Here is a 69,674-nt window from a genome sequence, read left to right as displayed (position 1 = left end):
TTAGTCAGCCCGGAGTAACTACAATTGGGCAACAAGATTCTCAAAAGTAGGGATCTGGTTCGAGACAAAATTCTAAAAAGGTCTCATTTACGCCTATCCCAGTGACGTATCGGGAGCTTTATCAAAGTTTATTTAATGCGCATGCAATAGCTCATTTTCATTTGAAACCTCTGTAACCTCCATACCCTAAATGGTACGTTGCAAATGCCAAATGTGAATACCATGCAGGGATATCGGGGCATTCGATCGAAAATTGCACTGGCTTTAAAAAAGCAGTGGAAAGACTTGTCAAGATGGGGGTTGTAGAATTTGATGACACCCCTAGTAATGAGAACCCTTGCCAAATCATGGTGATCAAGGGGTAAACGTAATTGGGGATACTGGTATGAGAAGGATTAAAGAGGGCATGGCCAAGGTGAGAACACCGATGAAAATGATTTGGGAAGAAATAGTGAAAAGAAAGATGATAATCTCTAAAGAAAGGAATAGAGGAGTAAGGGACTACTGTGAATTCCATGCTGAAGAGGGACACGAGATCCAGGAATGTGACGAGTTTAAGGCATTGGTACAAAGCCTATGGATAATAAGGAGCTGGAATTTTATGAAGCTGGCTCAGATGAGGGACGTATATGCACATTAGAAGGTGGACCGAAGAATCAAAACCGGCCAAGGATCATTATTTCTTTACCAAGAAATAATGAAGTTGAAATACCAACGGTATCGAAAGTTATTATTCATAAACCTGTTTCCTTTCCTTATAAGGATAACAAGAGGGTACCTTGGAATTATAACTACAATGTGACAATGTCGGAGAAGGAGGATATAGCCAGTGCTTCTAAGGAGGCTTAAGATGAGGGTTCTTATACACGTAGTGGGAAGCGTTATGATGTAGAAGGTGTCAGAGTTGAACCTGTGAAAGCAAAAGCCTTTGACAAAGGAAAGGGGGTTGAAGTACTTGTTAATGAGCCAGTGAAGGAATAAGAAGCCAGAGAGTTTCTAAAATTCCTAAAACACAGTGAGTACAGTGTGGTTGAACAATTGCGCAAACAAGCAGCTCGCATATCAGTGTTGGCTTTGCTTTTGAGTTCAAAGGTACATCGGGAAGCATTAATGAAGGTGCTCAATGAGACTTACGTTACTAATGATATATCCGTCAATAAGTTGGATCGATTGGTTAGTAACATAAGTGCTAACAATTTCATCTATTTCAACGATGATGAAATCCCACCTGGTGGCATGGAATCAGCTAAAGCTTTACACATCACCACTCGCTGTAAGAGGTATAAAATGTCGAGTGTGCTTATTGATAATGGGTCAGCCTTAAATGTCTTGCCATTATCCACATTGAACAGATTGCCCATAGACAGTTCTCACATGAAAACATGCCATAATATGGTAAGAGCATTTGATGGCACGGAAAGAAAGGTTATGGGAAGAATTGATATTCCTTTAATGATTGGGCCAAACATGTATGAGGTGGACTTTTTAGTGGTGGACATCAAGCCCTCATAAAATTGCCTGTTGGGGAGGCCTTGATACATTCGGCAGGAGCGGTGCCCTCATCTTTGCACCAGAAATTGAAGTTAGTAGCGGATGGACGGCTGGTCACCATAAATGCGGAGGAGGACATTATAGCGACAGTTACCAGTGACGCACCTTATGTAGAAGCAAATGAGGAGGCCATTGAGTGCTCTTTTCATTCCTTAAAATTCGTTAATGCAACATTCATTTCAGAGGGGAATGAGGTGCCGGTACCTAGGATATCCAAAACCACAAGAATGGGTTTACAGATGACAATGGAGAAAGGAGCCTTGCCAGGAAAAGGATTGGGAAGATATCTTCAAGAAAGGATTCAGATTCCAGAATTAAAGGAGAACAAAGACTGTTTTGGCTTGGGTTTTAGGTCAGATCACAAGCAGAGGAGGAAGAAAATAGAGAAGCATCAAGAAAGAAGAAGGGCACGTTTAAGTGGAAGAGAAATAGAGTGGGAGTTGATGACGTTCCCTCATATATCCCAAACCTTTATATCGGGAGGGATAATTCACCCTGAGAGAGGTTGCTCGAAAAAGGAAGTTATCACATCAATGCTGTACATAGTGAAGAATCTGAATGAAGAAACCTTGAGGGCATTCGCCCTTACGAACCGGGAAGCTCTTTAAACAATTGGATTGCAGAAGAACTTCCTGTAGTTTTTAAAGACTTTTTAGAGTAATTTTTAGAACACTCTTGTTGCTCTAGAGCCTAGGAGTAATAAAGTTTCATTTGTAAAATAGGCTCATGTTCGGATATTTGCATAAAACATGACTTTCGTTATCAATCCAAGTGAATATTCTTTTATACCGATCAATATTATTTTGACCTTTTTAAATTCTTTCAAATTTTTCATTTCATACATAACACATAAATGAGCATTCTTAAAATTCATTCATTCTTTGTACATTCTTTCGTACCCTGCAGGTCCCTAGATATCAATGGCATGAGCACTGATACTACAAATCCTAAATTCTCTTTTGAGCAAGACATGTGTGTAGAAGAACCTCAGGATTTCGAAGATGACAGGAATTGTGATGTGTCTCCTGATCTGTTGAGAATGATGAAACAAGAGGAGAAAAAATCCTACCCCGTGAGAAAGAGGCAATAGAGAATGTAGTCTTGGAGGAAGGTAAAGAGGTGAAAATAGGGACACATATTGCAAAGGAAACGAGACAAGGTCTTGTTGAGCTACTACGTGAATTCAAAGATATCTTTGCATGGTCATACGAGGATATGCCGGGTTAGAATATTGATATCGTGGTACATCGTCTCCCCATAAGACAAGATTGCAAGCCAGTCCAACAAAAATTGTGAAGGATGAGGCCTGATATTGTGCTGAAAATAAAAGATGAAGTCAAGAAGCAGTTTGATGCTGGATTCCTACAAGAGATTAAGTATTCAGAATGGGTGGCAAACATTGTGCTTGTCCCTAAGAAGGATAGGAAGGTACGAATGTGTGTTGATTACAGAGAACTGAACAAAGCTAGTCCAAAGGACAACTTTCCTTTACCGCACATCGACACTTTGGTGGACAATACAGCGGGATATTCGTTGTTTTCTTTTATGGGTGGCTTCTCAGGGTACAATCAGATAAAGATGCATCCTGAGGACATGGATAAAACTACCTTTATAACATTATGGGGCACCTTTTGTTACAAGGTAATGCCCTTCGGGCTAAAGAATGCAGAGGCAACATACCAAAGGGCTATAGTGACCTTATTTCATGATATGATGCACAAGAAGATTGAGGTGTATGTTGATGACATGATTGCTAAATCTTGAATAGAGACAGAGCATATTGAAGTATTGAGGAATTTGTTCCTAAGATTAAGGAAGTTTCAGTTGAAGCTTAATCCGGCAAAGTGCATTTTCGGAGCTAAGTCGGGGAAATTATTGGGCTTTGTGGTCAGCGAAAAGGGAATAAAAGTTGAGTCAGACAAGGTTAGAGCCATACGAGAATTGCCTCCACCACGTACTCAAAAGAAAGTTTAGGGTTTTCTTGAAAGATTGAATTATATTGCTCGATTTATTTCACAATTAACCGAGAAATGCGATCCTCTATTTCGCCTCCTTAGAAAACACAACCTAGGTACTTGGGATGAGGAATGCCAGAATGCTTTTGATAAGGTTAAGTAATACTTGTTAAACGCTCCAGTATTATCTCTACCCAGTCTAGATAGACCATTAATTCTATACTTATCAGTGTTTAGTAATTCTATGGGGTGTGTGCTTGGTCAACATGACAAGTCAGGAAGAAAGGAGAAGGTGATATATTACTTCAGCAAAAAATTCACAGAGTGTGAGATGAGATATTTGCCAATTGAGAAGTTGTGTTGTGCTTTGATCTGGACGACTCGAAGGTTGAGGCAATATATGCTATATCATACGACTTGGTTAATTTTGAAACTTGATCCATTAAAGTACATGATGGAGTCAACAGCCCTAAATGGAAGAATGGCAAGGTGGCAAGTATTGCTTTCAGAATTTGATATAGTCTATGTGAGTCAAAAGGCTATAAAAGGGAGCGCGATAGCAGAATTTCTGGCTAGTAGAGCTCTAGAAGATTACAAGCCATTGAGCTTTGATTTCCCTAATGAGGAGTTGATGTATGTGGCAGCGATTGAAGAACATCCATGGAAGCTGAACTTTGACGGGGCATCCAACGCTGTAGGAAATGGAATTGGGGCAGGCTTGGTATCCCCAAATGGTGATCATTATCCATTTACATGTAAATTGGATTTTGACTGCACGAACAATATGGCCGAGTATGAAGCATGTATCATGGGAATTCAAGCGGCCAAAGAGCGAAAAATTAGAACCCTAGAAGTGTATGGAGACTTTGCATTGGTAATTTATCAGCTTAGGGGTGAATGAGAGACAAGAGACCCCAAATTGATTCATTATCGAAAGGTAGTTTTGGAGTTACTTGAGGAGTTTGATAATATCACCTTCAAGTATCTCCCACGAGATGAAAATCAGATGGCAGATACTTTAGCAACACTGGCTTCCATGATTAAAGCAAATAAACAAGAGGATGTTAGATCAATTTAGATGAGTATTTCTGAGGTTCCAGCTCATTGCTATAACATCGAAGAAGAGAAAAAGGATGACCATCCTTGGTATCAATATATATTATGATATGTGAGAAATCGTGAATATCTTGAGCAGGCAACTGAGAATGATAAAAGAACTTTGAGGAGGTTAGCCTGCGAATATGTACTAGATGGGGATATCCTTTATAAAAGAAGGAAAGATCAAGTACTTTTGAGATGTGTCAATGCTATGGAAGCTAGACAAATCTTGGAAGAAGTACATGAAGGCGTTTGTGGGACACATGCTAATGGCTTTACAATGGCAAGGCAGATCATGAGGTTTGGATACTATTGGTCTACTATGAAAGGAGATTATATCAGTTATGCCAAGAAATGTCATAAATGCCAGATATATGGGGACAAGATTCATGTACCACCTTCACCCTTACATGTTATGACTTCTCCATGGCCCTTTTCCATGTGGGGCATGGATATCATTGGGCCAATATCACTGAAAGCTTCGAATGGGCATCATTTCATTTTCGTGGTTATCGATTACTTCACGGAATTGGTAGAGGTAACTTCATATGCTAGTGTTACCAAGTCGACGGTGAGTCGTTTCTTGAAAGAGGAGATTATTTGTCGGTATGGAATGCCTGAAAGGATTATATCGGACAATGCATTGAACTTGAATAACAGCATGATTGCGAAAGTTTGTAGCCAATTCAAGATCAAACATCATAATTCATTTCCATATCGCCCAAAAATGAATAGGGCAGTGGAAGCTGCCAACAAGAATATTAAGAGGATAGTAGGGAAAATGACTGAGACCTACAGAGACTGGCATGAGAAATTACCATTTGCACTCTTTGCCTATCGAACGTCAGTCAGAACCTCTACTAGGGCAACTCCTTTCTCATTGGTTTATGGGATGGAGGCAATGTTGCCCATTGAAGTAGAAATACCTTCTCTTCAAATTTTGTCAGAAATAAAGCTGAATGAAGCAGAATGGATTCAATCGCGGTATGACCAATTGAACTTGATTGAAGAAAAGAGGCTAAGGGCTATTCATCATGGTCAGATGTATCAGAAGCGAATGATGCGAGCTTATGACAAGAAAGTTCGTCCAAGAGAATTCCACGAAGGGGACCTTGTATTGAAAAAGATTCTTCCCATACAGAAGGACTTTAGAGGTGAAAACCCATAAAGGGCGCTTTGAGACTTCTAAAAAAAATAAAATAAAATGGAGAGGCCAAGGTGAAAACCCGCAAAGGGCGCATTGAGACCAAAGGGGTTTTGAGTTGAAAACCCGAAAGGGCTGCTCAAATTTTGAGAAGTATGCAGTGACCTTGCTATACCAGACTTGAAAAAAAGTGGAGTGTGTTACATACTAGGGCATTAACAAAGTACTTTGGATCTTCTAAACACATATTAAACTCGAGATTAGTCTTCATGGAGTTTGTATACAGAAGCCCAAGCTATGATATGTTGGACATTTGATTGTTGTCCTGTTTACTATCTTTGGATTCTTTTTCTTCTCAAAGATATGTTTTCAGATTAATTTCCTGTTGTATTCTGGTGATTTATCTAACTATTCTCAAGATTAAATTATTTGTCTTCCATTATTCATAAAGAGTGTTGCATTGAAATAATAATTGATGAACTAAATATTTTTACAAACGAAGTTTTGCATATTACTCTGGAAATCTCTAGAGAATACAAGAAACTAAAACAGAACAATTGTTTGAAGAATTCCCAAGAGTAAGGGTCAGAGGTACTCGAGAAAACTCCTTCTTCAGTTCAAAGGATGATTAGACAATTCAAATGATTCAATCGTGGGAGAGGATTGTCTCTAGTAGGTCATAACATTCGAAGAATGGTACAATAGGACCCATTTGATTCAAAGCATACGAGCTGGGTATGATTGATATTTCGAAAAAAGGTGAAACTCGGAGGGATGAATGAATAAAGTCGTCTGAAATAGGAATCCTTTTCATAACATTTTGCATCATAATTAGGAGCATTTGATTCATTTTGAGCATGGCATCTTAATCATCAGGCATGAGCACATATGCATTCTACAGGTTACGCCCTTTAGGGACAATATAGATCACCCATAGCAGATTTGGCGTCTCTATATTGTCAAAGAGCAGATTGAAGATAACAGATTTCGTGTCTCTGTATTGACAGAGAGCAGATCGAAGATGACAGATTTGGCGTCTCTGTATTGACAGAGAGCAAATCAAAATGACAGATTTGGCGTGTCTGTATTGTCAGAGAGCAGACCGAAGATAACAGATTTGGCGTCTCTGTATTGACAGAGAGCAGATCGAAGATAGCAGATTTGGCGTCTTTGTATTGTCAGAGAGCGGATTGAAGATAACAGATTTGGCGTCTCTATATTGTCAGAGAGCAGATTGAAGATAACAGATTTGGCGTCTCTATATTGTCAGTGAGCAGATCGAAGATAGCAGATTTGACGTCTCTATATTGACAGAGAGCAGATCAAAGATAGCAGATTTGGCTTTTCTGTATTGACAGAGAGCAGATCGAAGATAGCAGATCTGACATTTGAATGCTTACATTAAAGCAGATTGAAGATGACAGATTTGGCCTCTCCGTATTAGGCAAGGAGTAAATCAAATATTTCGGCTTGGCGTTCCTGAGTTTGCAGGGAGCAGGTTGAAGATAGCAGATTTGACATTCCTAAGTTACGATGAAGCAAGTTTGAAGCTATCAGAATACCTTTGAGGAAGATGAGGATCAAGATTTTGAGACTTGGCCAGGCCGGGCAAATTTGGTCCTTTTATAATCTTTGCTCTATTCCTGTTACACAGTAATAAGCAAAGAGGGGCAGCTGTAATAGCCCAAAATTGCTCGAGCCCGTAAAATAAATAAATAAATAAACAAAAAATAAAAATTAAGGAAATAATAAAGTCCTTTACAGTCCAAATGGGTGGCCCAAATACCTAAACTACCCAATACCCGTTCACACCCTCAACCCAAAATATACAGGGCCCAAATGGCCCAAATGTTGACAGAAGACAGAAGGCCTAGGGTTTCTGAAACCCTAGGCGTCGCAGGCACACCAATAGTCACGCCCTTTCGTTTAGGCGTCGTTCCAGTGACCCTTCATCGATGCCTCGATCGATGCCGTGACTCCGGCTCCATATTGCGCCGTAATCGGTACACAAATCGATGCCAACGTGTTCACCGCCAGATTTCTCGCTGGTACCTGCAAAAAAGAGAGAAGAACAACAGAGACAAATGCAAATATGGCAAGAAATAAAACCAAAGATTGTAATATATTCGGTGGCTATAAAAGCCCGAATCAAGAACGATGTAAACAATTTTTTTATATATACATACATACAATAAAGTACAGGCAGTTGACATACACATAAAAAATACCAACAGATTATCGAGGAAACAGAGGTGATTTTTTTACCTTATTTTTTTCTTTCGTTATGAATGTATGAAATATTACTAAAATAAGGAAAAGAGAAGTTTACCGATGGATCTCCATTGAAAAACGAAGCTTTCCAGCTTTCGGCCGCCGTAAGAGGCGGTGTTGACGGTGGCGCGTAGGCGCGTGTGAGCCCCTGGACGGAGGCTCGACAGAGCTCCGAGGGCTGATTCTCAACCCTCTTTCAGAGGATTTTTTTTTTAGAATCGGGTTTAAAATGAAATTTTAGATTAAAATTTGGCTTATATAGCCTTAAGAAAACGATGTCGTTTTTGCTCAAAATAATAAGCTCCAAACGGCGTCGTTTCAAAGCTTAAGATCCGCGTGTAAACCCGTGACCCGAATAGGATCCGTGTGTTTTTATTTTAAGGGCAAATTACCAAATCGATCCTTCCGCAGTTTTAAAATTTACAATTACATTTTATTTTTATTTTAAATTGGCCCTAATCTTTTACGATTAATTCAATTTAGTCCCGATGGCCCTTATAAATCTATTCTGAAGAACGACGTCATTTTTAGGGATTAGGACTAATTGCCTAGTGAGTCCCTTATATTTCAATGTGCATTTCAATTAGGCCCAAATTTTTATTATTTATTTGTAATTAACCCTGAATTTTTAATTAAATTTGATTTTAATCCTCTTTATATATTTAATTTATTTTAAATACTATGTGTATTATTTATTTCTATAAATATTAGTTATATATAAAAATAGTGTATATATTATTTTTATTTATATATTATTCATTATATTATTTATATTATTATACATTTTATTTATAAATTTTATTATATATTATATATTTTACTATATATATCATTCCTTACATTTTTATTTTATTATAAATTATAAATTATTTTATTATTCATTAATTGCGTAAAATTTAAAAAATTTCTTAAAATTTAAAAAATTTCTTGTAAATTATTATTAAATAATATATATATCATTATTAAATATTTAGCATATTATGTAAAATTCCAAAATTTATTAAAAAATTTTGCACCTATTTAATATAGTATTATTTATATGAATATATATTGAATTATTATATCATCTAATATATATTTTTTAAAATTTTTTATATTTTTTATATATTGCTTTAAATATTTTTTACCTCATTTATTTTTTCCAATTGTTTTTAATTTGTTTGTTTTTTTTATATCCCTTTTGTATTTATTTGGTATTGTTTTAATATGTTAATTTTATCTCATAAATTATTTGTTATTTTTATGTTATTTATTTATTATTATATATTCGCATGAAAATGGATCATTTATGTTGTTATTTGAAGAATATATTCGCATGAAATATTATTATGTATATGTGTAATTGGTATTGTTATATTCATTATTTTGCTATTTTGTATTTTGCATGAAATGATAATGTGTATATTCATGTTATTTGTGAATATATATGCATGAAATGTTAACGTATATTGTGTGATTTATGTCATATTTATCGTTTTCTATATTATATTTGTAGACACTCAATTTTGCCCGGGCTCAGAAATAAGTCCAAAAACAAAAATAATAAACCCAAAAAAAAACGAAGTCCAAGTTCAGGCTAGAATTACAAATATAATTTGGCCTGATCGGAATAGCCCATTACTTGAAAAGATTTAAGGTCCATCTACAAGCTTGACTCATATGGAAATATTATCTTCAATGATATGCAATCTTAGATATGATATGCAATCTTAGATATGATGCAATCTTAGATATGATTGCAATCTTAGATATGATATACAATCTTAGAAGATATGATTTTGTAATCTTAGAGATTTAATTTGTAGATACCTTTTAATCTTAACCGTTGATGTAATTGATCTGTATCGTTGGATTTGAGGAGATTCAACTATAAATAGAGGTCTCTCCCTTCATTGTAAACACACTGGAGTTTTGGGAAACAATAAAATTTTTTTGAGAGCTTTCACTCAAATTTCTCTCCCTCTTACGTTCTTATTTTCTACGGTTTGTTCTTATTTTATCCTTTGTTCATCTTCGTTTTTCAATCCTTTTTATTTTGATTTAATCCATGTTTCCCGAATTTTTTATATATTTTAATTTTTAATAATTTTAGTATCATATCAAACTCTTTCATTTTTAATAATTTTTTAGTATTATTCTTAGTAAATTATTTTTTAAATTTTACTCAAATCATTATTTAAAAATATATATATTTCATTTAATTGTCATATTTTATCCAAAGTTTTTTTAAAATGAGGCAATGTTTTTCGTATTTAGGAATTTGAGAAATAGTGCCCTAACATGCTGGGTTGCGATTTCCCGTTTGTCTAAATGCCTAAAGTATCCTTCTAAATAGATTTTGTAAATCACGAGATGATTTCAGTTACGAGAGTTTAAGAATATCGTGTCCTATCATGCTGGATGTGATGTTTGTATTCTTTCGGAGCTAAGGAATCTCGATTTTTCAACTTAAATAATTTAGGTTTTAAAAAAGGGATCCTATTTTTAAATTCTTTCAAATTTTTGACATTAAGACAGAAAACTATTCAATTTGGTACCAATTTTGGGCGTTGCGAGGGTGCTAATCCTTCCTCGTACGTAACCGACTCCCGAACCTATTTTCTTAATTTTCGTAGACCAAAACGTTTTATAAGGTGATCCAATCACACCTAAAAAGATTGGTGGCGACTTCCGTTTTCATTTTTCAAAAGTCAATCCCCATTTTTCAAACATCCCTTTAAAAAATGGTTTCGACAGCTTGGCGACTCCACTGGGAACTTAAGAGAGTCAAGCCAAGAAATTGAGTATTTTCTGTCTTAATGTCGGAAGTTTAGAAAATTTTAAATTGGATCCTTTTTACATGCGTTTGCTGCATATGTTTGTTACCTTATTGCTGTACATTGCATTTGCATGACCGTTGTGGTCACAGCTTTAAGTGGGAGTGAGAAGCTACACTTTCGTAAGGTTTTCACCTTCGTATGAGCTAGTGGATTGCTTCCGGGATACTGTACCTATGTTTTCGTGAGATTTTCATCTCCGTATGGCCATAGGGAAATGTGTCCCCCTGAACTGAACTTGGTCTATATGAGCCTATAATGGGTGAAGACCAAGGAATCTGCTGGTTCAGGTACCCTAGCTTTAAAGCTAAAACTCATATAGTGAACTTTAAAGAGTTTAGGAAAGATAGTGATAGCCTTTAGTAAGCTACCCTTGTAAGTACTTGTTTATCATTTTTTATGATACTGACCTATTTTATTTTGCTGTCATTGCATGTCATTTGGAATTTAAAGGTGTCGATTCACGGCTCGATTTCTAGATTAGAAAGTTTTGTAATGAGGAATGAATACCTTGATAGAGTGGAGGACAATGCTTCTGTCTGTACCTGGTCAGAGAAAACCCAGTTAGAGAAAGGAGATAGTGTCACTGAGGGATATACGTCAGAGTTATGGGACTTCACTCGTATTAATTCGATGCAGAATGAGTTTTAGGAGCTGAGCAACATTTGGGCCCAATGGGATGACGAGGCTAAGCAGCTTTTCTATCAGAATTATGGAGACCTTCCCTATTTGCTAGACGTCAAAGTAGATAGGCACTTGTTTGGAGCTATGGTACAGTTTTGGAACCCTGCTTATGGTTGCTTTACATTTGGTGATGTTGATCTTGCACCTACTTTAGAGGAGTATACGAATTTACTGCGTTGCCCGAGGATTCAGGGTTACAAGATACGACTTTACTGCGTTGCCTGAGGATTCAGGGTCACAAGGCTTATGTTAGGCCTGCTAGTCTTCCAACTTTTGCAAAGAAGTTGTTGATGATTACTGGGATGAGTAAGCAGTGGGCTGTAGCTCGTATACAGAAAAAGGGTGATAGTAAGTGCGTTCCATGGGCCATTTTGAAGGATTTGATATCAACATATCCAGACGTAAAGAAAAGGGTCGACGTCCTGGCTTTAAGTATTTACGGCATGGTGATTTTCCCAAAGGCGTTGGGGCACATGGATGAGGCAGTTGCGGATTTGTTCGATCGTGTTGGTAAGCAGAATACACTGGTACCAATAATCCTAGCTGAGACATTTAGATCTTTGAGTGCATGTCGGAGAGCCGGCAAAGGTAGATTCATTGGATGTGCACAGTTGCTGTTGGTTTGGTTCCACAGTCATTTTTAGAAGCTTGATAAGGTTCCTTGCTGAGTATTCTTTGAGGGTTATTCTCCCTTAAAAGAAGCAGTAGACATGCCGAGGAGAGATGACATTTCAGAGGAGAGGTGGATAGACATTCTTCAGAATCTTCGAGAGGAAGATGTTATGTGGAAGGCTCCTTGGTTGGCTCCTAATGAAGTCCTTTATCGCTGCGGCAGTTTTGATTGGGTACCTCTTCCTGAGATTTGGGGAGTCGTTGGTTATACACCGTTACTCGTCCTAAAGCAATATAAAGTGGGGCAGTTCAGATAGAGGTCGAGAGTTAGCTTTGTTATTTGATAGGGTTAAGACTCTGGGCCTACGAACGAAAGCGTATTTGTAATCTGTTTTATGAAAAGACTTTTGTTCCTTAAATAACGTTTTCTAAAATGAAACTGAATCAAGATGGATACCTTTTTGCATTCATGCATTTGCATTACATTACATCAAATAAAAGAAGGTGTTGATTCGAAATTCGATTCCTAAATAGAATAGTTTGTCATAAGAAAACGAATTTCTTGATAAAGTGGATTATAGTGCGGTCGCCTGAATATAGTCAAAGTAAACACGACGAGAGAAAGCTGGTAGTCCATGGAAGAATAAATGATATAATTGCCAAAGATTTAAGCCAACAAAGGCATGACGAGAGAAAGCCGGAAGTCCACGAAAGAATACATGACTTATTTAATTGCCAACGAAGATTATCCAAGAGCTGGCACTTTTTGATGAGTATCATGGAGATAAGCGAGCAAGAGATCGAGTCTCAGATTAAGCAGCAAGGAGCTAGCAAAGGCATCTTTTGGAGAATTTACAAGATTCGACCATGAAGAAAAGATCAGCGTTTACTTGGACTATGAAGGGCAAGACTGCATATGTAATCTATTTTCATGTAAAGAAATTTGTTTTCTAGAAAAGTTATTCTAATGGAATTAAATTCAAGATCAACATCTCTTTTTCTTTTGTATTCATGCATTTGCATTGCATCACATCACATGCATTATAATCCATAAAAAGACCCTAACTAAGGTTAAAAAGAGAAAGAAAGAGAGAAAGAGAGAAGAGGGTCACGGTTGAGCGAAAAGAAGACGTTCCCTTATATATCCTAGACTTTTGTATCAGGAGGGATAGCTTACCTGGAGATGGGGGTGTTTGGAAATGAAAATCATTCCATCAATGCCATACATGAAGAAGGGACTGATTAAGGAAACCTTGAGGGCATTCGCCTTTACGAACCGGGAAGCTCTCTGAACAATTGGACTGCGGAGGAACTTCCTGTAGTCTTTAGGAATTTTTCAGAATAATTCTCGAAACATTTTTGTTACTCTAGGGCCTAGGAGTAATAGGATTACATTTGTGGAATGGGCTTACGATCATCTATTATTTTTTTAATAAAGCATAACTTTTATCGATTTGAATGAGTATTGTTTCATTTTTTATCAACCAATATTCCGTTAAATTTTGGTAATTCTTATTCTTTCATTCATAGAACATAAATAATCATTCTTAAATTCATTCATTCTTTATACTTCACAGATCCCTAGATATCAATGACATGAGCATTGATATTACAAATTCTGATTTCTCTCATGAGCAAGACATGTGTTTAGAGGAATCACAGGATTTTGAAGATGTCCAGGATTGTGATGTGTCTCTAGATCTTTTGAGGATGGTAAAACAGGAGGAGAAACAAATCATGCCACATGAGAAAAAGGCAGTAGAGAATGTAGCCCTAGAGGAAGGGAAAGAGGTGAAAATTGGCACGCATATTGCTGATGATATAAGGCAAGGACTGATTGAGTTGTTACGTAAGTTCAAGGATATCTTCGCGTGGTCCTATCAAGATATGCCAGGGTTAAATACTGATATTGTGGTGCATCGTCTTCCAATAAGATAGGATTGTAAACCAGTTCAACAGAAGTTGCGAAGAATGAGACCAGATATCGTATTAAAAATAAAAGATGAAGTCAAGAAACAGTTCGATGCGGGATTCTTACAAGAGGTGAAGTATTCTGAATGGGTAGCTAACATTGTACCAGTTCCTAAGAAGGATGGGAAAGTACGAATGTGTGCTGATAACAGGGATTTGAAGAAAGCTAGCCCAAAAGATAATTTCCCTCTGCCTCACATAGACACTTTGGTAGACAACACAGCGGGATATTCGTTGTTCTCCTTCATGGACGGTTTTTCAGGGTACAATCAGATAAAGATGCATACTGAAGAAATGGACGAAACCATCTTCATAACCTTTTGGAGGACTTTCTGTTATAAAGTAATGCCCTTTGTGCTAAAGAATGCAGGGGCAACATACCAAAGGGCTATGATGACCTTATTTCACGATATGATGCACAAGGAAATTGAGGTGTATGTTGATGATATGATTTCCAAATCTTGAACAAAGGAGGAACATATTGAGGTTTTAAAGAAACTATTCTTGAAATTAAGGAAGTTTCAGTTAAAACTTAATCCGAAAAAATACACTTTTGGAGCCAGGTCGGGGAAGTTACTAGGTTTTGTGGTCAGTGAAAAAGGACTAGAAGTTGATTCAGACAAAGTTAGAGTCATACAAGATTTGCCTTTACCGCATTCTCAGAAAGAAGTTCGGGGTTTTCTTGGAAGGTTGAATTATATTGCTCGGTTTATTTCACAATTAACTCAGAAATGTGACCCTATATTTCGCCTCCTTAGAAAACACAACCAAGGTACTTGGGATGAGGAATGCCAGAATGCTTTCGATAAAGTTAAGCAATACTTGTTAAATGCTCTTGTGTTATCTCCACCTAATCCAGGTAGACCATTAATTCTATACTTATCAGTGTTTAGCAATTCTATGGGATGTGTGCTTGGCCAACATGATGAGTCGGGAAGAAAGGAGAAGGCGATATACTACCTCAGTAAGAAATTCACAGAGTGTGAGATGAGATATTCGCCAATTGAGAAATTGTGCTGTGCTTTAATCTGGACGACTCGAAGGTTGAGGCAATATATGTTGTATCATACTACTTGGCTTATTTCAAAACTTGATCCTCTGAAGTATATGATGGAGTCAACAACTTTGAATGGAAGAATGGCGAGGTGGCAAATTCTGCTTTTAGAGTTTGACATAGTTTATGTGAGCCAGAAGGCTATAAAAGGAAGTGCGATAGCGGAATTTTTGGCTAGTAGAGCTCTAGAAGACTATGAGCCGTTGAGTTTTTATTTCCCAAATGAGGAGTTGATGTGTGTAGCAGCTACAGGGGATTATCCTTGGAAGTTGAGCTTTGATGGGGCATCCAATGCAGTGGGAAATAGAATTGGGGTAGTCTTGGTATCCCCAAATGGTGATTATTATCCATTCACGTGCAAGTTGGATTTTGATTGCACAAACAATATGGCCGAGTATGAAGCGTACATCATGGGACTCCGAGCGACTATAGAGCGAATAATAAGAACCTTGGAAGTTTATGGAGACTCCACGTTGGTAATTTACCAGCTTAAAGGTGAATGGGAGACAAGGGATCCTAAATTGATCAATTATCGAAAGGTAGTTTTGGGGTTACTTGAGGAGTTCGATGACATCACTTTCAATTATATCCCACGAGACGAAAACCAGATGGCAGATGCTCTAGCAACCTTGGCTTCAATAATTAAAGTGAATAAAGAGAAGGAGATGAGACCCATTCAGATGAGTATCTTCGAGGCTCCAGCTTACTGTTGTAACATTGAGGAAGAAGAAAATGATGATAACCCTTGGTATCAGGATATATTACGATATATGAGAGATCGTAAATACCCAGAACAGGCAACTGAAAATGATAAGCGAACTTTAAGGAGATTAGCCTGCGACTACATTTTGGATGGGGACATTCTGTACAAAAGAAGAAATGACCAAGTACTGTTGAGATGTGTTGATGCCGTGGAAGCTAAGTTAATCTTGGAAGAAGTTCACGAGGGTGCTTGTAGGACGCACGCTAATGGTTTCACGATGGCTAGACAAATTATAAGGTTTGGATATTATTGGTCTACTTTGGAACGGGATTATATCAACTATGCCAAAAAATGTCATAAATGTCAGATTTATGGAGACAAGATTCATGTACCACCTTCACCTCTACACGTTATGACTTCTCCATGGCCTTTTTCTATGTGGGTCATGGATGTCATTGGGCCAATATCACCAAAAGCTTCAAATGGGCATCGCTTTATTTTTGTGGTCATTGATTACTTCATGAAGTGGGTAGAGGCTACTTCTCATGCGAATGTTACTAAGTCGGCTGTAAGTCGTTTCTTAAAGAAAGAGATTATTTGTCGGTATGGGATGCCTGAAAAGATCATATCAGACAATGCACTGAACTTGAACAAAAAAATGATAGCAGAAGTTTGCAGTCAGTTCTGGATTAAGCATCATAACTCTTCGCCGTATCACCCAAAGATGAATGGGGCAGTGGAAGCTGCTAACAAAAACATCAAGAAGATAGGGGGAAAATGACTGAAACCTACAGAGACTGGCATGAGAAGTTACCATTTGCACTCTTAGCTTACCGAACGTCTGTCAGAACCTCTACCGGGGTAACTCCTTTCTGGTTGGTTTATGGGATGGAAGCAGTGTTACCCATTGAAGTGGAAATACCGTCTCTTCGAGTCTTGTCAGAGATAAAGTTGAATGAAGCTGAATGGATACAATCGCGATATGATCAGTTGAACTTGATTGAGGAAAAGAGGCTAAAGGCCATTCGTCATGGTCAGATGTATCAGAAGCGAATGATGCAAGCTTACGACAAGAAAGTGCGACCAAAAGAATTCCACGAAGGGGATCTTGTGCTGAAAAAGATCCTCCCTATTCAGAAGGACTTTAGAGGAAAATGGATGCCAAATTGGGAAGGGCCGTATATCATGAAGAAGGCCTTCTCTAGGGGTGCATTGATCTTAACAGAAATGGATGGGAAAATTTTGCCCAATCCAGTGAATTCAGACTCAGTCAAAAAGTACTTTGTCTAAATAAGAGAAGAATTCAAGGTGAAAACCCGCAAAGGACGCCTTGAGTTTTCAAAAAAAAAATGGAGAGGCAAAGGTGAAAACCCGCAAAGGGCGCCTTGTGACCAAAGGAGTTTTGAGTTGAAAACCCGAAAGGGCAGCTCAAATTTTGAAGAGCACACAATAATCTTACTATATCTGATTCAACGAAGAGTGAAGTGCGTTGCATATCGGGGCATCAACAAAGTACTTTGGATCTTTTAAACGCATGTTGAATTCAAGAAAGTCTTCATGGAGCTGGCATATAAACGCTCAAGTGGCGATATCTAGGGCATCTAACTTTTGTCCTGTTTGCTATCTTTAGATTCTTTTTCTTCTCAAAGATAGGCTTTCAGATTAATTTCCTTTGTATTTTTGAAAAATTTATTCAAATCTAATTATTCTCAAGATTAAATTCATCTTCCATTATTCTTAAAGTATGTTACATTAAAATAATGATAGATGAACTAAATAATTTTCACAAATGAAGTTTTGCTCATTACTCTGGAAATTTCTAGATAATACAAGAAACTAAAACAGAACAATTGTTCGAAGAATTCACGTAAGTGAGGTTTGAAAGAACTTGAGGAAATTCTTTCTTTAGTCCAAAATGATGATTGGACAAATCAAATTATTTGTTCCTAAGAGAGGATCATCTTACAAACATTTTTGGTGGGTCATAGCATTTGAAGAATGGTACAAACCCACAGGCTGAGTAGGAATGATACTTCGAGAGAAATAAGGATAAACTTCGAGAAATAATGAGTGGTGACGTTTGGAATAGGGGTCATATTCATAAACATTTTGCATTATAACAGGTTTAATTAGGAACATTTGACTCACTTCGATGATAGCATCCTAATCATTAGGCATGAACTCATACACATTATATAGGTTATGTCCTTCAAGGGACAATGAAGATTGATACGCCTTAACCCCCTAAGTAGTAGGGTAACAGGCTAAAGCATAGCAGATTTGACCTTCAGGTGTTTACTCTGAAGCGGATCCAAGATGATTTAACATCTCTATATTGTCAGAGAACAAATCAAAGAAATAGATTTGGCATCTCCATATTCGACAGAGAGCAGATCGAAGACATAGCAGATCTAACATTCGGATGTTTTCATATTGAAGTAGATCCAAGATGATTTGGCATCCTTACATTGACAAGGAGCAGATCGAAGACATAGCAGATTTGGCTTTCACGTGTTTACGCTGAAGCAGATCTAAGATGATTTGGCATCTTTGTAATGTCAGAGAACAAATCAAAGAAACAGATTTGGCATCTCCATATTTGATGGAGAGCAGATCGAAAACATAGCAGATCTGACCTTCATTGAAGCAGATCCAAGATGATTTGGCATCTCTGTATTAGACGGGGAGCAGATGAAGATACAATAGATTTGACCTTCATTGAAGCAGATCCAAGATGATTTGGCATCTCTGTATTAGACGGGGAGAAGATCGAAGACATAACAGATTGGACCTTCATTGAAGCAGATCCAAGATGATTTGGCATCTCTGTATTAGACGGGGAGCAGATCGAAGATATAGCAGATTTGGCTTTCACGTGTTTATGCTGAAGCAGATCTAAGATGATTTGGTATCTCTGTACTGACAGAGAACAAATCGAAGAAATAGATTTGGCATCTCCATATTCAACGGAGAGCAGATCGAAGACATAGCAGATCTGACCTTCATTGAAGCAGATCCAAGATGATTTGGCATCTCTGTATTAGACGGGGAGCAGATCGAAGACACATCAGATCTGACCTTCATTGAAGCAGATCCAAGATGATTTGGCATCATTGTATTAGACGAGGAACAGATCGAAGACATAGCAGATCTGACCTTCATGTGTTTACATCGAAGCAGATCCAAGATGACAGATTTGGCATCTCTGTATTAGACGGGGAGCAAATCGGAGATAACAGATTTGGCATCTCTGTATTAGACGGGGAGCAGATTGAAGAAGCAGATTTGGCGTCTCTGTATTAGATGGGGAGTAAATCGAAGATAACAGATTTGGCGTCTCTGTATTAGACCTGAAGCAGATCAAAGATAGCAGATATCGCCTTCCTGAGTTGCAGTGAAGTAGATTGAAGTCGTCAAGAAGCCATTTAAAGAAGATCAAAGATCAAGAACTCAAGACTCGGCGAGCACGGGAAAAATTGGTTCTTTTATAGTCTTTTCTCTATTCCTGTTACACAACAATGAGCAAAGAGGGGCAGCTGTAGACACTCAATTTTGCCCGGGCCCAGAAATAAGTCCAAAAAAAATAATAAACCCCAAAAAGAAAAACGAAGTCCAAGTTCAGTCTAGAATTACAAATATAATTTGGCCCGATCGGAATGACCCATTACTTGAAAAGATTTAAGGTCCATCTACAAGCTTGACTCATATGGAAATATAATCTTCAATGATATGCAATCTTAGATATGATATGCAATCTTAGATATGATACAATCTTAGATATGATTGCAATCTTAGATATAATATGCAATATTAGAAGATATGATTTTGTAATCTTAGAGATTTAATTTGTAGATACCTTTTAATCTTAACCGTTGATGTAATTGATCTGTACCATTGGATTTGAAGAGGTTCAACTATAAATAGAGGCCTCTCCCTTCATTGTAAACACACTGGAGTTTTGGGAAACAATAAAAAATTTTTGAGAGCTTTCACTCAAATTTCTCTCCCTTTTACGTTCTTATTTTCTACGGTTTGTTATTATTTTATTCTTTGTTCATCTTCGTTTTTCAATCCTTTTTATTTTGATTTAATCCATGTTTCCCGAATTTTTTATATTTTTTAATTTTTAATAATTTTAGTATCATTCAAACTCTTTCATTTTTTAATAATTTTTTTAGTATTACTCTTAGTAAATTATTTTTTAAATTTTACTCAAATCATTATTTTAAAAAATATATTTCATTTAATTGTCATATTTTATCCAAAAGTTTTTCTAAAATGAGGCAATGTTTTTCGTATTTAGGAATTTGGGAAATAGTGCCCTCACATGCTGGGTTGCGATTTCTCGTTTGTCTAAATGCCTAAAGTATCCTTCTAAATAGATTTTGTAAATCACGAGATGATTTCAGTTACGAGAGTTTAAGAATATCGTGTCCTATCATGCTGGATGTGATGTTTGTATTCTTTCGGAGCTAAGGAATCTCGATTTTTCAACTTAAATAATTTCAGTTTTAAAAAAGGGATCCTATTTTTAAATCCTTTCAAATTTTTGACATTAAGACAGAAAACTATTCAATTTGGTACCAATTTTGGGCGTTGCGAGGGTGCTAATCCTTCCTCGTACGTAACCGACTCCCGAACCTGTTTTCTTAATTTTCGTAGACCAAAACGTTTTATAAGGTGATCCAATCACACCTAAAAAGGTTGGTGGCGACTCCCGTTTTCGTTTTTCAAAAGTCGATCCCCATTTTTCAAACATCCCTTTCAAAAGTGGTTTCGACAATATTTGCATGAAATGTTAAATTATGTAGTTTAATTAATTTAATATTGATCTTTTGTAATAGGTTAAATGCATCATCGCTTTTTTTTAAAATTTTATATTTCATTTAATCCAAAGGAATCTTAAAAACGAGGTAATGTCTTTTGTGTTTAGGAATTCGGGAAATAGTGCCCTAACATGCTGGGTTGCAATTTCTCGTTTGTCTAAATCTTTAAAGTATCCTTTTACATAGATTTTTTAAATCACAAGATGATTTTTAGTTATGAAAGTTTAAGAATATCGTGTCCAATCACGCTGGATGTGATGTTCGCACTCTTTTGGAACGAAATAATTTCGATTTTTAACTCAAATTATTATGGTTTTAAAAAGAGATCTTATTTCTAAATTCTTTCAAGCTTTTGACATTAAGACAAAACTATTCAATTTGGTACCAATTTTGGGCGTTACGAGGGTGCTAACCCTTCCTCGTACGTAACCGACTCCTGAGCCCGTTTTTTCACAATTTCGTAGACCAAAATGTTTTATAAGGTGATCCAATCACACTTAAAAAGGTTGGTGGCGACTCCCATTTTCAAAGAAAACCTTTTTTTTTAAAAAAAAAAGAGGTTTTGACAATCAACATAGCTAAATAAGCATATTAAGCACACAAATATCAATAAATCATTTAATAACTATAATTAATGTATTTATTTGCATATGTACTTACCTCAGTACAAAATATTAAAAATTGAGCCTAAACCTCTTAAACCTTATTCTTTCCTCGATCAAGGTCCGTATCTCGATTCTCTTGATCTATAATACCAAATTTAGCTCATTTAATACATACATTACTCGAAACGACCGAAATTCATACTGTAATGACCAATTTTAGCCCGGGCCCGCTAAAAACCCCCAAACATATATATACATATAAATATAAGATATATAAAAAATAAATAAACCAAAAACCATAAACCCCAAATAAAATTATAACAGTCCAGTAAATATCCTTTTACAGACTTTGGCCCAAACCCAATCCCCAAATTAACCCAAGGCCCAAAATTACATCGGCCTAAATGGCCCAGAAATTTTAGAACAAGAAACCCTAGGGTCTCTTTCCTACTCTCGCACCGCAGCCAAGCCTCAGCCCTGGCCTCCGTATCCTCCAACAGCCACGCCTGCGCCAGCACAGCCCCCGTACGTCAGCACAGCGCCCGTACCTGCACACCAAACGCAATAAAACAACAGACGCAAGAAAATAGCAAAAATTGTATATTTTTTATTTTTATTTTTATTTTTATTTTTCCTTCTTTCTTTCTCTCGGCTATAAAGCATAAAGAGAATCATTTGTAAGTTTTTTACGAACATAAGCAATACAAAGCAACAAAGAAAAAAGGTGATTTCTGCTCTTGAGTTTCTGGGTTTATCCCGCATTGTTCCCGATCTATACCCTTTGATTTTCTTTTTCTTTTTTGGTATCTAAAAATAAAAGAATAAAGGGAAACAAGACTTTACCTTGTAAGTTAGCTGTCATTTCCCCTTCACTTCGTTGAAATCGAAGTCCGAATGGGGTCTCAAGGCTGAAAATCACTCCTTTGGAGTTCGAATGCGCGGATCGCCGTTCATGGTGGCGCATAGATGAAGAAAGGAGCATTCTGGGGGTTAACTGGACAGCAAAAGGGGGGAGGCTAATGTCCTGCTAGGGTTCGGCTGAATGAATCCATATTTAGCCTTTTAAAGGAGCAAAAACAGCACTGTTTGAGCCAAATGTAATGGCCAGAAAACAACGTCGTTTGACACTATGCCCGACGACCTGACCCGATAGCCCCTGGGATCCGCGCGTTTTCGCGGTGAGGGGTTAATTGCACATTAAATCCTTCCCTTTTTACGCCGTGTTTAAATCAGCCCATCTGTGCTTCTTTTTCGTTTTTTAATTTTCTCCTATAATTTGCGCTATTTTGCGATCGAGTCCGCGTTCGTACGCAGCATTTTAGGGCCTGGATTTATTCCATTTTGAGCCCCTATGCTTTGTACGCTTCGCACTTTAGTCCTCTTTTTGTTTATTTAGTTTATAAATTATCCTTTTTGTTTGGGATTGATTCTAATTAAATCCTTTTTATTTATAGTATTCTTTTCTCGATTACTCATTTGTACATTTTAATCTATCTTATAATTGCTTTTCTTTTATTATTTTTTTTATAATATTGTCATAATATTGTGTGTATTTTATATAAATGTTTTACACTTCGTTATATATATACGTATCTATGCATGCTAATAAGTTAATTTTGTTCTATGTGTACTATTAATGTTATTTTATTCCCTGCATGCCTTTATTTATTTATATATATATATATATATATTTCGGCACATATTTTTGTCATCATATTTCATTGTGCATGGCTGTTGTACATATTATTTAAATAACTATTATATATGTATATATATTATTCAACATCTATACTTGATCCGTATATACATGTCGTTGAATCTATAGTATTTTATGTATATAATGCCTTACATGTAGGTATGTTTTTAAATCTGCTATGTATATAATTTATAATAAAATAAATTTAGTCCTATATATGTTACCATTTCTATGTTATTTTACATGTATTTACTTTTAAATTTATATATATATTAATGCACTTATTGCTTTAATAGTTTTTTATTCAAAACACTTTTTGCTTTGCGATTTATCAAGTATTTTCTCTCTCTCTATATATATAAAATAATTTAGGAAATTTCATTGTTTTTTTTTGTAATTATAAAATTATTGTTATTTGAGTATATCTTTACATTATATTGCTTTCGTGTATATATAGTCTATTATTTTAAATGTTTTGATATAAGATTATGCATAATTTTTAGACTATTTTAAGAAATTATATATATCTTGTTATTAATTTCACGTTTTTCTTACAATAAACTTACATGTACATATTTTTATAAATGCATTTGGTGTGTTATGTCTTGCCATACATCTTCATCATTATTCTTTTATATTATATATTATTTAAATCATCATATACTGTCAACTTTTTAAATGTACTTGTGTTTAAAATACTCTACATGCAATTTGATTCAAACTTTCTTTCTTTCTATAATGTCTATTTCAAAAAAATTATATATCTAGCCCTAGTTTTTTATATACAAATTGGTCAACCTATATATATGGGTCCATTTATTCGTTATTATTTTAAAACCGTTTTATAGCACATGGGCTTCTAATTGCTATGTTGTTTTTTATATCTTGCATTGGTTATTCTATATCATGCTATGTACATTATTGTGGCATATTATTGTATGTCTTGTTTTGCTTGTGTGATTGTTATATTATCATTTTCGTCATTGTATTATTAATCAATTGTTCTCCATGCATTATTATAATCGAGTTGCATTTTTAGGTTAGCTATATTTAATTATTAGTTTGTTAATTGATTGTATCTCGCATGTGCCTATTATCCCATATCATCATTTTCCACTTGTTTATGAAATGTGGTTTTACAAAGTCTAAATTTTACGATTAATTTCGTCCTATTTCAAATCGAATTAACGCGTTTAAAGCTAGTTTCACAATTTTAAAAAATTCTTTAAAACGAAGACGAGATTCGATATTTGGCAATTCGCGGAATCGTGCCCTAACGTGTTGGGTTGCAATTTCTCGTTTGCTCAAAATAATCAAATAACCCTTCAAAATTTCACTCGTGTCTTCTAAAGATTCTTTAAAACGAAGGCAATACTCAGTGTTTGACAATTCGGGAATCATGCCCTATCGTGCTGGGTTGTGATTCCTTGTTTGGTCAAAACAATCGAATATTCCTTTAGGTTTTCACTCATGTTCTTTAAGAAAACACTTTAAAACGAAGGTGATGTTCAATGTTTGGCGATCTGAGAATCGTGCCCTATCGTGCTAGGTTGCGCTTTTTCATTGGTTCGAAACAATTGAAGATCCCTTTTGAATTTCACTCACATTTTCTAAAAAACTCTTAAAAGCGAAAGAAAGGTTCGATGTTTGACAATTCGGGGAATAGTGCCCTATCGTGCTGGGTTGCAATCTTCCGTTTGTTCAAAGTAATCGAATATCTCTTCAGAATTTCACTCTAATTTTCTAAAGCGAGGCAATGGTCAATGTTTGGAAATTCGAGGAATCGTGCCCTACTGTACTGGGTTTCGGTTTCCCGTTGAACTAAATAGTGAGCATCCTTTTGTGATTTTCAAATTAAAAATTTTCGGACGTCGAAACAAGAAGATTTTTGGCAACCGACTCGGGTTATTCAAATGTTATTTAAAAAGAACCACATTTCAAAAACATTTTTTAATTTTAGACATAAGGACAATATTTAATCGATTTGGGTACCAATTTTGGGCGTAGTGAGGGTGCTAATCCTTCCTCATATGTAACCGACTCCCGAGCCCGTTTTCTCATATTTTCGTAGACCAGAATCACTATTTTAGTAAACCAAAAATGTTTTATTAAAATAACCAAATCCTTAGGTGATCCGATCACACCAAAACGAAAGATCGGTGGCGACTCCATATTTCTGTTTTTCAAAAGTCGATAGCCCTCATTTCATCAAATTTAAAATTTTAAAATATTTGAAAAAAGGGTGGTTTCGACACATACTAGGGTAAAATTAAGGACAAGGGCGTGTGCTCGGCCGTGTGAAAACCCTTGTAGCTTTAAATTGGAAAATAAATCCAATAATTCCACACGGGTGTGGGACATGGGTGTGTCCCCAAGCACACGGGCGTGTGCATTGCCTCCACGCGGGCGTGTGAGGCTTTAACCTAGAAATTTTCTTAGAACTTTCGTAAGTTTTCGGTTTAGTCCCTCTACTAATGATGTATGTTTTGGGCCTCGTAGGTCCATAATAGGGACAAATTGACTTTAATTGATTGGTTTTAGTTTGAATAAAATTTTGTGGCCCGATTCTGTATGTTTGGTTCTACTTAAGTCAGGTAATACCTTGTACCCTGTCCTTGCATCGGATACGAGTAAGGGGTGTTTCACATTGTGGATTATTTTTTTGCCATGTTTTCAATTATCCTGACAGCCTCTTCAAGTGACTTACTCAATAGTGTTCTATTAGTTGCTACATTGGGATTACCTATGATTGACTCTCTTAGCCCAATGTAGAAAGTTTGGATCAATAACCAATCTAGCACTTGGTGGTGAAGACACTTCTTATGCATGTCCTTAAACCGTTCCCATTCCCCACGTAGAGTTTCCTCTTCATATTGTTGAAAAATAGTGATGTCGTTCCACAACTTGTTTAGATGCACTTCCGCAAATGTTGATTGGGATATTCATGGGAAAAACCAAAAATATTAAATAGCATAGACTGTCTGAATAACCACTAGCTTAATCTCAATGTTGTTTGCTTTCACAATTGGAAAGTGAATATTAGGTTTGAGTCTTTCACCATGAGGTATAGCATAGTCTCTGATAGATCTAGGAGCAACTAGAGCAGTGTGAGGAACTCATACATTAATTTGTCCATTAACTTTATCATTCACATTGGGGTTAGCCATGGTTGACTCTTCAAACTCAACATCGAAATTGATATTTAATCGTTTGAGCCTTCGTAAGACCTCAATTTCTAAATCAAGTGATAAAAACTCTAGATTTTGACTTCTGCGCATAGAAAAGCCAAAAGAACTTAAAAATAAAAATAAATTTGAGCTAGGCGAAAAGTAATTAAAACTGTTAACTAAATTAGCAATTGATTCTCCTGCAATGACACCAAAAAACTTGTTGAACGAATATCACACACTCAAGTATACGTATCATGACAAGTAGTATAAAAAGATTGTTGTCGTGGAGAGCTTTTACTAATTATAATGCTAATCACCAATTATTACTTTTTAAGCTATCCAAATAATTTGATAATAGAATATTTCAAACTAAATCTAGTAAATAAAAATTAGCAAAGCAAAATAAAATGAAATAATCAATCAAAGCTTAGAATTACAATTTCAACCAATAATGTATTAGCTAATTGTTCTATCTGTGCCTGATTTATCTAATAGAATTTATTGCTAACATAAGATACTAAATTCCCTTAATTATCTTTAAGCAATTAAAGAACTAACTTGATCTAATTACTAAGCTATAATCTCATGCCAATAAAATAGACCAAATTGATTAAGAACAAATCTCAATTTTTGCTACCCAAGGTAATCGAATATATTCGTATCTTAATTACAAATCAATATTTGACCAATCTAATTTAGACCAAGAGTTATTCATTTTAATTTCTTTAAGTTTTTTCAAATTAATAGTTAACTAGTTTGTTATTAATAAAGAACAAAAATGAATAAATAACCAAATCTCTATAAATAAAAATTAAAAGATATGAAAGAAAAAATATTCAATTAATTACACATGGAATTCATTACACCTACAAAAGAAATTTGGTTAATGGAAAATTTGAAAAACATCTGAAAATAACGTAAGAGAATTAGTCATGAAAAAGGAAACAAGAAAAAAATAGAGAAGTTGAAGTTGCTTGATGATTTTCATCGAACCTTAATACTTGAAGGCTTTGGCAGCTACTATCCCCCCCCCCAAAAAAAAAAAAAATCCTCCTTTGAGGTTTACTCTCTTTTTCCCTTTTATATACTATCAAAACCCTTAAAAATGATTAGGTTATCGCATCGCTTCAGTGAACGAATTTTTCGCTAAAGAGAAAATCTGTTTTTGTTTTTATTTTTATTTTTATTTTTTTTGCATAAATTAAGTTATCCTCTCTTCATATTTTGTTGGACTTACAATGGGTAAAAAACACTTAAAAATGAATCTAAATTAATATTAACAATATATAATGAACTTAAAGTATAATTTAAATATAAATAAAATAAAATTCTTAAAAAATATACTAAAAATTAACCTAAAAAATTAACTAAAATCCTACTAGAATAAAAGACAAATAACTCTAAAATAATAGAATTATCGTTCATATATAATATTTACTAGCTAGTATGGTTGCATTTGCATAAAGGAAAAAATAATCTTTGATGTACTGAAGATATATAATATTATGTAGTTGAGTAAATTAAATTATTACAATTCATAAAAAAAATTAAAACTAAATTTAGTCAACTTCATTCTAGTAGTGCAAAAGTGAATAATATCTAACCATTAATCAAAAGCTTCATTATCTATCATTGCTTGGCTTTGATTTACATCAATCCGCATGGTGAAAAGGAGGGAAATAAACTTGGAATCTCATCTTTGATAATGAGCAAAAGTTTTGCAAAGAAAATAAGATAAGCGGGTGTCCACTAAGATGTGGGTGTTGAGTATACTAAAAAAATAATCAAGTTTATGCCTATAACTACAACTAATCATAGGAAAAGATGGACAGTAGTTGGAGAAATTCTCACAACCCTACACATCAAAAGGGTGGCATTAATTTTACCCTGTGGAGATACTTTCTCTCGTCGAATTGAAGGGTCATTTCCCAATAACATCAACAATCAAACTTTATCAAATTCCACTGCATCTATCTTTCAAAAAAGAAAGAATTCTTTGGTGGGAGATTGAATTGAAGAGTAGTGGTGGTGGAGAAAGAAGTGGCAAATGCCCCCATAGGCATTATAGTCCTTGTCATGTGGGTATTTATTTTTCATGCAAATTACGAAAAAGAAAATGAAAATAAAAATATTAGTACAACTTTATTTGTCCCTAGCTAGCAGATGTGAATTATATCATTGATAAAGAGTCAACTTCAACTTACTCTTGTCTTAGTTGGTTAAATTTCTAATCGTTGGAACTTCATTGAAAATGAATGATTTTCTTTACCCCGAAACCAGGCTGGCCGGTCGTGGTTGCAACGCAACTATGACTAACTGTGGCCACACTTTTAGTGTCAACAAAATAATCCAAATCAGTCGGATTTTAATCCCAACTAGCCTTACAACACTTGTTTTTTAAAATTAATTTCTAATATAGGCTTAAATTTTAAATTCTAAATTTCAAGACAATACACTTCTAAATTTAATCAGAATTTTTAAAATCTTTAATAATATATAGACCTTCTAGCTAGCACACTAGATTATGCTCGACATGATACAAATATATTTTAAACAAATATAAAATATATAAAATATTTTAAACATGATTATAATATGAGAAAATACTATAAATACAATATAAAAACACAAATTACCATATTTACTAAAAGAATTATTCTTAAAGAGTTTTCTAATATAATTACTGATACATGTATAAATTACAAATAATACATGTAATGGGCCAATTTAGCCCGGGCCCGTATAAATACAAAACCAAAAAATAATAAACAAAAAATATATTAACAGTCCAATAAAAGCCCATCAGTCCAAGTTACATAACCCAATTTTAAACCCAAAATATTACAAACCCAAATTCACAAGGCCCAATAGGCCTAGAATGTTAAGCCAAGACAAACCCTAAATCACCCCCTTTCTCCTGCGCCGCAACAGCAATCGGATAGCAGCTCCAAGCCTCCTACGCCCCAGCATCCTGGCGCCACGCCCACGCTCTCGTACACACACAAACACCACCCCGTACCTGCAAATACAGAAGAGACAACAGCAGCAGAAACAAACAAAAATTGTATTTCTTATTTTTATTTCCTTTTTATTTTCTTTTCTTTCCGGCTATAAAGCCAACAATTCAATCTTTGTAATGGTTACGGACAAAGGCAACAAAAACAAATACGAAAAAGAGAATACAAAAACAATACAAAGCAAAGAAGGTGATTTTTGAATCTTCTTCGTCTTCAATATTTTTTTCGCATATGTCCTGCCTTCTTTAGAACTTTTAAAAAAAACGGGGAAGAAAGAGGAGCGAGAAACTTACCTTCGCGGACGCATCAATGACCTCGTCTTCTCCATCGAAGTCAGGGTTAGAGATGCGAAAGGAAAAGGTTTTTTTAAGCGTCGATTCTGATGGGAACAAAGAGGCTTCTGAGTCACTCACCAATTTTGATGGTGAACTGACGATCGAATGGCCCTGGGTAAATGAAGGTTGCTGCGCCGAAACCCTAACAATTGGGTATTCGGTCTGCAGCTTGGAGAAATGGTAAAATGCCATTCATTTGCTTGAGGTTTTAAGCATGCAGCAAAACGGCGCTGTTCCTAAGGGGAAGGGTCTCAGCATCAACCCGCTCCAGGACCCAGACCCGTGCCTTCTCGCTGCAAATGGGATATTTGCAGGCTTGGTCCTCCTCTTTCACGTGCGCATCCAATCGCGCCCTATCTATTCGGCTTCGATTCTTTTAAATTGGCCCATTAATTCGCGCGTGTTTGCATTTTAGTCCACGCTGGTGTGCTGCGCTTTGGGAGCCTGGAATATTTCCAGTTTGAGCCCCTGTGCAATTGCTCACTTTACCTTTTGACCCTTCTATCATTAATGATTTATTTTCAAGTCACCCCTTTGTGTTTTGGTTTAATTTTAATTAAATCCCTTCTATTTTTTTTTACTATTTTTTACTTTATGATTCATTTTTGTTTCAAAGGCACTTTCGACATTATCATTCTTGTTTTACATTGTATATTATTTTAATGCTTTTCTTGTGTTTCTTTTTAATCGCTATTATGTTGTTTGTTTTTTATGCCATGCTATTACAATATTTTTGCCTGATGCTTTGTAAATATCCTTGTATATATTACCATTATATATGTATACATATATGTGCCATATAATAAAGTTCGTTTTATTTTATGCATACTATTAATCTCATATTATTTTATACTTATATTTCCTTTTAAATTTGTTCTTATATTCTATTATATAATATATCTTTTAAATTATTATCATGTGAGCATATATGTTTATTGTTGCCTATGTTTAATCCGCATATACTTCTAAATCTATACATTTTATACATATAGCTTTCTTGTATATACAAGTATGTCCTTAAATCTACTATGTAGCTTTTAATAAGATTCACTTAGCCCTATACATATTATTTAAATGTTATTTTGCATGTATTTGCTTTTAAATTTATATATATATATATTAATTCACTTATTATTTTAATAGATTTGCTTATGTTAAAACACTCTGCTTTGTAATTTATCAAGTATTTTCAATATACGTATATGAATTAATTTTAGAAACTTCATTTTTGTAATCATTAATTATTATTTTTGAATATTCTTTTATATTATATTACTTTTGTGTTTTATGTGGCCTATTATTTAAATGTTTTGGTATAAAGGCATGTGTACATTTGTTTTAGACTAATTTAAAATTTATATTATTATTAATTTCATGATCTTTCTACAATAAACTTACATGTATATATGTTTTATAAAACTATTTTGTGTGTTATATCTCATCTTATATCCTTATTATTCTTTTGTATTGTATATTATTAAATTATCATGTATTTTGTTAACTTTTAGATGAATTCGCGTATAAAATGTTTTATATACAATTTAACTCAAACTTTCATTCTATAATATCTATTTCAAAAATCATACATCTATCTCTAGTTTTTTAATACAAATTTGTCAATCTACATTTTATGTGTTCATTCATTCATTGTTGTTTAAAATAGTTTATACCATATCACTCCTTCGATTTGCATTTTATTTTGTGTATCTAGTGGTAGTCATATTATATTATGCTATGCATGTTATCGTTGCATATTACTTATTCATTGTTTTACATTGTCATTATTCTCCATGCATGGTTGAAATTGAGTTATATTTCCAAACTAGTTATGCTTATTCGTTTAAGTTCTTGTAGTTGATTGTATTATCTTCATTTCTTTTCATTGTCGTATTTTTATGCATACACATATTACCCCATTCATCGTTTTCCACTTGATTTTTGAAATGTGGTTTTATAAAAACCAAATTTCGTGATCAATGTCGTCTTATTTCAAATCAAACCAATGCATTTTAAGCTAGTTTCACAATTCTCTAAAAAACTTTTAAAAAACGAAGAAGAGATTTGATATTTCGCAATTCGCGGAATCGTACCCTAACGTGTTGGGTTGCAATTTCGTGTTTGCTCAAAATAATCGAATATCCCTTTAAAGCTTTACTTGTGTCTTCTAAATATCCTTTAAAACGAAGGCAATACTCGGTGTTTGATAATTCGGGAATCATGTCCTATGGTGCTGGCTTGTGATTTCTTGTTGTTCAAAACAATCAAATATTCCTTTAGGTTTTCATTCATGTTTATTAAAAACCTTGCAAAACGAAAGCGATATTCGATGTTTGGCGATTTGAGAATCAAGCCCTATCGTGCTGGGTTGCGCTTTCTCTTTTGCTCAAAACAATCGAAGATCCCTTCGGAATTTCACTCGTATTTTCTAAGGTGAGGCAATGTTCGATGTTCAGAAATTTGAGGAATCATACCTTACTGTGCTGGGTTTCGGTTTTTCGTTAGACCAAATAGTTGGGCATCCTTTTGTAAATTTCGAATTATAAACGTCAAGAAGATTTTGGTAACCCACTCGAGTTATTTAAACGTTATAAACGAGAATCATATTTCAAAAATATTTTAATTTTAGACATAAGGACAGTATTTAATCGATTTGGTACCAATTTTGGGCGTAATGAGGGTGCTAATCCTTCCTCATACGTAACCAACTCCCGAGCCCGTTTTCTCATATTCTCGTAGATCAGAATCGTTGTTTTAGTGAATCAAAAAGCATTTTATTAAAATAACTAAATTCTTAGGTAACCCGATCACACCAAAACAAAAGGATTGGTGGCGACTCCAAGTATTTATTTTTCAAAAGTCAATTTCCCCCCTTTTTTTAAATTTAAAATCTTTAAATCGAGGGATGGTTTCGACAGCTTGGCGACTCCGCTGGGGACTGAACTTGAGAGTCAAGCCATAAAAATCGATTATTTACTGTCCTTTTGTTAAAAGACCAAAAATTTATTTTAAAAATCATGTATTTTTCAATTGCATTTGATTGTATGTTTGTTTTGGTGCAAGTCTTGTAGAATAGCACTGCATTTCATTGCATGACCACTGTGGTCACACCTTCTAAGTGGGAGTAAGAAACTACGCTTTCGTGAGGTTTTCACCTCCGCATGGGCTAGTGGATTGCTTTCGGGGTACATCCGTACCTATGATTTCGTGAGATTTTCATCTCCGTATGGTCATAGGGAAATGTATCCCCCCGAACCGAACTCGATCTATATGAGCCTATAATGGGTGAGGATTGAGGAATCTACTGGTTCGGGTACCTTATCCCTAGAACTAAACCACATATAGTGAACCTTAGGAGCTATCCTTGGGTGGAGCTGCGTCGAGCCTTAGTACTTACCCGTATATGCGTTATAATCATCATTTATGTGCTTGCATTCTATCGCTATTATTTGATACTAACCGATATTTTGTTTTGATTGTCTTTTTTGCATGACATTGCATACTAAAGGAGGCGTTAATCCACATTCAATTACTAAGTTAGAAAATTTGACATGGAGAATGAATTTCTTAGTAAAGTCGAGGATAATACGGCCGTTCGTGCTTGGTCAGAGAGGCTACAATCTGAGAGAGGGGATAGCTTGGCAGAAGGGTATGTGTCGGAGCTGCAAGATTTCACTCGCGTCAATGTAGTACAGAATGAGCTGCAAGAGTTTAGAGACATTTGGGCTAGTTGGGATGAAGGGATCAAGCAGTTGTTTTACCAAAACTATGGTGACATATCTTACCTGCTAGACATTAGAGTGGATAAGCATTTGTTCTGAGCCTTGGTGTAGTTTTGGAATTCTGCGTATAAGTGTTTCTTTTTTGGAGAAGTGGATTTGGTACCTACCATGGAGGAATACACTACGCTACTTAGGTGTCCAAAGATTCAGGTCCGGAAGACTTATGTCCGGGTTTTTAGTAATCAGGATTTCGTGAAGAAACTGATGGGCATTTCTGGGATGAGCGAGCCTTGGGTCACTGCTCGGATTCAGCAAAAAGGAGATAGCAAATGTATCCCTTGGGAGAATTTGTGAGATTTGATCTTGACCCATCCAGACGAAAGAAAGAGGGTCGATATATTTGCCTTAAGCATCTACGGATTAGTGATCTTTTCTAAGGCTTTGAGGCACATGGACGAGGCGGTCATCGACTTGTTCGATCGCCTTGAAAAGGGAATCACACCGGTACCGGTAATATTGGCAGAAACGTTCAGGTCTTTGAGCTCATGTCGGAAGACAGGTGAGGGGCGGTTTATTGGATGTGCTCAATTATTGATGGTATGGTTTCATGGGCACTTTTGGAAGGTAGACAAGGTTTCCTATCGAGTCTTTTCCGAAGGTTATTCCCTTTTGAAAGAAGAGGCAGCTATACAGAGGAGAGAGGATATCTCGGAGGAGAAGTGGATGGATATTCTTCAACACCTTAAGGATGGGGATATCGAGTGGAGAGCTTATTGGATGGTCCCTGACGAGATCATGTACCGATGTGGTAACTTCGATTGGGTGCCACTGTTAGGAATCTAAGGAGCTATCGGGTATACTCTGTTGATAGCCTTGAGGCAATACAAGTCGAGGCAGTTTGTACCCACGATCTACGGACTTGCTCAGAGTGAATTCTCGTTTAAAGGTGCTCACTATAAGAAGAGAGTTCGGAAGTTATCGGATGCTTGGAAGCAAACTTGTTGGATGAAGAGGTTAGCCGTCGGTTCCATGGTAACGCCCGAGTATAACGAGTGGTTTAAGAAAAGGATTAATGATAATATTCCTAGGCCAAGCTTAGAGAATGCTAGACCTATCGGGGAACAATTGCAAGTCGCCCCATCAGAATTGGAAATTATAAGGCAAGATTTCGAGAAGAAAAGTTTAGAGTTTGGGAAGAAGATCGAACAATTGGAGGAAGAGAAGATGCACCTAAGATTAGACGCCGATGTTCAGAGATCAGAGGCTGAGAAGTGAAGAAAAGGAAAAACTAAGGCCGAAGAAGATCTAGACAGCATGAAGACGGACTACAAGAAGTTACGCCTATCCATGAGGACTGCGGGTTTAGGTAAGACTTCCGAACAATGGCACCATGAAATTCGGGAAGAAAAGGCCAATACCGACTGGTGGGAAAGAAAATTCTAAGAAACTCAGGCACGAAACGAAGAATTGGAGAGGAGTCTATCGGAAAGCAGAAATGAGCGAGGGAAATTAAGGGCTAGAGTGGCAGAACTCGAGAAGTCTCTGTATCAATTCCGAAATCGCAACACCGCAATGGAATTGAGGGCAAGCTTGAGCAAGATAGAAGAAATTAAAGGAAGAATAGAAGAGTTAGAGGCGTCATTGCAAAACTGCAAAATGCGGATCCAGTTTTTCGAAGCAAACGAGGATCGTTGGAAAGAACAGCTTCGCCATGCGCAAGACCAAGTCAGAAATAGAGATTACCTCATAGGGGAAGCCATAACCCAAATCCGGGAGGTAGCAGATTATTTGTAAACTTTAGCGGTTCAGGCGGACACAATGAGCGTGAAGTATGAGTTGGAGTCAGAGCGCGGACAAGAGCTGGCCTCGTTGCTTAGAAAAATTAGGACTCTAAGTGTTAGAGCAAAATTTTATTTGTAACTCGACTTTTTGTAAAAGATTTTATTTTCAAGTGAAATTTTCTAAGGGCAGCTGAATCGAAATTGATGCCTCATTTGCATTCATTCATTTGCATTACATCACATCATTATGCATTAAAGGCCATAAGAGTTTTCTACTTAATTAATTAAAAATTATTTCAGTAACCTGGAAACCAACGAAAACCAACCAACCACGCACCCCTATGGTACAAGAAAAGAATCAATAGATAAGAGACTCGAGAAATTGAAGCAAATGCAAAAGGATATGCAAGATCAAATGCAGTCTCAGATGCAAAAGCAGCTAGCCAAGATTCAACGAGAAATAAAGGAGCAAATGATGGAGTCCTAGAAAGAAATGATGTCCCAATTATCTAAATTGCTGCTGGGAGGAACGGATAAAGAAGCTAATAAGGATCCTCAATACCCCCTAGCTTCACTCCGACACATGTCCCGATGAAGCCCGAGATTAATCTACCAAAACCATCTGTCACGATCCTGCCCCAGCAGATTCAGGCCGGAGCTTCAATACCGATGAATTTCCAAACCAGCTCAGGCTCTAACTTTGTCAACAACCCGAACTATCCGCCTCTTCCCGACTTGGATGAAATTGTTGAAGAAGAAAAGGTGAGGATGGATTCGCAAAAACAATTGGAAGAACGGTGTAGATGGCTTGAAGAGAAATTCAAAGCCATGGAGAGCGCGGATCATCATCAAGGGATTGATGCCAAGGACATGAGTTTGGTCCCAGATTTAGTCCTTCCCCCCAAATTCAAAATGCCCGAATTCGAGAAATACAATGGAACGAGCTGCCCTGAAGCCCACATCACTATATTCTGCAGGCGAATGACGGGATATGTTAACAACGACCAGCTATTAATCCATTACTTTCAAGATAGTCTGGTCGGGGTGGCATTTAAGTGGTATAACCAATTAAGCCGAGCTAAATTTAACTCATGAAAGGACCTGGATCAGGCCTTTATGAAGCAATACAGTCATGTAACGGACATGACCCCCGACAGAATCACTCTCCAGAATATGGAGAAAAAGTTAAATGAAAGCTTCAGACAGTACGCACAAAGGTGGAGAGAAGTGGCGATACAAGTTCAGCCGCCACTTCTAGAAAAAGAGACGACAATACTCTTTATTAACACTTTGAAAGCCCCTTTTATCACTCATATGTTGGGAAGCGCCACTAAGAGCTTCTCCGACATAGTGATGACAGGGGAAATGATCGAAAATATCGTGAGAAGTGGTAAGATAGAAGCCGGAGAAAGTGCCAGGAAGTCGGCCCCGAGGAAAAGAGACAATGAAGTGAACAACATGAGCACATCTAACAAAGGTCAGTCCAAGTCATTCACCGTAAATCAACCCAAGACAGTGACCACCAGTTAGCAAAGTTCTGTAAGACAAGAATCCAACGCAAGGGAGAACACAGAAAGACCTCAATTCACCCTTATACCCATGACGTATAGGGAGTTGTACCAGAACCTGTTCAACGCTCATGTGGTATCCACTTTCTACCTGAAGCCACTGCAGCCCCCGTATCCCAAATGGTATGACACAAACGCCCAATGTGAATACTACGCAGGAGTCACCGGGCACTCTATCAAAAACTGCGCTGCGTTTAAGAAATTAGTCGAAAGACTCATTAAGATGGAGATCGTAAGATTTGACGACCCAGCCACACCCAATGTAGCAGGAAACCCACTCCCCAATCATATCGACCAAGGAGTGAATGGGATAAGTGAAGGTAAGAATAAGAAAACCAAATATAAGGTGGCAAAATTTAGGAGCCCGTTGAGGCGAGTATGGAAGGAGATGGCCAAAAGAGGATTGATCGCGTTGGATTCAAGAAAAGAATCCGAAGAAGAGAGAAACTACTGTGAGTTTCACGACAAAGTGGGGCATGAAATCCAAGATTGTGTAGAGTTCAGGGCCCTAGTACAAAATATGATGGATAATAAGGAAATGGAGTTTTATGAAGAGATATAAGATCCCGTAGAGGGAGATATATGCGCATCAGAAGGAGAATCGACGGCACAAAATCAAATAGCTAACTATCCCATAGTTATCATATCGAGACCCAAAAATAACAAAATCGGAGTACAAATGCCACCAAGGGTCATAATCCAAAGACCTGCAGTCTTCCCCTATAAAGACAGCAAAAAGGTCCCATGGAATTATGATTGTAGCGTGATGATTCCAGGGAAGGAGAGCCTCGTGGATGCTTCAAAAAAGGGTCAAGACAAGGGCTCCTATACACGTAGCGGGAGACGTTACAATGCAGTAAACGAAGAGGTACAACCCGTAAAAGGAAAAGCCCCAATGGCCGAGGAAATGAAAGAAAAAGCAACCAAGCCTGTTAACGAGCCAGTTAACGAAGAGGAGGCCAAGGAGTTTTTAAAATTCCTAAAGTATAGCAAATATAGTGTGGTAGAACAACTACGTAAACAACCAGCCCGTATCTCGGTGCTGGCCTTACTTTTAAGCTCGAAAGTTCATCATAGCGCACTAATGAAGGTCTTGAATGAAATGTATGTTCCCAATGATATCTCCGTTAACAAGTTGGACCGCTTGGTTAACAACATAAATGCCGACAATTATATCTTTTTTAATGATGACGAGATACCACCCAGGGGCATGGGGTTGACTAAAGCTCTGCATATCACCACACGCTGTAAAGGGTATACGCTGCCAGGTGTATTGATTGACAATGGGTCGGCTTTGAATGTTCTGCCATTGACCACGTTAAATAGGTTACCTATAGACAGCTCTCACATGAAGGTGTGCCAGAACATCGTGAAAGCATTTGATGGCACAGAGAGGAAGGTGATGGGCAGAATCGAGGTACCCCCTCAGATTGGGCCAAACACATATGAGGTGGATTTCCTCGTAATGGACATCAACCCCTCATTCAATTGCTTGTTGGAGAGGCCCTGGATACATTCAGCTGGGGCAGTGCCTTCCTCGTTGCATCAAAAGTTAAAGCTAGTATCGGAGGGGAGGTTGATAACGATCAAGGCTGAGGAGGATATTATTGCAACTGTGAGCAATAATGCACCCTATTTGGAGACAGATGACGAAGCAATCGAATTCTCATTTCGATCTTTGGAATTTGTTAATGCGACATTCATCGCCGAGGGGAGAAAAATTCTGGCACCGGAATTGTCCAAAACCACGAGGATGAGCCTCCAGTTGACGATTGGAAAAGGGGCCCTACCCGAAAGGGGACTCGGGAGACATCTACAAGGAAGGATTGAGACGCCAATGTTGAAAGACAAGAGAGACCGCTTCGGCTTAGGATTTAAGCCGGATGTCAAACAACGGAGAAGGAAGCTGGAAAGGAAGCAAGAAAGAAGGAGAGTACGGTTAACGGGGGAGGAAATCAAGTGGGAACCAGGGATTTAAATTGCGGTCGCGGTCGCGTTTTCGGTTGCGTCGCGTTTGTCGCGGTCGCGGACATAACGGACGCTATTGCGGTCACTGCGGGTATCGCGGTCGTGAATTTTTTTCAAATTCGCACAACTTACTGTAAAACATAGTAATTATAATTATAATTATAAAAAGTCACTTTTAATGATTTTTAGAGTGTTTTCTAACACTTATGAACCTTTATTAATATGACATGAGAACACAACTTTTATAATCATTAATTATTCTTATATTTATTTACGAATTTTCTAAGAATGTTATATTAACTAATAACAAAGTAAAAAAAAAAGAAATATTAAACATTTATCATATTTAATAAGTTTGAAAGTTTTTATAAATAAAAGAATTGAGAATTCATACATGAGAGATGTCTTCAATATTTCTTGACAGCTTTGAAGATAGTGAAGATATAAATACGCTGCAAAAGGAAAAAGGAATAGATAAATTAATGAATAGATTCTCATTAATTATTCCTATTTCCTACCACTTATTCTCATCTCATTCTACTTTCATATATAATTTAACATGCTTCGATTCTTCATTATCTTTTCATAAAATATACTTTATTCATTTATCTAAAGATATATATTATTTTAAATGTTTTAATATCATCAAAATTAAGAACAATAACAAAGGATTTCTTTAAAAAAACATACCTTACAAATAATGATAGTGGCACGATTTAGTTTTCACCAATTAGTGGAATGACGAGAAAGATCAAATCCTTCACCTTCACTTTAGAAGCGTTCTTGACTTGATTCTCTTGGCCTTTGTCCAAAAATATATCCAAAAAAAGCAACATTTTCACCTTGGTTTTCATTCAATTGATATGGAGGATATATTTGAGGAGGAGGATACATGAAAGGTGGAGGTGGGTGATACATTGGTGGAGGAGGATACATTTGAGGCTGGTATGGCACACCATAATTAGGAAATGGTGGATAATAACCATATGGTTGTGGATAACCATGTGAAGGTTGTTCTGGTGGATAAAAACCTTGAGTGCTAGTAGATGAATCACTATACCCAAGGTTACTAGAACTCGATCTCCTACCACTACCAGATGAAGAGCCTATAGAAGTATGCTTCTTGCCTTTTCCCTTTGATGGAGCTCTAGGTTCACTTCTATCTCTCCTAGGTTCAGGAAACATATTTCCATCAAACTCTGATCTGTCACGAAAATGTCCACCAGTGGTACCACCCCATATTCTCCTCCATACTGACTAGAAGACCTAATTTCACCTCTATCACCACTATATCCGTCATCCTCATCGATTGGACTTAAACCACCACCATCGGGTCCATCGCCACTCTGACTTGGAGTTGAACTAGAACTTGAATGAGACAAAATTTGTTGTTGCGATTGATCAACATCCATTTCATCATCAGAGGTATCCACAGGCAACACACCGGCATTTTCACCATCTAACAATGGATTCCCTTTCTCATGAAGCCATTCTGATAGTGGATCAACATCTTCAAAGATATAATCAAGGCTGATAGGATTAAAACTAGCATTTATATCATCAGTGCTCATTCTTTGTTGATGCCTCATCTTAAGCCTCATATTATAATAGGTAAACACTAGTTTTTCAAGTTTTTTATACTTTAACCTATTTCTTGCCTTGGTGTGAATATAACTAAATGTGCTCCAATTTCGTTCGCAATTTGATGCTGAAGTTGTTTGACTAAGCACTTTAATTGCTAATTTTTGTAATTCGGGAACACATGTGCCATATATCATCCACCACTCAGCTGCATAATATTATTTAAATTTCAAAATAACTTTAAAATGTACAATATAATTAAATAATATAAATTAAATTAAATAATTTAATTAACTGTTTACCCGGATTCATTTGCTTCCAAGCTCTTTGTGCTTGTGGAGTACCGAATGTCTCATGTTTATCTCTAAATAATAACAACTGCATAAATAAAAGATAGAGTAAAAATAAAAATAAAAATTCTATTTCAAATTATTTAACTAAGTTACAAATAATAGTAGTTGAATCTAACCTGATTAACCATTCTGACTTGAGTATCCATAGAAGGTTCTAATCTTTCAATTACTGATCGTGTACCTTCTAATGTTTCTATTAATACATTCTCAGAATGCTCCACCCCAAATTGAAATTGAGGGTTGAGAAAATAACCTAAGTATAATTTATAAGAATATCATCAAATAATAATAATCTAAAGCTTAAAATAATAAAATATAAAAATAGTTCTTAATTATATGAAATATTTTATCTTACCAGCTGAATGCAAGTCGGAATGCATAAAATTCCATCTATTGTCAATAATCTTTTCATACTTTGTGAAATATCGACAATTTTGTTGAATTGCTCGTTTAGCCCTATCAACAGCCTCATAAATAAAGCCCATCGTTGGTTTTTCATCGCTATCCACAAGTCTCAATACTCTTACTAAGGGCTCATAAACTTTTATGAGGTCATTGGCTTTTTTCCAAAAATCTTTTCCCAAAACAATTTTTTTGGCTTCATAAGCAGGCCCTGACTTTTGCTTTCCCCATTTTGATTCTTTAAATTCCTATATATTCATAAGAAAAATTTTAAAATAATATAATTTAAATTATTTGGAACTAATAAAATCACTAAAGGTTACTATATTTAAGTAATTATATTAACTAATTATAAAATACTGACCTTTGAATTAAACATTTCTCTCAAACCTTGCTTTTGTCTTGTTATCTCTTCAAGTTGAATGAAATGAGTTGCAAATCGAGTAAGAGCGGGTCGAAGTATTTGTTTCCCTTGTGTATACTTCTTCATCAAATCAACAGTCCAAATGTGATTGTATATAAAGCAAGTCACTTTCTTTGCCTCATCTAACACTTTTGCTACACTGGGCTTTTTCCCAATATCTTCAAGGCATAAATCTAAACAGTGAGCTGCACATGAGGTCCAATATAGATGTTGTCTTTTCAACATTAACTTTTTTCCAGCAGCTTTCATTGCTGCCTCATTATCAGTCACTATTTGGACAATGTAATTTTCTCCAATTTCTTCTACAACTGAATCTAACAAACGGTAGTAGAATTCAGCATCTCTACTACGGACACTTGAGACATCTACCGATTTCCAAAAAATGGTTCCTTTACTGCAATAAACAAGGAAATTAATGATGTGCATTTGATTCAAACTGTTGGTCCAACCATCACACATTAGAGTTGCACCCAATTCTTTCCAATGAGTCTTTAGTACATTTACCCAATCATGAACTCGTTGATACTCTGACTCCAAATACACATCTGAAACCTCATAAGGTGTTGGGAGCTTTACACCTTGTCCAACTTCTGTTGCCACTTGAATTAAGTTATACAACCATGGAGAGCTTGCTAATTGAAAAGGAAGTCTTTCATATATTATAAATTTAGATACCGCTTCACCTATCTTCCTTCGAAAACTCTTTAAAAAAGAGTCATTGACCTTTGGTTGCTTTGAACTTTTGCTTCTAACCAATTCAGGTATAGCTCCCCTTAAGGTAAACTCAGACTCACCTGGAATAGATTTACTTGTTCTTTCTCGATTATGTTCTCTAGCTGATCCATGAGAAGATCGCCCTTCTTCATAAATGTTATCCCAACCACCAGTACTTCGTCTGAATTCTTCCCTTCTATGCCACTCGTGTTGTGATTGGATACTTTCTCGAGTTGCTTGCCTTATAGCAGAAACCTCATCAATGAATCCCTCATGCTCATCCTCCTCTTCTGTTAATTGAGATAAGAATTCATCTTTTCTCCTCTTTTTGTCTATTTTCTTTGTGTTGCTTTCTTTTAGTACATTCATCATACTTTCTCTAATGACACCTGTTAATAAAATAAAAATAATTCACACTTTATATTATTATCAATTATATATAATCTTTATTGATAAATTTACAATAACATTTAATAATAATAAAGTATCACATACCAGTAACATTAGGGCATGGTGCAACATTGCCGGTTTTATGAGCAATGTGCTCTTTAAATCGTGTTATTCCTCCTTTCACAACTTTACCACAAAGTTTACATACGATACTTCCTCTCGCATTTGGCACTAGAGTTCCAAAGTGCCAACCTATATCATTACTTGGTGCACCCTCCAATCCTTTAGTCGGGAGCTCTTCACGTGGTGGCATGCTTTATTTTTATTTATATATAAGAAACATAAAATTATATTTAGAAATATAAGCAACTCATTACTTATATTATCAACAATATAATACAAAAAAAAGTAAACATCATTAACATGGAAAATTTAAATTTATTGCATAATTCATACATAATAATAAATAATAAATTATGAAAGTTATGAAATTTTAAAATAATAATAAATAATAACTAATTATCATTATAAATTATAATTACAATATTAATTAAAAAATAACATATAAAGTAAAATTATAAACCTGATAAGATTGAAGCTTTCATATTAAAAAATATAATAATATGATTGTTATCAATGCAATTTTCATTTTCTATAAAATCTCTCCAAACCCTAATAAATCAACCCAAATATACTTTGCTTCAACAAGTTAAAAGAGGATGGGAGTGAGAGGTGGAATTCACTCTTTTCCACTTTAAATACTTACTAGTTTATAGAAATAGCATGTGAAAACATTTACGTAATATATTTATAAAAAAATTGCTATGAAAATTAAGGGCATGAAATGATAAAGTTAAGATGATTTTAATGTTGGATTTCAAATGTCATTATTTACATTTATATGCATGTATTTTTTTTCTAAATTTATCAAATATAAAAATATATAAATACCTCAAAATAATATTTGTTGTTTTATAAAATGAATGGATAATAATTTTCTAATTGAGTTTGGTCTCGGTTATTAGGTTACATCAACTCAATCAACTCCTTAATTTATAGTATAGATGATTTTTTATGGTTGCATTAGCATAGTATATAATTACACAAGAAAATTATTAAAACTCCATATGTGTACGTAAAAATTTAATTTCATAAATTATTAATATGTTAAAATTTATATCAATAAAAATTAAACAAATAGAATATAAATATTTATATTATACTTAATTGTCGATAAGTTAATGTCAAGAGTCAACTAAACACTAACTTGATTGGAAATTAATTAAAAAAACATAACCTTTTTACAAAGTAGCAAATATTAAAATATAAAAGTATTTTTACATTTTATACAAAATACAAAAAAAATCAATTTAAATCCAAAATACATATAGAAAAATACAAACAATAATCATATTTAAAAACTTTCAAATCCTCAATTTTATCATTCAAATTAAATCTCATTTTTATATTAATTTTAATAAATATAGTAAGGATATCATTCTCATTAAATAATATATACTGGTTTTATTTTAAAAATGATTATATACATATATATGTTTAACAGTTATAATGAATTCTAATTTCAAGTCTTACAGCCTATTAATTTTACAGCCTATTAATTTTAGTCAAAGTGCCAAATTTACACCCATTAAACAGTGACCTGTCATGAAAATATTGGAAGCCTAAACGGTGCCTTGGTTTTGGCTAGGAGTAAAGACATTAAAAATGAAAAAATAAAGAAAAAGGGAAATCAAACGTCAGAAATATCAGAAACAGAAAGAAAAACTGAAGAAGAGTCAAGAGGGAAATCAAACGCCAGTTTCCACTTTCCAGCTTCCAAGATCTCTCTTCTCTTGCTCGTTTTCATCTTCGTTGCTGGATTGATTTCATTTTTCTCGATCTTACAACGGTTAGTAAGGGATTGATTCACTTTGTGATCTAAAGTCTAAACTCTATCATCCTCTCAAAAAAACTCTGAATCTACTGCAAAAACAAGCAAGAATCAACAAGACGAAGTTTTAGGTACTTACTTGAAGATTATCAGTCTCTGAATCTGAATGTGAAGTGATCAGTTTACTTTGTTTGCCATTTGGGTTTCAGTTTAGCGACCGAAATATGAGAAAGGAGTTTTGAATTTTGATTGCTTATTTGCTTGCTGTTTATTTGGTTTCAGTTTTTGTTTGCTTTCTTTTTACTTTTTTTGATTGAAAACACTGATTTTGCAGGGGAATATATTCCCTTTTGTTTTATTAAGTTTCACTGTTTCTGCTGATTTTTATTTAGATGAGGGAGATGGATTTTTTTTAATTCACTATAACGGGATATAACGGGAATAGCATCCCGTTATTGTCGCGACCGGCCGTTATCCGTTAAGTTGCGGCCGCGACCCACCGTTATCGGTGTGACTCTGCTTCACACCGTTATTTTTAGCCGTTGCAGTTTCGGACGGCGCCGCTACCGCTATATAACAGCCGCTATAGCGGTTTCGGTCCGCTATTTAAATCCCTGGTGGGAACGATGACATTCCCCCATATATCAAAAACATTTGTGTCTGGGGAATCATTCATCCCGAGAGAGACACACCAATGACGGGAGCTATAGAAGAGAGGCTGGAAAGCTTGGACATCAACGTCATATGCAAAGAGGAGACCAGAAGAGAGAATTTGTCGGGCATTTCCTCTGCACGCCTAGAAGTGTTCTGGACAACTGGACTGCGGAAGAGATTCCTGTAGTTTTTAGAACGGATTTAGAGTAATGTCTAAAACACACTTATTGCTCTAGGCCTAGGAGTAATAAGAATCTTTTATAAAATAGGCTAATGTTTAAAAACGATATTTCAATAAAATGCACAGTTATTATCATTTTTGAGCAAATGTTCTCTCGTCCTCTCAATTTCATAACCATACAAATGATTACTTTTCGATTCTTTTATTCTTGAAACATTCTTCTAAATATTCTTTCATTCGTCATTCATAATCATACCACGTAAATAAATGTTTCGAATTCATTTGTTTCTTTGTGTCTGCATTCATCCTCATAACAGTCCCCAGATATTAATGATATGAGTGACACTGCTAGCGACTCAGAATTTCCTTTCGAGCGAGATGTATGTATGGATGATTCTCAGGATTTGAAGATGACCAAGGCTGTAATCTATCTCCTAATTTGTTGAGGATGGTAGAACAAGACGAGAAACAAATCTTACCATACAAAGAATCAGTTGAAATTGTGAACTTAGGAGAAGGACAAAAGGTGAAGATCGGAACATGTATCACTATGGAGATGAAGCGAGACCTCATTGAATTACTTCAAGAATTCAAAGACATCTTCGCATGGTCATACCAAGATATGCCCGGGTTGGACACTGACATCGTGGTACATCGACTTCCCATAAAGGAAGAATGTAAGCCAGTTCAGCAAAAACTCCGAAGAATGAGGCCCGATGTTTTGCTAAAAATAAAAGAAGAGGTTCGAAAGCAGTTCGATGCCGGATTCCTGAAGGTGGTAAAATACTCAGATTGGGTAGCCAACATCGTCCCCATCCCCAAGAAATATGAAAAGGTGCGAATGTATGTGGACTACAGAGATTTGAATAAAGCCAGCCCGAAAGACAATTTCCCACTGGCTCATATCGACACCCTAGTGGACAACACAGCAGGACACTCACTGTTTTCATTCATGGACGGTTTTTTCGGATATAACTAGATCAAGATGCATCCTGAAGATATGGAGAAAACCACATTTGTAACCATGTGGGGCACGTTCTGCTACAAGGTGATACCATTTGGACTGAAGAATACGGGGGCAACTTATCAAAGAGCCATGGTAACCCATTTTCATGACATGATGCATAAAGAAATCGAGGTTTATGTCGATGACATGATCGCAAATTCTCGAACAGAGAAGGAGCACATACAAGTCTTGAGGAAATTGTTCTTGAGGTTGAGGAAGTTCCAGTTAAAACCCAACCCAGCCAAATGTCTTCGGAGCCAAGTCTGGAAAGTTGCTCGGATTCATGGTTAGTGAGAAAGGGATTGAGATTGATCCAGACAAAGTTAAAGTCATACAAGAGCTATCCCCGCCGCGCATTCAGAAAGAAGTTTGAGACTTTTTAGGAAGATTAAATTACATTGCTCGGTTCATTTCACAACTGACCGAGAAATGTGACCTTGTCTTTCGCCTCCTCAAGAAACATAACCCAGGTGAATGGGATGAAGAATGCCAAAGGGCTTTCAACCAGGTCAAACAGTACTTATCCAACGCCTCGGTGTTGATGCCACCTAACTCCAATAAGCTGTTGATACTGTATTTGGCAGTATTTGAGAACTCCATGGGATGCGTATTGGGTCAGCATGATGAGTTAGGAAGGAAAGAGAAAGCCATTTACTATCTTAGTAAGAAGTTCACAGAATGTGAGACAAGGTACCCGCCAATAGAGAAATTGTGTTGTGCCTTAATTTCGACAACCCGGAGGCTGAGGTAGTATATGTTATATCACACCACTTGGCTCATCTCAAAATTAGACCCCTTGAAGTACATGATGGAGTCAACAGCCTTGAATGGAAGGATGGCCCGATGGCAGATTCTGCTTTCTGAATTCGACATAGTCTACGTGAACCGGAAAGCAGTAAAAGGAAGTGCAATAGCAGATTTTCTGGCCAGTAGAGCTTTGGAAGACTACGAGCCTTTAAACTTCGACTTCCCGAATGAAGACCTAATGTGTGTTGCTACCACTGAAGAAGGCACTTTGGAAGAACTTTCTTGGAAATTGAACTTCGATAGGGCGTCAAATGTTGTGGGCAATGGAATCGGGGCCGTCTTAGTATCCCCAAACGGAGATCATTATCCATTCACTAGTAAATTGGATTTTGATTGTACGAATAACATGATGGAATACGAGGCATGCATCATGGGTATCCGCGCAGCCATAGATCACAAGATTAAAGTGCTAGAGGTGTTTGGGGATTCTGCACTAGTAATTTATCAACTCAAAGGAGAATAGGAGACCAGAGACCCCAAGTTAATCGATTATCAGAAACTGGTCCTTGAATTGGTTAAAGAGTTTGATGACATTACCTTCCATTACCTTCCACGAGACGAAAATCAGATGGCTGATGCTTTGGCTACCTTAGCCTCCATGATCAAGGTGAACAAACAAGAAGATGTCAAACCCATCCGGATGAGCATTTATGAGGTTCTGGCTCACTGTTACAATATTGAAGAAGACGAAGAGAAAGATAATCACCCTTGGTATCACGATATATTGCAGTACGTGAAGAATCATGAGTACCCGGACCAAGCAAACGAGAATGACAAAAGAACGCTAAGAAGACTGGTCATCAACTATGTCTTATATGGGATATATTATACAAAATAAGAAAGGATCAAGTGCTACTAAGATGTGTAGACGCTGTAAAGGCTAGGAAAATCTTGGAAGAAGTCCATAAAGGTGTCTGTGGGACACACGCTAATGGCTTTACAATGGCCAGGAAAATTATGAGATTCGGGTACTATTGGTCCACCATGGAAGGAGACTGTGTCAATTACGCTAAGAGATGTCATAAGTGTTAAATCTACAGTGATAAAATTCATGTGCCTCCTTCACCGCTGCATGTCATGTTTCTCCATGGCCATTCTCTATGTGGGGCATAGATGTGATTGGACCAATATCGCCGAAAGCTTTCAATGGGCATTGTTTCATCTTTGTGGTTATCGACTATTTCACCAAATGGGTAGAAGCCGCTTCGTATGCTAGTGTGACAAAGTCAGCAGTGAGCAAGTTTCTGAAAAAAGAGATCATATGTCGATATGGAATGCCGAAGAGGATTATATCTGATAATGCATTAAACTTGAACAACAGTACGATAGCGGAGGTCTGCAGTCAATTTAAGATCAGACATCACAACTCGTCACCGTATCGCTTGAAGATGAATGGGGCAGTGGAAGCAGCCAATAAAAATATTAAGAAAATTGTAGGGAAGATGACCGAGACCTACAGAGATTGGCATGAGAAGTTACCGTTTGCCCTCTTTGCTTATCGAACGTCAGTCAGAACCTCAACAGGGGCGACCCCTTTCTCTTTGGTCTACGGAATGGAGGCGGTGTTGCCGGTTGAAGTCGAGATCCCATCACTCCGAGTGTTATCTGAGTTAAAGTTGGAAGAAGCCGAGTGGATCCAGTCTCGATATGATCAAATGATAATTGAGGAAAAGAGGCTAAGAGCTATCCGTCATGGTAAGATGTACCAAAAATGAATGATGCGGGCTTATGACAGAAAGGTTCGCCTTAGAGAATTCCATAAAGGATACCTGGTTTTGAAAAAGATCCTTCCTATACAGAAGGATTTTCGAGGGAAATGGATGCCTAATTGGGAAAGGCCTTACGTGGTAAAGAAAGCTTTCTCCAGAGGGGCATTAATTTTAGCCGAGATGGACGGTGGAAATTTACCCAATCCTGTAAATTCAGATTCGGTCAAGAAGTATTTTACTTGAAAAAATAGAGAGACCAGAGTGAAAACCCGGAAAGGGCACTCTGAAATCTAAAAAAAACGAAGAGGCCAAGATGAAAACCCGGAAAGGGCACTTTGGAACTAAAGGGGCTTTTGAGTTGAAAACCCAAAAACGGGCAGCTCAAATTTTGAATATGGGGCATATGGTAGTCTCGTCCTCCCGAAATCAGCAAGACAGAAGAACATTACACCTTGGAGCGTCAACAAAATACGCGGGATCTCCTGAACACACGTTTGGTTCGAAGAAGCCTTTGAGAAATTAGAATAGTGAAACTCGTGCTGCTATATCTGGGGCACCTTCTTCTCATTTTTTTTCACCTTATCAGATTCGTTATCCTATGTATTCACTTCGAGTTTTACTTAATAAAATTCCATTTTGTCAATTATGATAATCTTTTTCGAGCACTTTTGTTGAAATCACGATTTTTGGACATGTAATATTCACACAAAAGATGTTATGCATATTACTCTAGAAAGTCTCTAAATAGTACGAGGACTTGTAATAGGGCCACTAGCCAAGACTAACCAGGTTCAAAGTTGGAAACATTGAGAAAAGAGTAGTCCAAATTATGACTATTTCTTCAAATTTTTTTGTCAGTGATAACGGCTAAGCAAGAGGGCGTGATAGCACATCAATGATAGAACCTGGGTGAATTATGAGCAATGGCACCTTAAGCGTTTAAAAAGGAATCACTCTCATGACATTTCTACATTCATAGTCATTCATTTAGTTAGGATCATTTAATTCACCTCGATAATAGCATCCTAGTTATTTGACATACACAGATACAGGAAACCCATTCTACACATCATGTCTTTAGAAGACAGTGTAGCGACATTGGCGAATCCTACAGATTTGGCATCTCTGTATTAGCGGAGAGTAGATGAAGATAGCAGATTTGGGCATTTCTGTACTGGCAGAGGGCAGATCGACGATAGCAGATTTGACATCTCTGTATTGGCGGGGAACAGATCGAAGATAGCAGATTTGGCATCTCTATATTGGCAGAGGGCAGATCGAAAATAGTAGATTTGGCGTCTCTGTATTGGCAGAGAGCAGATCGAAGATAGCAGATTCAGCGTCTCTGTATTGGCAGAGAACAGATCGAAGATAGCAAATCTGGCGTCTCTGTATTGGCAGAGAGCAGATCAAATATAGCAGATTTGGCGTCTCTGTATTGGCAGAGAGCAGATCAAAGATAGCAGATTTGGCATCTCTGTATTGGCGGAGAGCAGATCAAAGATAGCAGATTTGGCGTCTCTGTATTGGCGGAGAGCAGATCGAAGATGACAGATTTGGCGTCTCTGTGATTGACAGAGAGCAAATCGAAGATGACGAACCTTGGCTTCCTGAAGTTACAGTGAAGCAGATTTAAGCTACCATCCTAGCTCCCTAATGTTGTAGTGGAGTAGGCCGAAGATTGCAGATCTCGTCTCCAATGGAGCAGGTCAAAGTCACTCGAAGAAAAGAAGCACCAAAGAAGTCATGATTCCGCAAAACAGGGCAAAATTGACCCTCGTCGAAGTCTTTGCTTTGTTCTCGTTTCACGATAATGAGCAAAGAGAGGCAGCTGTAATGGGCCAATTTAGCCCGGGCCCGTATAAATTTAAAACCAAAAAATAATAAACAAAAAATACATTAACAGTCCAATAAAAGTCCATCAGTCCAAGTTACGTAACCCAATTTTAAACCCAAAATATTACAAACCCAAATTCACAAGGCCCAATAGGCCCAGAATGTTAAACCAAGACAAACCCTAAATCACCCCCTTTCTCCTGCGCCGCAACAGCAACCGGACAGTAGCTCTATGCCTCCGTACGCCCCAGCATCTTGGCGCCACGCCCACGCTCTCGTACACACGCAAACACCACCCCATACCTGCAAATACAAAAGAGACAACAGCAACAGAAACAATCAAACAATTGTATTTCTTATTTTTATTTCCTTTTTATTTTCTTTTCTTTCCGGCTATAAAGCCAACAATTCAATCTTTGTAATGGTTACGGACAAAGGCAACAAAAACAAATACGAAAAAGAGAATAAAAAACAATACAAAGCAAAGAAGGTGATTTTTGAATCTTCATCGTCTTCAATATTTTTTCGCATATGTCCTGCCTTCTTTAGAACTTTTAAAAAAAACAGGGAAGAAAGAGGAGCGAGAAACTTACCTTCGCGGACGCATCAATGAAATCCTCGTCTTCTCCATCAAAGTCGGGGTTAGAGATGCGAAAGGAAAAGGTTTTTTTAGGCGTCGATTCTGATGGGAACAAAGAGGCTTCTGAGTCACTCACCAATTTTGATGGTGAACTGACGATCGAATGGCCCTGGGTAAATGAAGGTTGCTGCGCCGAAACCCTAACAATTGGGTATTCAGTCTGCAGCTTAGAGAAATGGTAAAATGCCATTCATTTGCTTGAGGATTTAAGCATGCAGCGAAACGGCGCCGTTCCTGAGGGGAAGGGTCCGCGCGTCAACCCGCTCCAGAACCCAGACCCGTGCCTTCTCGCCGCAAATAGGATATTTTCAGGCTTGGTCCTCCTCTTTCACGTGCGCATTCAATCGCGCCCTATCTATTCTGCTTCGACTCTTTTAAATTGGCCCATTAATTCGCGCGTGTTTGCATTTTAGTCCACGCTGGTGTGCTGCGCTTTGGGAGCCTGGAATATTTCCAGTTTGAGCCCCTGTGCAATTGCTCACTTTACCTTTTGACCCTTTTATCATTAATGATTTATTTTCAAGTCACCCCTTTGTGTTTTGGTTTAGTTTTAATTAAATCCCTTCTTCTTTTTTTTACTATTTTTTACTTTATGATTCATTTTTGTTTCAAAGGCACTTTCGACATTATCATTCTTGTTTTACATTGTATATTATTTTAATGCTTTTCTTTTGTTTCTTTTTAATCGCTAGTATGTTGTTTGTTTTTTATGCCATGCTATTACAATATTTTTGCCTGATGCTTTGTAAATATCCTTGTATATATTACCATTATATATGTATACATATATGTGCCATATAATAAAGTTCGTTTTATTTTATCCATACTATTAATCTCATATTATTTTATACTTATATTTCCTTTTAAATTTGTTCTTATATTCTATTATATAATATATCTTTTAAATTATTATCATGTGAGCATATATGTTTGTTGTTGCCTATGTTTAATCCGCATATACTTCTAAATCTATACATTTTATACATATAGCTTTCTTGTATATACAAGTATGTCCTTAAATCTACTATGTAGCTTTTAATAAGATTCACTTAGCCCTATACATATTATTTAAATGTTATTTTGCATGTATTTGCTTTTAAATTTATATATATATATATATTAATTCACTTATTATTTTAATAGATTTGCTTATGTTAAAACACTCTGCTTTGTAATTTATCAAGTATTTTCAATATACATATATGAATTAATTTTAGAAACTTCATTTTTGTAATCATTAATTATTATTTTTGAATATTCTTTTATATTATATTACTTTTGTGTTTTATGTGGCCTATTATTTAAATGTTTTGGTATAAAGGCATGTGTACATTTGTTTTAGACTAATTTAAAATTTATATTATTATTAATTTCATGATCTTTCTACAATAAACTTACATGTATATATGTTTTATAAAACTGTTTTGTGTGTTATATCTCATCTTATATCCTTATTATTCTTTTGTATTGTATATTATTTAAATTATCATGTATTTTGTTAACTTTTAAATGAATTTGCGTATAAAATGTTTTATATACAATTTAACTCAAACTTTCATTCTATAATATCTATTTCAAAAATCATACATCTATCCCTAGTTTTTTAATACAAATTTGTCAGTCTACATATTATGTGTTCATTCATTCATTGTTGTTTAAAATAGTTTATACCATATCACTCCTTCGATTTGCATTTTATTTTGTGTATCTAGTGGTAGTCATATTATATTATGCTATGCATGTTATCGTTGCATATTACTTATTCATTGTTTTACATTGTCATTATTCTCCATGCATGGTTGAAATTGAGTTATATTTCCAAACTAGTTATGCTTATTCGTTTAGGTTCTTGTAGTTGATTGTATTATCTTCATTTCTTTTCATTGTCGTATTTTTATGCATACACATATTACCCCATTCATCGTTTTCCACTTGATTTTTGAAATGTGGTTTTTTAAAAACCAGATTTCGTGATCAATGTCGTCTTATTTCAAATCAAACCAATGCATTTTAAGCTAGTTTTACAATTCTCTAAAAATCTTTTAAAAAACGAAGAAGAGATTTGATATTTCGCAATTCGCGGAATCGTACCCTAACGTGTTGGGTTACAATTTCGTGTTTGCTCAAATTAATCGAATATCCCTTTAAAGCTTTACTCGTGTCTTCTAAATATCCTTTAAAATGAAGGCAATACTCGGTGTTTGATAATTTGGGAATCATGTCCTATGGTGCTGGCTTGTGATTTCTTGTTGTTCAAAACAATCAAATATTCCTTTAGGTTTTCATTCATGTTTATTAAAAACCTTGCAAAACGAAAGCGATATTCGATATTTGGCGATTTGAGAATCAAGCCGTATCGTGCTGGGTTGCGCTTTCTCTTTTGCTCAAAACAATCGAAGATCCCTTCGGAATTTCACTCGTATTTTCTAAGGTGAGGCAATGTTCGGAAATTTGAGGAATCATACCTTACTGTGCTAGGTTTCGGTTTTTCGTTAGACCAAATAGTTGGGCATCCTTTTGTAAATTTCGAATTATAAACGTCAAGAAGATTTTGGTAACCCACTCGAGTTATTTAAACGTTATTAACAAGAATCATATTTCAAAAACATTTTAATTTTAGACATAAGGACAGTATTTAATCGATTTGGTACCAATTTTGGGCGTAATGAGGGTGCTAATCCTTCCTCATACGTAACCAACTCCCGAGCCCATTTTCTCATATTCTCGTAGATTAGAATCGTTGTTTTAGTGAATCAAAAAGCATTTTATTAAAATAACTAAATTCTTAGGTAACCCGATCACACCAAAACAAATGGATTGGTGGCGACTCCAAGTATTTATTTTTCAAAAGTCGATTTCCCCCCTTTTTTTAAATTTAAAATCTTTAAATCGAGGGATGGTTTCGACAGCTTGGCGACTCCGCTGGGGACTGAACTTGAGAGTCAAGCCATAAAAATCGATTATTTACTGTCCTTTTGTTAAAAGACCAAAAATTTATTTTAAAAATCATGTATTTTTCAATTGCATTTGATTGTATGTTTGTTTTGGTGCAAGTCTTGTAGAATAGCACTGCATTTCATTGCATGACCACTGTGGTCACACCTTCTAAGTGGGAGTAAGAAACTACGCTTCCGTGAGGTTTTCACCTCCGCATGGGCTAGTGGATTGCTTCCGGGGTACATCCGTACCTATGATTTCGTGAGATTTTCATCTCCGTATGGTCATAGGGAAATGTATCCCCCTGAACCGAACTCAATCTATATGAGCCTATAATGGGTGAAGATTGAGGAATCTGCTGGTTCGGGTACCTTATCCCTAGAACTAAACCACATATAGTGAACCTTAGGAGCTATCCTTGGGTGGAGCCGCGTCGAGCCTTAGTACTTACCCGTATATGCGTTATAATCATCATTTATGTGCTTGCATTCTATCACTATTATTTGATACTAACCGATGTTTTGTTTTGATTGTCTTTTTTGCATGACATTGCATACTAAAGGAGGCGTTAATCCACATTCAATTACTAAGTTAGAAAATTTGACATGGAGAATGAATTTCTTAGTAAAGTCGAGGATAATGCGGCCGTTTGTGCTTGGTCGGAGAGGCTACAATCTGAGAGAGGGGATAGCTTGGCAGAAGGGTATGTGTCGGAACTGCAAGATTTCACTCGCGTCAATGTAGTACAGAATGAGCTGCAAGAGTTGAGAGACATTTGGGCTAGTTGGGATGAAGGGATCAAGCAGTTGTTTTACCAAAACTACGGTGACATATCTTACCTGCTAGACATTAGAGTGGATAAGCATTTGTTCTGAGCCTTGGTGTAGTTTTGGAATTCTGCGTACAAGTGTTTCACTTTTGGAGAAGTGGATTTGGTACCTACCATGGAGGAATACACTACGCTACTTAGGTGTCCAAAGATTCAGGTCTGGAAAACTTATGTCCGGGTTTTTAGTAATCAGCCTTTCGTGAAGAAACTGATGGGCATTTCTGGGATGAGCGAGCCTTGAGTCACTGCTCGGATTCAGCAAAAAGAAGATAGCAAATGTATCCCTTGGGAGAATTTGTGAGATTTGATCTTGACCCATCCATACGAAAGAAAGAGGGTCGATATATTTACCTTTAGCATCTACGGATTAGTGATCTTTCCTAAGGCTTTGAGGCACGTGGACGAGGCGGTCATCGACTTGTTCGATCGCCTTGAAAAGGGAATCACACCGGTACCGGTAATATTGGCAGAAACGTTCAGGTCTTTGAGCTCATGTCGGAAGACAGGTGAGGGGCGGTTTATTGGATGTGCTCAATTATTGATGGTATGGTTTCATGGGCACTTTTGGAAGGTAGACAAGGTTTCCTATCGAGTCTTTTCCGAAGGTTATTCCCCTTTGAAAGAAGAGGCAGCTATACAGAGGAGAGAGGATATCTCGGAGGAGAAGTGGATGGATATTCTTCAACACCTCAAGGATGGGGATATCGAGTGGAGAGCTTATTGGATGGTCCCTGACGAGATCATGTACCGATGTGGTAACTTCGATTGGGTGCCACTGTTAGAAATCTGAGGAGCTATCGGGTATACTCTGTTGATAGCCTTGAGGCAATACAAGTCGAGGCAGTTTGTACCCACGATCTACGGACTTGCTCAGAGTGAATTCTCGTTTAAAGGTGCTCACTATAAGAAGAGAGTTCGAAAGTTATCGGCTGCTTGGAAGCAAACTTGTTGGATGAAGAGGTTAGCCGTCGGTTCTATGGTAACGCCCGAGTATAACGAGTGGTTTAAGAAAAGGATTAATGATAATATTCCTAGGCCAAGCTTAGAGAATGCTATACCTATCGGGGAATAATTGCAAGTCGCCCCATCAGAATTGGAAATTATAACGCAAGAATTCGAGAAAAAAAGTTTAGAGTTTGGGAAGAAGATCGAACAATTGGAAGAAGAGAAGATGCACCTAAGATTAGACGCCGATGTTCAGAGATCAGAGGCTGAGAAGTGAAGAAAAGGAAAAACTAAGGCCGAAGAAGATCTAGACAGCTTGAAGACGGACTACAAGAAGTTACGCCTATCCATGAGGACTGCGGGTTTAGGTAAGACTTTCGAACAATGGCACCATGAAATTCGGGAAGAAAAGGCCAATACCGACTGGTGGGAAAGAAAATTCCAAGAAACTCAGGCACGAAATGAAGAATTGGAGAGGAGTCTATCGGAAAGCAGAAATGAGCGAGGGAAATTAAGGGCTAGAGTGGCAGAACTCAAGAAGTCTCTGTATCAATTCCGAAACCGCAACACCGCAATGGAATTGAGGGCAAGCTTGAGCAAGATAGAAGAAATGAAAGGAAGAATAGAAGAGTTAGAGGCGTCATTGCAAAACTACGAAATGTGGATCCAGTTTTTCGAAGCAAACGAGGATCGTTGGAAAGAACAGCTTTGCCATGCACAAGACCAAGTCAGAAATAGAGATTACCTCATAGGGGAAGCCATAACCCAAATCCGGGAGGTAGCAGATTATTTGCAAACTTTAGCGGTTCAGGCGGACATAATGAGCGTGAAGTATGAGTTGGAGTCAGAGCGCGGACAAGAGCTGGCCTCGTTGCTTAGAAAAATTAGGACTCTAAGTGTTAGAGCAAAATTTTATTTGTAACTCGACTTTTTGTAAACGATTTTATTTTCAAGTGAAATTTTCTAAGGGCAGTTGAATCGAAATTGATGCCTCATTTGCATTCATGCATTTGCATTACATCACATCATTATGCATTAAAGGCCATAAGAGTTTTCTAATTAATTAATTAAAAATTATTTCAGTAACCTGGAAACCAACGAAAACCAACCAACCACGCACCCCTACGGTACAAGAAAAGAATCAATAGATAAGAGACTCGAGAAATTGGAGCAAATGCAAAAAGACATGCAAGATCAAATGCAGTCTCAGATGCAAAAGCAGCTAGCCAAGATTCAACGAGAAATGAAGGAGCAAATGATGGAGTCCTAGAGAGAAATGATGTCCCAATTATCCAAATTGCTGCTGAAAGGAACGGATAAAGGAAAGGGCCCCATGGACAAAGTTGAAGAAGCTAATGAGGATCCTCAATACCCCCTAGCTTCACTCCGACACATGTCCCGATGAAGCCCGAGATTAATCTACCAAAACCATCTGTCACGATCCTGCCCCAGCAGATTCAGGCCAGAGCTTCAATACCGATGAATTTCCAAAGCAGCTCAGGCTCTAACTTTGTCAACAACCCGAACTATCCGCCTCTTCCCGACTTGGATGAAATTGCTGAAGAAGAAAAGGTGAGGATGGATTCGCAAAAACAATTGGAAGAACGGTGTAGATGGCTTGAAGAGAAATTCAAAGCCATGGAGAGCGCGGATCATCATCAATGGATTGATGCCAAGGACATGAGTTTGGTCCCAGATTTAGTCCTTCCCCCCAAATTCAAAATGCCCGAATTCGAGAAATACAATGGAACGAGCTGCCCTGAAGCCCACATCACTATATTCTGCAGGCGAATGGCGGGATATGTTAACAACGACCAGCTATTAATCCATTACTTTCAAGATAGTCTGGTCGGGGTGGCATCTAAGTGGTATAACCAATTAAGCCGAGCTAAATTTAACTCATGAAAGGACCTGGCTCAGGCCTTTATGAAGCAATACAGTCATGTGACGGACATGACCCCGACAGAATCACTCTCCAGAATATGGAGAAAAAGTTAAATGAAAGCTTCAGACAGTACGCACAAAGGTGGAGAGAAGTGGCGATACAAGTTTAGCCGCCACTTCTAGAAAAAAAGACGACAATGCTCTTTATTAACACTTTGAAAGCCCCTTTTATTACTCATATGTTGGAAAGCGCCACTACGAGCATCTCCGACATAGTGATGACAGGGGAAATGATCGAAAATATCGTGAGAAGTGGTAAGATAGAAGCCGGAAAAAGTACCAGGAAGTCGGCCCCGAGGAAAAGAGACAATGAAGTGAACAACATGAGCACATCTAACAAAGGTCAGTCTAAGTCATTCACCGTAAATCAACCCAGGACAGTGACCACCAGTTAGCAAAGTTCTGTAAGACAAGAATCCAACGCAAGGGAGAACACAGAAAGACCTCAATTCACCCTTATACCCATCACGTATAGGGAGTTGTACCAGAACCTGTTCAACGCTCATGTGGTATCCCCTTTCTACCTGAAGCCACTGCAGCCCCCGTATCCCAAATGGTATAACACAAACGCCCAATGTGAATACCACGCAGGAGTCACCGGGCACTCTATCGAAAACTGCGCTGCGTTTAAGAAATTAGTCGAAAGACTCATTAAGATGAGGATCGTAAGATTTGACGACCCAGCCACACCCAATGTAGCGGGAAACCCACTCCCCAATCATATCGACCAACGAGTGAATGGGATAAGTGAAGGTAAGAATAAGAAGACCAAATATAAGGTGGCAAAAGTTAGGAGCCCGTTGAGGCGAGTATGGAAGGAGATGGCCAAGAGAGGATTGATCGCGTTGGATTCAAGAGAAGAATCCGAAGAAGAGAGAAACTACTGTGAGTTTCACGACAAAGTGGGGCATGAAATCCAAGATTATGTAGAGTTCAGGGCCCTAGTACAAAATATGATGGATAATAAGGAAATGGAGTTTTATGAAGAGATATAAGATCCCGTAGAGGGAGATATATGCGCATCAGAAGGAGAATCGACGGCACAAAATCAAATAGCTAACTATCCCATAGTTATCATATCGAGACCCAAAAATAACGAAACCGGAGTACAAATGCCACCAAGGGTCATAATCCAAAGACCTGCAGTCTTCCCCTATAAAGACAGCAAAAAGGTCCCATGGAATTATGATTGTAGCGTGATGATTCCAGGGAAGGAGAGCCTCGTGGATGCTTCAAAAAAGGGTCAAGACAAGGGCTCCTATACACGTAGCGGGAGACGTTACAATGCAGCAAACGAAGAGGTACAACCCGTAAAAGGAAAAGCCCCAATGGCCGAGAAAATGAAAGAAAAAGCAACCAAGCCTGTTAACGAGCCAATTAACGAAGAGGAGGCCAAGGAGTTTTTAAAATTCCTAAAGTATAGCAAATATAGTGTGGTAGAACAACTACTTAAACAACCAGCCCGTATCTCGGTGCTGGCCTTACTTTTAAGCTCGAAAGTTCATCATAGCGCACTAATGAAGGTCTTGAATGAAACGTATGTTCCCAATGATATCTCCGTTAACAAGTTGGACCGCTTGGTTAACAACATAAGTGCCGACAATTATATCTTTTTTAATGATGACGAGATACCACCCGGGGGCATGGGGTTGACTAAAGCTCTGCATATCACCACACGCTGTAAAGGGTATACGCTGCCAGGTGTATTGATTGACAATGGGTCGGCTTTGAACGTTCTGCCATTGACCACGTTAAATAGGTTACCTATAGACAGCTCTCACATGAAGGAGTGCCAGAACATCGTGAAAGCATTTGATGGCACAGAGAGGAAGGTGATGGGCAGAATCGAGGTACCCCTCAGATTGGGCCAAACACATATGAGATGGATTTCCTCGTAATGGACATCAACCCCTCATTCAATTGCTTGTTGGAGAGGCCCTGGATACATTCAGCTGGGGCAGTGCCTTCCTCGTTGCATCAAAAGTTGAAGCTAGTATCGGAGGGGAGGTTGATAACGATCAAGGCTGAGGAGGATATTATTGCAACTGTGAGCAATATTGCACCCTATTTGGAGACAGATGACGAAGCAATCGAATTCTCATTTCGATCTTTTGAATTTGTTAATGCGACATTCATCACCGAGGGGAGCAAAATTCTGGCGCCGGAATTGTCCAAAACCACGAGGATGAGCCTCCAGTTGACGATTGGAAAAGGGGCCCTACCCGAAAGGGGACTCGGGAGACATCTACAAGGAAGGATTGAGACGCCAATGTTGAAAGATAAGAGAGACCGCTTCGGCTTAGGATTTAAGCCGGATGTCAAACAACGGAGAAGGGAGCTGGAAAGGAAGCAAGAAAGAAGGAGAGTACGGTTAACGGGGGAGGAAATCAAGTGGGAACCGATGACATTCCCCCATATATCAAAAACATTTGTGTATGGGGGAATCATTCATCCCGGGAGAGACACACCAATGACGGGAGCTATAGAAGAGAGGCTGGAAAGCTTGGACATCAACGTCATATGCAAAGAGGAGACCAGAAGAGAGAATTTGTCGGGCATTTCCTCTGCACGCCTAGAAGTGTTCTGGACAACTGGACTGCGGAAGAGATTCCTGTAGTTTTTAGAACGGATTCAGAGTAATGTCTAAAACACACTTATTGCTCTAGGCCTAGGAGTAATAAGAATCTTTTGTGAAATAGGCTAATGTTTAAAAACGATATTTCAATAAAATGCACAGTTATTATCATTTTTGAGCAAATGTTCTCTCGTCCTCTCAATTTCATAACCATACAAATGATTACTTTTCGATTCTTTTATTCTTGAAACATTCTTCTAAATATTCTTTCATTCGTCATTCATAATCATACCACGTAAATAAATGTTTCGAATTCTTTTGTTTCTTTGTGTCTGCATTCATCCTCATAACAGTCCCCAGATATTAATGATATGAGTGACACTGCTAGCGACTCAGAATTTCCTTTCGAGCGAGATGTATGTATGGATGATTCTCAGGATTTGAAGATGACCAAGGCTGTAATCTATCTCCTGATTTGTTGAGGATGGTAGAACAAGACAAGAAACAAATCTTACCATACAAAGAATCAGTTGAAATTGTGAACTTAGGAGAAGGACAAAAGGTGAAGATCAGAACATGTATCACTATGGAGATGAAGCGAGACCTCATTGAATTACTTCAAGAATTCAAAGACGTCTTCGCATGGTCATACCAAGATATGCCCGGGTTGGACACTGACATCGTGGTACATCGACTTCCCATAAAGGAAGAATGTAAGCCAGTTCAGAAAAACTCCAAAGAATGAGGCCCGATGTTTTGCTAAAAATAAAAGAAGAGGTTCGAAAGCAGTTCGATGTCGGATTCCTGAAGGTGGTAAAATACTCAGATTGGGTAGCCAACATCGTCCCCATCCCCAAGAAAGATGAAAAGGTGCGAATGTATGTGGACTACAGAGATTTGAATAAAGCCAGCCCGAAAGACAATTTCCCACTGGCTCATATCGACACCCTAGTGGACAACACAGCAGGACACTCACTGTTTTCATTCATGGACGGTTTTTTTGGATATAACTAGATCAAGATGCATCCTGAAGATATGGAGAAAACCACATTTGTAACCATGTGGGGCACGTTCTGCTACAAGGTGATATCATTTGGACTGAAGAATGCGGGGGCAACTTATCAAAGAGCCATGGTAACCCATTTTCATGACATGATGCATAAAGAAATCGAGGTTTATGTCGATGACATGATCGCAAATTCTCGAACAGAGAAGGAGCACATACAAGTCTTGAGGAAATTGTTCTTGAGGTTGAGGAAGTTCCAGTTAAAACCCAACCCAGCCAAATGTCTTCAGAGCCAAGTCTGGAAAGTTGCTCGGATTCGTGGTTAGTGAGAAAGGGATTGAGATCGATCCAGACAAAGTTAAAGTCATACAAGAGCTATCCCCGCCGCGCACTCAGAAAGAAGTTTGAGACTTTTTAGGAAGATTAAATTACATTGCTCGGTTCATTTCACAACTGACCGAGAAATGTGACCCTGTCTTTCGCCTCCTCAAGAAACATAACCCAGGTGAATGGGATGAAGAATGCCAAAGGGCTTTCAACCAGGTCAAACAGTACTTATCCAACGCCTCGGTGTTGATGCCACCTAACTCCAATAAGCCGTTGATACTGTATTTGGCAGTATTCGAGAACTCCATGGGATGCGTATTGGGTCAGCATGATGAGTCAGGAAGGAAAGAGAAAGCCATTTACTATCTTAGTAAGAAGTTCACAGAATGTGAGACAAGGTACCCGCCAATAGAGAAATTGTGTTGTGCCTTAATTTGGACAACCCGGAGGCTGAGGCAGTATATGTTATATCACACCACTTGGCTCATCTCAAAATTAAACCCCTTGAAGTACATGATGGAGTTAACAGCCTTGAATGGAAGGATGGCCCGATGGCAGATTCTGCTTTCTGAATTCGACATAGTCTATGTGAACCAGAAAGCAGTAAAAGGAAGTACAATAGCAGATTTTCTAGCCAGTAGAGCTTTGGAAGACTACGAGCCTTTAAACTTTGACTTCCCGAATGAAGACCTAATGTGTGTTGCTACCACTGAAGAAGGCACTTTGGAAGAACTTCCTTGGAAATTGAACTTCGATAGGGCGTCAAATGTTGTGGGCAATGGAATCGGGGCCGTCTTAGTATCCCCAAACGAAGATCATTATCCATTCACTAGTAAATTGGATTTTGATTGTACGAATAACATGATGGAATACGAGGCATGCATCATGGGTATCCGCGCAGCCATAGATCACAAGATTAAAGTGCTAGAGGTGTTTGGGGATTCTGCACTAGTAATTTATCAACTCAAAGGAGAATGGGAGACCAGAGACCCCAAGTTAATCGATTATCGGAAACTAGTCCTTGAATTGGTTAAAGAGTTTGATGACATTACCTTCCATTACCTTCCACGAGACGAAAATCAGATGGCTGATGCTTTGGATACCTTAGCCTCCATGATCAAGGTGAACAAACAAGAAGATGTCAAACCCATCCGGATGAGCATTTATAAGGTTCCGGCTCACTGTTACAATATTGAAGAAGACGAAGAAAAAGATAATCACACTTGGTATCACGATATATTACAGTACGTGAAGAATCGTGAGTACCCGGACCAAGCAAACGAGAATGACAAAAGAACGCTAAGAAGACTGGTCATCAACTATGTCTTAGATGGGGATATATTATACAAAAGAAGAAAGGATCAAGTGCTACTAAGATGTGTAGACGCTGTAGAGGCTAGGAAAATCTTGGAAGAAGTCCATGAAGGTGTCTGTGGGACACACGCTAATGGCTTTACAATGGCCAGGAAAATTATGAGATTCGGGTACTATTGGTCCACCATGGAAGGAAACTGTGTCAATTACGCTAAGAGATGTCATAAGTGTTAAATCTACAGTGATAAAATTCATGTGCCTCCTTCACCGCTGCATGTCATGGTTTCTCCATGGCCATTCTCTATGTGGGGCATAGATGTGAATGGACCAATATCGCCGAAAGCTTTCAATGGGCATCGTTTCATCTTTGTGGTTATCGACTATTTCACCAAATGGGTAGAAGTCGCTTCGTATGCTAGTGTGACAAAGTCAGCAGTGAGCAAGTTTCTAAAAAAAGAGATCATATGTCGATATGGAATACCGAAGAGGATTATATCTGATAATGCATTAAACTTGAACAACAGTACGATAGCAGAAGTCTGCAGTCAATTTAAGATCAGACATCACAACTCGTCACCGTATCGCTTGAAGATGAATGGGGCAGTGGAAGCAGCCAATAAAAATATTAAGAAAATTGTAGGGAAGATGACCGAGACCTACAGAGATTGGCATGAGAAGTTACCGTTTGCCCTCTTTGCTTATCGAACATCAGTCAGAACCTCAACAGGGGTGACCCCTTTCTCTTTGGTCTACGGAATGGAGGCGGTGTTGCCGATTGAAGTCGAGATCCCATCACTCCGAGTGTTATCTGAGTTAAAGTTGGAAGAAGCCGAGTGGATCCAGTCTCGATATGATCAATTGATAATTGAGGAAAAGAAGCTAAGAGCTATCCGTCATGGTAAGATGTACCAAAAACGAATGATGCGGGCTTATGACAGAAAGGTTCGCCTTAGAGAATTCCATAAAGGAGACCTGGTTTTGAAAAAGATCCTTCCCATACAGAAGGATTTCGAGGGAAATGGATGCCTAATTGGGAAAGGCCTTACGTGGTAAAGAAAGCTTTCTCCGGAGGGGCATTAATTCTAGCCGAGATGGACGGTGGAAATTTACCCAATCCTGTAAATTCAGATTCGGTCAAGAAGTATTTTACTTGAAAAAATAGAGAGACCAGAGTGAAAACCCGTAAAGGGCACTCTGAAATCTAAAAAAAAATGAAGAGGCCAAGACAAAAACCCGCAAAGGGCACTTTGGAACTAAAGGGGCTTTTGAGTTGAAAACCCAAAAACGGGCAGCTCAAATTTTGAATATGGGGCATATGGTAGTCTCGTCCTCCCAAAATCAGCAAGACAGAAGAACATTACACCTTGGAGCGTCAACAAAATACGCGGGATCTCCTGAACACACGTTTGGTTCGAAGAAGCCTTTGAGAAATTAGAATAGTGAAACTCGTGCTGCGATATCTGGGGCACCTTCTTCTCATTTTTTTTCACCTTATCAGATTCGTTATCCTATGTATTCACTTCGAGTTTTACTTAATAAAATTCCATTTTGTCAATTATGATAATCTTTTTCGAGCACTTTTGTTGAAATCACGATTTTTGGACATGTAATATTCACACAAAAGATGTTATGCATATTACTCTGGAAAGTCTCTAAATAGTACGAGGACTTGTAATAGGGCCACTAGCCAAGACTAACCAGGTTCAAAGTTGGAAACATTGAGAAAAGAGTAGTCCAAATTATGACTATTTCTTCAAATTTTTTTGTTAGTGATAACGGCTAAGCAAGAGGGCGTGATAGCACATCAATGATAGAACCTGGGTGAATTATGAGCAATGGCACCTTAAGCGTTTAAAAAGGAATCACTCTCATGACATTTCTACATTCATAGTCATTCATTTAGTTAGGATCATTTGATTCACCTCGATCATAGCATCCTAGTTATTTGACATACACAGATACAGGAAACCCATTCTACACATCATGTCTTTAGAAGACAGTGTAGCGACATTGGCGAATCCTACAGATTTGGCATCTCTGTATTAGCGGAGAGTAGATGAAGATAGCAGATTTGGGCATCTCTGTACTGGCAGAGGGCAGATCGAAGATAGCAGATTTGACATCTCTATATTGGCGGGGAACAGATCGAAGATAACAGATTTGGCATCTCTATATTGGCAGAGGGCAGATCGAAGATAGCAGATTTGGCATCTCTGTATTGGCAGAGAGCAGATCGAAGATAGCAAATCTGGCGTCTCTGTATTGGCAGAGAGCAGATCAAAGATAGCAGATTTAGCGTCTCTGTATTGGCAGAGAGCAGATCAAAGATAGCAGATTTGGCATCTCTGTATTGGCGGAGAGCAGATCAAAGATAGCAGATTTGGCGTCTCTGTATTGGCGGAGAGCAGATCGAAGATGACAGATTTGGCGTCTCTGTGATTGACAAAGAGCAAATCGAAGATGACGAACCTTGGCTTCCTGAAGTTACAGTGAAGCAGATTTAAGCTACCATCCTAGCTCCCTAATGTTGTAGTGGAGTAGGCCGAAGATTGCAGATCTCGTCTCCAATGGAGCAGGTCAAAGTCACTCGAAGAAAAGAAGTACCAAAGAAGTCATGATTCCGCAAAACCGGGCAAAATTGACCCTCGTCGAAGTCTTTGCTCTGTTCTCGTTACACGACAATGAGCAAAGAGGGGCAGCTGTAATGGGCCAATTTAGCCCGGGCCCGTATAAATACAAAACCAAAAAATAATAAACAAAAAATACATTAACAGTCCAATAAAAGTCCATCAGTCCAAGTTACATAACCCAATTTTAAACCCAAATATTACAAACCCAATTTCACAAGGCCCAATAGGCCCAGAATGTTAAGCCAAGACAAACCCTAAATCACCCCCTTTCTCCTGCGCTGCAACAGCAACCGGACAGTAGCTCCATGCCTCTGTACGCCCCAGCATCTTGGCGCCACGCCCACGCTCTCGTACACACGCGAACACCACCCCATACCTGCAAATACAAAAGAGACAACAGCAACAGAAATAAACAAACAATTGTATTTCTTATTTTTATTTCCTTTTTATTTTCTTTTCTTTCCGGCTATAAAGCCAACGATTCAATCTTTGTAATGGTTACGGACAAAGGCAACAAAAACAAATACGAAAAAGAGAATAAAAAACAATACAAAGCAAAGAAGGTGATTTTTGAATCTTCATCGTCTTCAATATTTTTTTCGCATATGTCCTGCCTTCTTTAGAACTTTTAAAAAAAACAGGGAAGAAAGAGGAGCGAGAAACTTACCTTCGCGGACGCATCAATGAAATCCTCGTCTTCTCCATCAAAGTCGGGGTTAGAGATGCGAAAGGGAAAGGTTTTTTTAGGCGTCGATTCTGATGGGAACAAAGAGGCTTCTGAGTCACTCACCAATTTTGATGGTGAACTGACGATCGAATGGCCCTGGGTAAATGAAGGTTGCTGCGCCGAAACCCTAACAATTGGGTATTCAGTCTACAGCTTAGAGAAATGGTAAAATGCCATTCATTTGCTTGAGGTTTTAAGCATGCAGCGAAATGGCGCCGTTCCTGAGGGGAAGGGTCCGCGCGTCAACCCGCTGCAGGACCTAGACCCGTGCCTTCTCGCTGCAAATGGGATATTTGCAGGCTTGGTCCTCCTCTTTCACGTGCGCATTCAATCGCGCCCTATCTATTCTGCTTCGACTCTTTTAAATTGGCCCATTAATTCGCGCGTGTTTGCATTTTAGTCCACGCTGGTGTGCTGCGCTTTGGGAGCCTGGAATATTTCCAGTTTGAGCCCCTGTGCAATTGCTCACTTTACCTTTTGACCCTTTTATCATTAATGATTTATTTTCAAGTCACCCCTTTGTGTTTTGGTTTAGTTTTAATTAAATCCCTTCTATTTTTTTTTACTATTTTTTACTTTATGATTCATTTTTGTTTCAAAGGCACTTTCGACATTATCATTCTTGTTTTACATTGTATATTATTTTAATGCTTTTCTTTTGTTTCTTTTTAATCGCTAGTATGTTGTTTGTTTTTTATGCCATGCTATTACAATATTTTTGCTTGATGCTTTGTAAATATCCTTGTATATATTACCATTATATATGTATACATATATGTGCCATATAATAAAGTTCGTTTTATTTTATGCATACTATTAATCTCATATTATTTTATACTTATATTTCCTTTTAAATTTGTTCTTATATTCTATTATATAATATATCTTTTAAATTATTATCATGTGAGCATATATGTTTATTGTTGCCTATGTTTAATCCACATATACTTCTAAATCTATACATTTTATACATATAGCTTTCTTGTATATACAAGTATGTCCTTAAATCTACTATGTAGCTTTTAATAAGATTCACTTAGCCCTATACATATTATTTAAATGTTATTTTGCATGTATTTGCTTTTAAATTTATATATATATATATTAATTCACTTATTATTTTAATAGATTTGCTTATGTTAAAACACTCTGCTTTGTAATTTATCAAGTATTTTCAATATACATATATGAATTAATTTTAGAAACTTCATTTTTGTAATCATTAATTATTATTTTTGAATATTCTTTTATATTATATTACTTTTGTGTTTTATGTGGCCTATTATTTAAATGTTTTGGTATAAAGGCATGTGTACATTTGTTTTAGACTAATTTAAAATTTATATTATTATTAATTTCATGATCTTTCTACAATAAACTTACATGTATATATGTTTTATAAAACTATTTTGTGTGTTATATCTCATCTTATATCCTTATTATTCTTTTGTATTGTATATTATTTAAATTATCATGTATTTTGTTAACTTTTAAATGAATTCGCGTATAAAATGTTTTATATACAATTTAACTCAAACTTTCATTCTATAATATCTATTTCAAAAATCATACATCTATCCCTAGTTTTTTTATACAAATTTGTCAATCTACATTTTATGTGTTCATTCATTCATTGTTGTTTAAAATAGTTTATACCATATCACTCCTTCGATTTGCATTTTGTTTTGTGTATCTAGTGGTAGTCATATTATATTATGCTATGCATGTTATCGTTGCATATTACTTATTCATTGTTTTACATTGTCATTATTCTCCATGCATGGTTGAAATTGAGTTATATTTCCAAACTAGTTATGCTTATTCGTTTAAGTTCTTGTAGTTGATTGTATTATCTTCATTTCTTTTCATTGTCGTATTTTTATGCATACACATATTACCCCATTCATCGTTTTCCACTTGATTTTTGAAATGTGGTTTTATAAAACCCAAATTTCATGATCAATGTCGTCTTATTTCAAATCAAACCGATGCGTTTTAAGCTAGTTTCACAATTCTCTAAAAATCCTTTAAAAAACGAAGACGAGATTTGATATTTGGCAATTCGCGGAATCGTGCCCTAACGTGTTGGGTTGCAATTTCGTGTTTGCTCAAAATAATCGAATATCCCTTCAAAATTTTACTCGTGTCTTCTAAAAATCCTTTAAAACGAAGGCAATACTCGGTGTTTGATAATTCGGGGATCATGCCCTATCGTGTTGGGTTGTGATTTCTCGTTTGTTCAAAACAATCGAATATTCCTTTAGGTTTTCATTCATGTTTATTAAAAACCTTGCAAAACGGAGGCGATATTCGATGTTTGGCGATTTGAGAATCGAGCCCTATCGTGCTGGGTTGCGCTTTCTCTTTTGCTCAAAACAATCGAAGATCCCTTCGGAATTTCACTCGTATTTTCTAAGGTGAGGCAATGTTCGATGTTCGGAAATTCGAGGAATCGTGCACTACTGTGCTGGGTTTCGGTTTTTCGTTGAACCAAATAGTTGGGCATCTTTTTGTAAATTTCGAATTATAGACGTCAAGAAGATTTTGGTAACCCACTCGAGTTATTTAAACATTATTAACAAGAATCACATTTCAAAAACATTTTAATTTTAGACATAAGGACAGTATTTAATCGATTTGGTACCAATTTTGGGCGCAATGAGGGTGCTAATCCTTCCTCATATGTAACCGACTCCCGAACCCGTTTTCTCATATTCTCGTAGACCAGAATCGTTGTTTTAGTGAATCAAAAAGCGTTTTATTAAAATAACTAAATTCTTAGGTGTCCCGATCACACCAAAACAAAAGGATCGGTGGTGACTCCATGTATTTGTTTTCCAAAAGTCGATTTCCCCCTTTTTTTTAAATTTAAAATCTTTAAATCGAGGGATGATTTCGACAATACATATCTGATAATTAAAATTAAAATTAATTTAATACGAAACACAATAAACTTGGATGTTTAGATTCTTAAAACTTCAAACTTTTACTAACCATGCCAGTATAATTATATTTTATATGTTTCTATTTTATCACATATATCTAACTTTTTTTTAAAAAAAGTAACAGAATAGAATATAAAATTTTGGGATGGGCTATTTCATTTTGGGTCGAGGTTAAAATGGAGATGGGATGGATTCGAGTTTGTATACATAAAATTTGGGTTGAAACCCGGTTAAGGGAAAAAAAAGACTTATATTTCTACCCCGCTCAGTTGCAACGTGGTTATAAAACTTATTTCTATACAATCCTCCATCCCTAACCCTTCTTCTGCTTCACCAACAGTTTCTTCTTATTTAGAGCAGTCT

The 69,674-nt window shown here is 36.9% G+C and overlaps 1 protein-coding gene, 2 long non-coding RNA genes and 1 other non-coding gene across 5 annotated transcripts; 1 reads left to right on the top strand and 3 right to left on the bottom strand.

The window, feature by feature from the left end:
* Positions 1-21,575: 21,575 nt before the first annotated feature.
* Positions 21,576-22,520, bottom strand: LOC107932907 (uncharacterized). Its single transcript, XR_001693504.2, has 2 exons — positions 22,134-22,520; positions 21,576-21,838 (listed from the first exon to the last, which is right to left on the bottom strand). It is a non-coding gene; the product is annotated as an uncharacterized lncRNA (long non-coding RNA).
* A 3,265-nt stretch (positions 22,521-25,785) lies between these two features.
* Positions 25,786-25,892, top strand: LOC121204248 (small nucleolar RNA R71). The gene has a single exon (XR_005899177.1). It is a non-coding gene; the product is annotated as a small nucleolar RNA R71 (small nucleolar RNA).
* A 12,649-nt stretch (positions 25,893-38,541) lies between these two features.
* Positions 38,542-39,324, bottom strand: LOC121232168 (uncharacterized). 2 transcript variants are annotated; one of them, XR_005930398.1, is made up of 3 exons: positions 39,235-39,324; positions 38,939-38,996; positions 38,542-38,675 (listed from the first exon to the last, which is right to left on the bottom strand). It is a non-coding gene; the product is annotated as an uncharacterized lncRNA (long non-coding RNA). The 2 variants fall into 2 exon arrangements; XR_005930397.1 differs by lacking the exon at positions 38,542-38,675 and having other exon boundaries at positions 38,868-38,996.
* A 2-nt stretch (positions 39,325-39,326) lies between these two features.
* On the bottom strand, positions 39,327-42,721 carry LOC121203657 (uncharacterized). The gene is made up of 6 exons (XM_041074087.1): positions 42,514-42,721; positions 41,245-42,407; positions 40,834-41,128; positions 40,595-40,731; positions 40,428-40,503; positions 39,327-40,333 (listed from the first exon to the last, which is right to left on the bottom strand). Exons 1-6 carry the CDS (start codon positions 42,719-42,721, stop codon positions 39,651-39,653), a joined length of 2,562 nt encoding a protein of 853 aa, XP_040930021.1. The 3' UTR covers positions 39,327-39,650.
* Positions 42,722-69,674: the final 26,953 nt, after the last annotated feature.

Source organism: Gossypium hirsutum, chromosome A07, assembly GCF_007990345.1.
Source record: "Gossypium hirsutum isolate 1008001.06 chromosome A07, Gossypium_hirsutum_v2.1, whole genome shotgun sequence".
In the NCBI taxonomy this organism is placed as follows: Eukaryota; Viridiplantae; Streptophyta; class Magnoliopsida; order Malvales; family Malvaceae; genus Gossypium; species Gossypium hirsutum.
This window is presented reverse-complemented; position numbering and strand designations above follow the sequence as displayed.

Bases quoted from the DNA above. Each gene is read 5' to 3' on its own strand.
- LOC121203657 (XM_041074087.1), bottom strand. From the start codon at position 42,721: ATGCCACCACGTGAAGAGCTCCCGACTAAAGGATTGGAGGGTGCACCA. The intron at 42,408-42,513 runs GTATGTGATACT...TTTTATTAACAG, and splicing joins ACCATGCCCTAATGTTACTG to GTGTCATTAGAGAAAGTATG. The intron at 40,732-40,833 runs GTAAGATAAAAT...AATTATACTTAG, and splicing joins TTCCGACTTGCATTCAGCTG to GTTATTTTCTCAACCCTCAA.